Source organism: Panicum virgatum, chromosome 8N (genome assembly GCF_016808335.1).
Source record: "Panicum virgatum strain AP13 chromosome 8N, P.virgatum_v5, whole genome shotgun sequence".
Classification (NCBI taxonomy): Eukaryota; Viridiplantae; Streptophyta; class Magnoliopsida; order Poales; family Poaceae; genus Panicum; species Panicum virgatum.
Window position 1 is genome coordinate 45,257,992 of NC_053152.1, and position 61,174 is coordinate 45,319,165.

Genomic DNA, 61,174 nt, shown 5'->3' on the forward strand with positions numbered 1-61,174 from the left:
AGAAGGTATGCGCAGTACCGAGACAAACTGTTTGCTACTTCATAGTTAGTTCTGAGATCACCATCAAGAGACTTCTCATCTATCATAAGCTCTTCTTTGTTGCTCAAGTTCATTCCACTGTCCTGGGCGAGCTTCATCTCACAGAGGCTGGTCGCAATGTGCCACACAAGAATGGCTTGAGAACATGTTGGTAGCTGAAGGCATTCGTGCCAATAATGCTGATGATTCACCTGCTGCTCAGTGGCACACAGCAGCATGAGGTCTGCCGGCAGATGACGGCCCTCGAAGGTTCTGGAATGGAGACTGCAGAGTGCCTCAAAAAATCTTGCCTTCACCATCTCCGGGAGCTTGATGGCGTCGCTGAGCTTCATGCCATCACCCTTACTTGCGACCACTTACTGAGTGTGTGCAGCAGCTTCCACTTCCAGGGGATATAGCTGAATGACTGCACGAAAATGTACTGGCCTGTACGAGTTCGAAGACATGGGTTCCGGTGACTGTTGAAGATATTTCTTCCCCATGAAAAGATGAAGTGTCTAAATATTGTACTGCCATTCACATACTTGCATATACACAACAAGGTTGTCCAGTCTGATAGGATGTACATTATGACTTCAAATATATCGACGCCCATGATAAAAGCTATGGCCATTGCAATAAAACTATAATCGAGATATGGTTCATGTACTGTATTTTTTTTCTCCAATCGATGATCAACATCTATGATAAGCCACAAAGCCATGCTGTACCTGATGACTGACTGTAGGAGACTGAAGGTTAGTGAGAGAAGCGACCCTTCACAAAAGACCATGGGGAAACTAGTGTGGAGGTAATCATTGAGGAAGGAAAGCTCTATTCCCAGCGTTCCAAACGCCTTCTCCGCATTCTTGACCAGGACCTTCTCAGCATTATCAGCGGGGACCCCCTCAGCGGCATTAGTGAGGATCTGTGAGTATATGAGCTTTCGGGTTGTCGAAACCGATTCCCCATGTAGTGTTGCTCCTTCCATCCTACATCTGAGAAGCTGAGATAATGCAACGGCCAGGCACAAATCCTTCATGTTGTTCCCCTGCTTGTTGATGCAGCGTAGTAGTGGGTGTTCATATTGCCAAATCTTGTCCAAGGTGATCAGTGACCTCAGGTTGTACAAGCTATGGCCACTCTTCTTATTATTTCTCTCTGCCTCTCCATACACCAAGTATGTGTATCCTTGCATTGTCTCAGGGTCGCACCTATCAGTTGTGACAGCATCCATGTACTCCTGAAGAAGTTCTGAACTCTGGCCATGCCACAAGGATTCGGAAACTCGATAGCGTGCCAAGATTCTGTTGAGGCTCTTAAGGACCAAGGAACTCCAAAAAATCCAGAATGGGGCGCCCCACAAGCCGTGTGTGACATTCATGTACGCCACGGCCAAAAGCTTCAACATGTTTCTCAACTCAGTATATGTACCGTACTTGGAGAGGCTGTTGAGGGTAGAACGGTAACTGACCAGTGCAAGGGCCAAAACTGGGAACGCCTGATTTTTTGCCCCCAGAATGTACACAAGTATTGAGTCAGATAGAGCATCTAGGAGATTCAAGGTAGATGACCTGTCAGATTTAGGAGAGAAGGGAGCGACGCCATAAGTGCACATAGTGATGTACAAGGCCAAGAGGAGTCCGATCATAAACCGGATGCGGAACAGGATGTAGGTATCCTGGTTCCAATTGATGATCAAGTATGTGATCAGAGAGCAAATGTCCGCCATTTCTGCAGCTCCCAGGCACTGCTTCTATTCTGGTATAATCTGGATCAAGCACATGGCAACGAAACCATATGTTAGTAAGGATATCACCGTTGATGCTGTGTAGTGGATCAAACACATTATTAGTGAACTTAATGAAATGATACACAACTCTCTTTTGCGTCTGAGAAAAAAAAAGAGATTTTATGGTCCGACCGTTGGAACATAGTTTGTTTGGTTTTGATTGTTTCTCTTTCGTTGTTTGCTTCCATTTAACTATAAGGTTTTGCTAGCTTAGTTCCTAGGTTCAGCAGCTGTTATAATTATTGATCAAAGAGAGGCATGCTGGGGTTTAGTTGCAACATAGGCTCCTATCAACTATCAACCAACCATCCTGTAGTTGATTAGTGAATTACACAAATAAAAGGGTTAATTTATAACTATGGAGGCAAAACTGACATTTGAAATAGTCATACACCATGCTTAGAAAATATTCACAGCATCACACTGTATATATAAACCTGTTAAATAAATTAGTTATGAAGAGCTGCCTCTAGGACAACGTACAAGAGAGCACTACTCTCACTGAACAATAGTAAGTTTGTTGATGCATAACTGAACTTCATGGTGAGCGATTTGTACCAGGAATTGCTAGCAAGCTAGGTGCTCGAGGGCGACGAGAGCTGCACTGGATGATCTGTGAGAGAGCGCGATCTTTCCTTCACTCCCTGAAGCCTCATGTTATGGAGAGACAATGTCAATGGAAGGAAATATTTCTAGCAGTTGCAGCCAGTACAATTAGTAGTGCCAACTCTCACTCCCGTGGCATAGGTGCATATATAGCTGGAAATTTTGACTGAAGCGAGTAGGTGTAAGCATGTGAAAGCACGAAAATTAAACTAGTTATGTTAGTTCACAAAACATGTGAAGAAACGTCTTAGTGGAGACAGGTCACTGACTAAGAACACGCAAGCACATAGTTCCTTTTTTTACCCCCAAAAAAGAGAGCTTTATTGACTAAAGCCCAGTCCATAGAATTACCAAAAGACACTTCCAATAATATATGGTCAATAAAGCTGCGTAACAATAGAGTCATCACTTATTCGGTCAAAAAGATGAAGTCATTACTTAAAAATATGAGTCACAAGTTAAAGCCCTAATGATATTGACAAGCAAAATCAGATAAAGTCCTTATGGTTTTTCTGACGAGGCTACTTCAAGATGATGCAAGCCTGGGCTTGTGTCAGATGCATGCCTGGTTGGCATGGTAAACAAACAACAACAACAACATATCCTTTTTTCCCAAGCAAGTTGGGGTAGGCCACCTGGTTGGCATGGTAACGGATATATATTTTATATCTTACTATTAATTTTGTATCGCAGCAAAATAAACTCAAATTGATGAACCCAAAATGTCATTCCGGAACTCGTTCATCAAATGGTTTAGAATTTAAATTAATTCCACTTTGAAAGTTTAGAAAGAAAAAGGTTAAAAGGAATAGTTTGCTCCACATGTAACCACACCACAAGGTACCGTAAGAGAATCCATTTTCTACATTCAAGAATGCAACTTGCAATTTCTTTCTTTCTTTCTTTCTTTTGGCAAACACGGATCCGTGTAGCATTGTTTTCATGCACTACTATTGGGTGGGTTGGTGGACCAGGTTAAGGATATTTCCTTTTCTTAATCAACAATTTAGTTGAGAGAGCTAAATTTTCTGATAACACACAGCAACAACAAAAATGGATGCATCAATTACTCAATTATTAACCACTCAATGTATGAATGCAAAAGAGAAATTGAGATGGGATAATGAAATGGAATGAGGGAGAAAGCAGTACACAAAAGGGGATTGCAATTGGTGCCCATGCCCCCTGCTGCTCGCGTCGGGGCGGCCGGGTAGGAGGCCGCGGGTGCAGGCCGGTGCGCATGCCGCCGGCGGAGCCGGCCGCGGAGATGCGCCGCCCGTAGGCCGGAGGCGCTCGCTCACCCAGAGGCAAGGGCATGCCAGCGCCAGCAGGGGCCGCGGGAGTCGAAGGGGGCGGGCGGCGTGGGGCGGAAGTGTGCTCCGGCGGTGGCCGGCGGCGGCGCGGCCACACGCGAAGGCAGAAGGGTCGGCGTCGAGGAACAGTTGGGCTACGGTTGCAGCCTGGGCCATAATTTCTAAGTACCAAACAACTTTTAGGCCCAATTATAGGATAGTTCTGGGCCTACCTAGACTAACCTTTGAGCCCGCCACAATGGAAACGAGTGGTCGGAGCCCGACAAGTTGCCGGCCCACTCCAGACGAACCTAGGCAGCAGCCTGCATTTTGGGCTACTTTTTTTTTCCCGTTTGGGCTTGGGACGGCCGGGTGATTTTTAAGGAAAAGTCGGATGTTGTTTTGCAACTTGAAGCATTTATCAATGTTGACTGTTTTGTCTTGATAATTGACTAATTATCTCAGGTCGAACAGATATGCAATTTATACTAACAAACTTATGAAAAAATTAGCTAGTGTATGGAACAATTTCAAAGTAGAATATGGAGCATTTCCAATTACAAATGGACATGCAAATTGTTTTATTGGAAACGATTATGGTTTACTATTTGAACCGTCCAAAATACGCCGTTAAACATCTCGTGAAAATTATAAGGATAATCTAAAACACACCGTGTGACATTGCATGGATCCTATGGGAACAATGCAAAATGTGTCAGGAATATTTCATGAACACCAAGCAGACAATCTAGAATATGTCACGGTGCATCTCATGAATACTATGAGAACAATCCGAATTATACAATAGAACATCTCATACATATATATCATAGGACAATCTAGTGCACCATGGAACATTCCATGAATGCTATGGAACAATTCTAAATACATCGGAACATCCACTACTAGAAAAAATGCCATAGGCACCGGTTTCTTGAACTGGTACCCCGAAAGCGGTACCAAAGGCTCTTCCAAAATCACGCAAAATATTCTTTGGCTGGGATTTGAACCCACGATCTCTAGCCTCACACGCTGCTCCTTTACCATCTCAACTACACAACAATTCTGATTAAGAAGGAAATATTTTCCTTTCAAAGTAACTCATGTATGAGTCTAAGGTACCGGTTGGTAATACAAACGGGTACCTAAGGCTTCTAAGGTACCGGTTGGTGGTACCATCCGGTACTAATGTAAAAATTACCACCCGGTACCTATGGAGAGTCTTAGGTACCGGTTGATAATACCAACTGGTACCTAAGGCTCATTCATAGGTCTCATCCACTCCAAAAGTACCGGTACCTTCATACTGGTACTTTTGGGATGGACTTAAGGCTTGTTTTCTAGTAGTGATCTTAGGCATACTATAGGTTTTATTATTAGGTCACAATAATAGAGAAAAATAGAATATGTTCCATCCGTATATTAGTATTGTTTTAGGAGTCTATAATTATGTCCTATTAGTTCACATATGATGCTTTTCTAGGTGTTGTTCCATTGAGTTAGTAAATACAAATAGAATAAATGATACAAAGTTAGAATAGAAAGAGCCAATAAAACAATGTAGATATTTTCAAAAATACATAAAAAATAAAAACAGAACACAGCTAGTAGAGAGACAAAAATAAAGAATGAAAAAAAAACTAGACTTTAGAACAAATTATGGAGAAGAAGGGAGTGCACTGCCCTCAAAGAACCTGCGCTTGATGTGCACGGCTCTCCAAGGCTGCTGAAATGGCATTAGGCGACGATCGCGAAGCAATCATCGCGAATCAAGCGGAGGGAGCCAATCAGAGGAAGATGAATAAGGCCCCAAGACATCTAGGTGAGTTTATCCTTTGTTCTTGCATTCCATTACATCTGCAAGCTCGATTTCTATCTTCGTCATATTCATGTTCTTTCTCCCCTATGGAGTCCAACGGGAGGACAGTGGCTGGTGGCGTTTGCCAGAGCCCCATGTGGTGAAGGCGCACTACTACAGCGCCCCCTATCACCGCCGGTTTGAAATGAGCATCACCACCGGTTTTGGGGAGCGTTGGATTTAAGTCGATGGTGATAGAAGGGGTCATCACCGCCGGTTCATAAACCGTTGGTGATGAGTGCACCCACCGTTGGTCACCGCCGGTTTGTGGATAGAACCGGCGCTGAAGACAATTTTCCCATAAAAAATTATTCATATAATAATATTGCACCATTTGCACAACATATATAATATATCATTATAGCAGCAAAATTTTTATCATATGAGCTCATATATTGAGATTAAACGAAAGAGTTCATACATCAAGATTAAAACAAAGAGTTCATACATCAAGCCTAGTTTTAAGCCTCTCTCTGTAGCAAACTTAACAAGCTGTCCATTACTCTCTGGTTGGGCATTTGATATGATCCTAAAAATTAACAATGTGACTTATTACATGGAAATTGGACAGAACACACATGACTTCAAAAATCAGAAGAGCTTGCAAAATGTCAACAAGACATGAGACAATCACATTTGTTAAAATATGGAAATACATGCACAACAACCTTAGCCGAAGAATAAAATGCAAGTCTGAGAGAACTGCAACTATTGTACCCCAAAGGGATCATGTTGGAGGATATCCAGAGCCACATCATCCCTGTTAATTGTAACTGAAACACCATTAGCATGAGACCGTTTATACCAAAAGTAGAAGAATTCACATCATGTGCTATCTGTCAGGTTGTGAAACCAAAACAAAACAATGCCAGATTGTTAAATTAGCTGAGAAATGTGCAGATAAACTTATGGAAAGAAAGGCAGATGGGGCAAGAAAATAGAAAACAAGTTTTTAGGTTATAATAATATTCAAAATTACTGACCATAGAAAAAAAAACTTGTGCAAATGGATTTACAGAGGCGGGCAATAAAAGTTGTCTGCCTGTGTAAATGGATTTACAGAGAGACTGCTGTCTGCCTGTGCAAATGCCTGATTTACACAGTCCCTTAATTGCTTACAAGCGGTCGCAAAGCCCGCCTCTGTAAATCAGTTTTAACGGTATGTATTAATGGTCAGTACAATAGTGTGACTGCAGTGTTTATTTACAAATGTAGGCTGATGAGAACCACTGATGTCCCTATCTGTACACAGTCAGTGCAATCGACGACTTGACGAAGTTTTAATTGTGCCCCGTCTTGCACGTTGCCAATGTTGAATTTTGAAAGATAGGTTGAAAGCAATATATACTGGCAACGTGCAAGACGGGGCAATCGACCAGCACAGTAATGATTTCCAAGAATTATTTTCAGTCCATGATCATGACATGAGAGTCAGGCATACGCAAATCTAAAGGCTGGTCAATCAGTAAAGTGTGTACAGGGATGTGCATGAGCTGGAAGCCTGCAAGGTGGTGAGTGCGTAGTTTTTTTTTTTGCCATGATATATGCGTGGAGACTTCAGCAGCGATGGCCGATGGATGATCGATTAAGAATTTGTTATTCCAAAGTAGGAGTCGATAAGCACCTGTTAGATTTTTATTTGCTTCTCTTCGTAAAGATTTTTTTCAGCACGTCTTGTCCGTGTATCAACCCATATTATCTAGAATACCAACCAACAAATTTCAACAGGCTATTAGGTGCTAAAAGTTCTGTAAAAAATAGGATACTCCTCAGTCAAGGATAATCTTAGAGCATCTCCAAGAGATTGTGTAAAAATCCTAGCTAAATGACTAAATAAAAAAGTAAATAGCCAGCCAAAGGGTGAGCTATCCAACAGTCTTTCCATCCATCCCCTGATCCAGTCCAAAAAAGAAAAATACACTGCTATGTGGACCCCATGTGTCATACTCCTCTTTTATCTTCTCCCTCCCCACCTACTTCCCGCCGCCCACCCCTGACCGCACCGGCCGCCCCCGTGCCGCCTGCTCCGCCGCCTCCGCCCTAGCCCGACGTCGCCGCCGTCACCACTGGGCCTCTGCCGCCAAGCTCGAGGGCACCGGATCCGCTCGTGGACACCGGATCCGCTCGTCCCGGACCCCACCTTCCCAGAGCCCGTTGTCGTCCTTGCCTCCACGGGCGGTCGTGCGGGAGGGGCAAGCGGCACAGGAAGGCCAGATGACGAGCAAGGCCGGCTAGGCATTTTTGGCTAGCGAGGCCTCTATTTTGCCGATCCGGATGGCGAGGTGGGCGGGATGGCTAGTCTATTGGATGCTGTTTTTCTTGGTTTGTCCAAAATTTTAGTTAGCCAGATCCATTTAAAGAGTCTGTTGGAGTTGCTCTTAGCTTCAAACCAGGGCATTGGAGGTTTGCAACCACTCGATGAGACAATGAATGATGACGACATGCCAATCCTACGTGGCCAGTCCTACTAGTGAAATGTGCGGAGGAAGTTCTCTTGCTGATTTTTAAGCAGATTTTTTAAGCAGAAGAGATCAGAAAATACTAAAATACCGAAGGGGGAGACTAGCTATCTCCTGAGAGTACTCCATTCGTCCATTTTTTTTGAGAAGGAAAATATATTGATCTTAGCGCATTACACTGGCCCTTTCACAAACAGGACCCAAAAGAAAAGGAAAATTACAAAGAAGTCCAAAGTTCCTATTTCTCTTCCTCGAAGCCTTCAGAGATCCGTTCGTCACCGCCGCCGAAGCCGCTTCCCAATCGTCGTCGGGCACCAGAGCCAATCTCCACAAGGTGGAGGCCGCAGAGGAGGGCTTACTTCTAGGCGAATCAGCCGAGTACACTGCCTCCCAGGTGCATCGGCCAACTCCCGTACCCACGACGCATCATTAGATTCCACCGCCGGCAACCCGAGCAAAGCTCAGATTTTCAGCAAAGATCATCTTCCTCGAGATTAACAGGGTCAACAACATCATCACCTGAAGAAGACGACGATGCGCCGGCCCTCGACTGCTGGACAGGTCTCCCCAGCCTCTCCGTTGACGTCGGAGTAGATCGCCATCGGAGAACGGAAGAGACTGGGAGAAATTATTCAGCTGCGCCGCCGTCGCTTCCGCATCACCGGCGCCGCCAGGAAAAGCAAGACGCAGAGGAGCCACACTCCTCCGGTAAAACCTAACTCCATCGCCGAACATCGACGGCGAGCAAACCCTAGACCTAGGTGGACTCGACTAAGACCCTACGAAGACAGGCGATCTATTGAAGAGGCGGACCCCCGCTCCTCGTCACCACCGGCAGCGAGGCCGGAGGCGAGGGAACGGGGGCGCAAACGGTGGCGGCGGCGGCGCCCCTCGGCTCCTTTCTTTCGCGAAGCAGCTCCATTCGTCCAATTTGATGACCTTGCTGTATATCATAATTATTTTTGCAGCACAGGAATTATTCAGTATGCATCTATATATAATAGCCGCGCAGCACATGTAATTCGAGGACTGCCATATATAATTTCTATTATGTACTATCATAGTTTCTCGGTTCCATACTTTCATACATCCTCTTATCTTGGCTCAAGTTCTGTGAATGACACCTTATTTCACTACTACAGAAACGCTAATTTGTCCCGGTTGGGAAACCCTTACTGTCCCGGTTTCCAACCGGGAACGCCAGGCCGGGACAAAAGGGGGGGTCCTTTTGTCCCGGGTCTGGCAACAAGAGGGTGCTGATGGAGAGCATCCACAAGTCAAAAGCTGAGAAGGTGAGGGAGAAGGCCCTCTCTGATCAGTTCGAGGCCAGACGTGCCAAGAGCAAGGCGAGCAGAGAGAGAAAGCTTGCTAGGAGGGAGGAGAGGTTGGCCCAGGTATGATTATGTCTTGTTAACTCAAACCTGCATTTATTTCTGAATGGATGTGGAAACCTGCTGATTATATGGATGCTAGAATGCCTTTTAATGCCCATGTGATACTAGGATTCTGAACCAGGCCTTGTGAACTAGCAAATTTGAACTGCCATTAAATAGTTATTTGTTGATCCACTGAAACATGAAAGTATATTCTTAAAAAATATTGCAGAGCCATGCATTAGTTTTCTTATTTTGTCCTAAAAAGTATGTTCTTGATCCACTCGAACATGTTAAAAATGTTAATCTTGCTACTTGTAGAGCCAAACATTAGCTTCATTAGCTGTTACAGTAATTGTTGGAATTGTTATTTAAGCTGGTTAGGCAGGTTCATGTTTCTTTCCCTTGAAGGCCGAGACATTTTGATCTTTTTTTTTTGTCATTTCTTTTGTTTAGATTTAGATTCCATGCTGAAATGTATGATTCATCTTTTTTTAGGGCCCGAGGGAACCTGCAGCACCATCAGTTGCTGCTCCAGCTCCGACTGCAGTGTAAGTAGCCTTTAGTACTCCTATCACATTCCTTAGTTCCCTTGGAGTATGTAATTGTCATGTTTTCCTGTATTCCTTGTACAAGTGGCCTTTGAACTCATTGCACATTCTCATAGTTCCCTTGACTTTGTTTGTAATCATCATGTTTTGTTGATGTGTCTTCCTGCACTTTTGGATGACAGGGCACCAAAGAAGGCGAAGAAGTGAAGGGTTGATCTGAAGCTTTAGCTTTCTGGTTCCTTGACTAGCCTATAATTTTGGAGCACCTCTGAACTGTTTTTTCTGTCATATATCCAAGTTGTGTCTTGATATCTTGAATATCATATCTTCATAACTCAGTTTGGTTGGATGGATAATGTAGTAGTAGACTTATTTATGCACTGTTTTCTTTGCAAGGCTTGGCTCCTGGTCATTGTTGTGGTGGTTTTGTTTATCTCTGTTTATGTTCCGCTTCACATCGAGCACTTGACTAGTTTTAGGTTTGATTGCCAACTTTGTGAACATAATTACTGCTGCCTTCAGGGCTCAGGCGACCAGAATGCCCTACTGTCGTTGCACTAAGCTCGAACAGCAGTCGGGTGACCAATTCCTAGTCCTTTTGTGTTGGCAGGGGTGAAACATGGCTAGGCGCGGTTGTGTATAGTGTTTGTTAAGCTTTGCTGCAGAATGCCAGAATGCAATAGCTAGGGTTCTATGCAATAATCAAAATGTGATTTCAAATCGATGAATGTCAAGGGTCAAAAGTGGATCAGGACGAAGACCTGTGAATGTGATGTAATTTTCTTTTGGTCCAGGGTCTTTGCTGTAAATTCGGTAGGCACAGTAGTTTTAAAATATAATCCAACCCATTACGCAAAAAAAAAATACTGGTGCGCTGGCGGTAAGCCCAATGTTGAATTTATCATCGCTAGTACGCAACAAAAGTCACGGTCGATATGGCCCACGCGCACGGCGCTGGGAAGCGGCGGGGAGCTGGTGGCAGGGAAGAGGCGCCGCCGCCGCCGGTTTGTTTTTTTTTCTTTTTTTCTTTTCTATAATCTGAACAAAATTTTTCTACTTCAACTTTTTTTTATGTAATTTTTATCCAATTGATTTTTGCACAATTTTTTTCTCGTTAATTTTTCCTCTATCTCTTCAAAAATTTTCTTAAATTTTTTTTAGTCACACATACTGGTTACAATCAACAACATAAACAAACACACAGACGGCAATTGGATACGGAAAACATAAACACGGAGTGACCAAGCAAATGTAGATCATCGGATACGGCGACATGGATGCAAGTGGCCAACAGCATCAGAGCCTGCAACTCTTTGTTCTCATCTCCACCTGAACTGAAGCAGTGTGCTCCTTTCATTTCGGCTATCGATGCTTCTCGGGGGATCGCCATTCCTGACACAGCAAGTACAAGTTTTGTCATACAGAGTGGTGTTAATTTGCATGCTGAATTTAGGGGAAAAGGGAGGAGACAACTTACCTTGTCTTGAGAGCTATGCGTGGTTAAAGTTATCACCTTCAACTTCTTCAATTTCACCGCAAGTCTCTATTGTAGTCCTCACCACCTTCTCGCCAACTTTCTGAATCTGAACATTGCTGCTCTGAATTTCGGCTGGGCTCTCAGTCTCCTCATCAACCTCTTGGACGACATCAACTTTAGTTTCGTTGATGACGAGGTTGATCTGATTGCGATGCTTGGCAACCTGCCTTTTCACAGCATCAACTGTCCTTATGACACTAGAGCTATTAGCACACCAGTTCTGGTTGTAAAGGAGGGCTACCTCCGTGAGACTTTGGAGGTTGCCGATACCATCAGGAACACTCTCTTGCATTGCTGAACCTGAGCAGAACTCCAGTTGAAGATGTGTGAGCTTTGGCATAGCTCCTGTCCCAAAAGTGAGCCACGGCGCAGGGCAATTGACTGAGAGTGTCAAAAGCTCACTAAACCCCTCAGTTTCAATCACTATAGCTTCGCTAGGAACAAAGTCCAAGCCTAGTATCAGGAGCTGCAATTTTGGTAAGGTTCTGAGTATGTCCAGATCATCTGTCCCTATTTTGCATATGGTGATTTGCAGGAAATACAGAGATACGAGTCCGTTGATCCATGCGGGAACATAGGCAAATCTTCCCACTGTAACCTTGAACTTCTCAAGCTCCTGAGGTGGATCAGACAGGAAGCCTAAGAACTCCATGGAGCAGCCGAGTCCACAGTGAATGGTCAGAGACTTGAGCTTCCTCCACTTTTGGATGGATGATAACAATTCTTTACAGTGAGGTCCGTCACTACACTGGTGAAAATACCATGTTATTGTAATCACTCTTAAACTTTCTAGAGCACCGAGATCTTCAACAAAGTTGACATGTTGCACCCTTAAATCAACAGTGGCCAGATTCTCTAGCTTGCGCAACTGCCAGATATCATTTGGCATCCTTGTTGTTTCAATCGAATTAACCATTTCTTCACCACCAACGAGAAGAGCCATCAAAGTATGTTGTAGCCTCAGAATGCTGCGAGGCAGCTGTTTCACCTTTGTGGATCTCACATCTAGTGTCTGTAGGCACCTTAACTCCCCAAGTGTCTCCGGGAGCTCACTGACGTTAGTGCCTCTGAGGCTCAAGTACCTCAGAAGCAGAAGTTTGTCCAGGCCATCAAGGCATACTATCCCATCATATCCTTCGAGGTCCAGAACACGCACCACTCTCAGATCAGTCAAGTGAGGCGTAGTGCTGGCCTGGCTAATGACGATTGAGCGAGCACGTGATAAGTTCGTAGAGCCATTCCGTGCCAGGTCTTGGTCTTGCATGCTGCTGCTTTGCAGACATAGCCGACGGATAGTGCTGACGTTGGATGGGACATCTTTATGCTCTGCATCGACCATAGTCATAAAGCTCTCATCCATGGATTTACAGACAAGGAAATCATGGATCACGGGGTGAAGCCTGCAATTCATTACGCCATCCTTGTTCAGAAGCAATGGCTGTACCATGTTCACACTAATGAGCTCATCCAGGTAGATTCTTGCTGTTTCCTCCACACTTGCCCCATGCCCCATTAAGATGAATTCTTCCGCAATCCATCGCCTCACCAACCGGTCTATGTCAACCTTTTTGTTCACAGGAAATGTGCTTAGATACAGCAGACATGTCCTGAGATGTAGTGGTAGATTGTTGTAGCTAAGAGTAATTGTCTGCATCATCTGTTCTGCATCTGGATGTGATAACCATCTCCATCCAATAGGTGTGTCCCATTTATCGTTTGAATACTGGTCTGCTAACATGGATGCTAGAGTAACTAAAGCAAGAGGCAGGCCACCACATCTTTTTATAATTTTGGGAAAAACGTCCTCCAAATGTTGAGGATAATCATCATGCTCACAACCGAAGGCTCCATTCAGTACTAACTTTTTAGAGTCCACTTCACTAAGAAGCCCGATGTTGTAAATGCAATCGCTTGAACTGGAAGAACATTCGGCTGCCAATGCAGCTTTCCTTGTTATGGTGACTATCCTACTACCAAGAGAGTTCTCTGGGAAACAACACTTTATGCGTTGCCAATGTTCCTTCGTCCATAAATCATCAACCACAATAAGGTATCTGGTTTGCAAAATGGGGGGAAAGTGCACAGATGAAATAACTTATAACCAAATCTGTGTGATTCTGATGTATGGACGATGGAATTGCAAAACTTCTGCAAGCTAAGTAAATTAGGCATACCTTTTCTTCTCCAGTATGTGTCTGAGCCGCACGATGAGGCCTGTCGTAGTAATGTCCCCATCTAACTGTTGGTGCACGTTGTCGAGCATCGAGAGCAAGTGCATGCGAGTCTTCTTGAGGTCTGGCTTCTGTCCGACAGAGACGAACGCGTGACACTGGAAGCAGTTCTCCTCTCTGAGCCGCATGTACACCGCATTGGCGAGCGTCGTCTTCCCGGATCCGGCCATGCCGACGATGGAGACGGTCTTGAGCTCAGCCTTGCCCCCAGATTCGATAACCATCTTGGTCACTTCTTCCATCGGCCTGGCCAGGCCGACAAGTCTGTCAATATCTTGGTAGAGCGCGGGAAGGCGGGGATTAACAACCGATAGCTTGGCGGGGAGGGGGGCGGCGACCTGCTTGTAGCGCTCTCGCCGCTCTGCTATCTCCGTGAAACGCTTCTTTAGTTCCTGAAGCTCGCTGGAGATGACGCGGCGGGAGGGGAGTGTTGTCATCTTGCGCGCAGGGCTGCGAAACCACCCTTGGGAATGGGACCTGAAGGAGGGGTTGCCCCAGATGCCGGCGGCAGCATCGACACGGATGGTGAACAGGTCGACCCAGTCCTCTACGGCGTAGGCGAGCTCGCGGACGAGGTCGATCCAGTGCCAGAACAGGGCATCCTGCTCGTCGAGGGACTCGCGATGGTAGATCACGGCGCGCATGCTTCTTAGCTCGGCCTCGAGGAAGCGGACGTTGTGGCGGACGCCGGAGAGCAGCACGTACTCCTGCTCCAGCAGCGCGCCGAGCTTCCTCATTACCGCATCCACCACCACGGACACGGACAACGCGCCCATCTTGCTCGCCGGCGCCGCCCTGCTCCGGATTTCGATCTGTGGATGTCCACGTGCCCCCAACCCGGGGATGAGGCTGGGTCAACGGTAGGACTCGGGAGAGTGGTTGGATGTAATTGGTCCGTGAAAACCAGGGTGTAAATAGTAGGTATCGAATTTGTTGTGCATGGATGCATTTTAGGTCGGGAATAATAAAAATAATAAAGATATAATAAGAGATTAAAATTTATTCCAGATCGGAAACTATTTGTAATAAAATAAACTCGTAATAGATACAACAAGAGATCGAAATTAATTTTACACCTCTAGACTTATGAATTGATTTCGTGTCTTCTACTGTAGCTATCATAAATCTATTTTATTATAATTAATTTTCGACCCGGAATACATTTCGGTCTCTTGTTATATATTTTATTCTTTCTATCATTACCGGCCCGAAATGAATCCATGTACAACCAAACAAGCCCTAAAAAGATTAAGATCCGTATGTATCCGACTCTGGATATCTAGCGTCCAACATCATATTCGAATCCGAATACTAAATGTCACATTTATATATTGTTGATATCTATTTATTTCTTATCCAACATATTTATCACTATATGTACCCGATCAGAAGGAAAATAGCTAATACCTCCTCCCAAAAAGAATGTAATTCTAACAGCGTGCTAAGTTCCCAGCCACGTATAGCCATACCACGGCGCCAAATCTAAGTGCCACCCCTGCCACGCTACTGTGACGTGGCTAGATGTGGCCGGGAACCAAGCAAACCCTAAGTTTGGATCGAGTCTTCCTTAATTTTTATTAAGCTTAAAGAAAATATTATTAATGTTTATGACTCCAAATAGGTATATTGAGAAAAATTGATTAATAATAAATCTAACTATAATTATTTTGTATCATAAATAACATTAATTATACATATTTGGTCAAAGTTGAGATAGATTGACTTCATGGTAAGCTAGAATTAATATTACATTCTTCTTGGAATGGAAGGGGTAACTATATTTGTATTTATAACCGTAGATATCCTACCCATTTATACCCCTAGTGAAAATGCCCCAGGGATTAAAGGTGCCCACTTGTGCCACTGCTAGTCTACCACCACGTACCAGTATAGTACAGCCACAGCCACCAGCAGACCCATTGGATTAGGCTCTGATGACTGGCACAGTCACTATGGGCAAAAGTCCGAAGCAACTAAACTTGCAATCATTGCTGGCCTCTACTGCTCCACCTCTAAAACAAGAGATTATGCAAATCCCATAACAACCTACCTAGAAAACTTTCAAAAATTCTGAAACTTTTTTTTGAACGATGACATCGAAACCTTTTTAACATACAGGAGAGACTATATGGTATACATCTACACAGTTTAAACTGCAAATCTGGATTTAACTCCTTCAACTTTTGTGTGCATGTAAGGATTCATTCCTGCAGTAGATTTTTTTTGTATAAAGTCAAAGCACCTCTGCCAGTTCTTCTAATTGGCTTGCCCATCTCTCAGATCTAAACGCTGCCGAACCCACTAGCTCAGCTTCGACCTCACGCCCCTAACTCGATACCGACCACTGGAGTGCTGTGCGAGCTCGCTGCCGACCACCGCCACTGCTTGTCACCCAGAACCAGGCCATAGGAAGGACTCTATTGTCCTTCTTCCTTCTTTGCAAGTTGCAACAAAGGTATGCTCATCATGACTTGGATCATTGCTTTTCCTTCCGACTTTTATTCATTTCCAGTGTGCAAAGGAACCACGCATATTCTTGGCACTTTTCATTCTTCCTCTCTGGCAAGAATTGTTGCTCTGCAATTTCTGCTGTGAAATCTTTTCTATTGCATATCCTGCAATTTCAGCTGTGACGACTTCCAAGAAAAAGAGAAGACAGCTAGGGGCTGAAGCAAGATCAGACAACGACGAATCAGCATGGAGCTCGCCGTGGGCGCCTCTGAGAGCGCCATGAGATCGCTGCTTGGCAAACTCGGCAGCCTCCTCGCCCAGGAGTACACGCTCATCAGTGGCGTCCGCAGTGAGATCCAGTACATGAACAACGAGCTCTCCAGCATGTACGCCTTCCTCCGCAAGCTCAGCAGGGCAGCTGCAGCTGGAGCTGCTCACGATGAGCAGACCAAGGACTGGATCGAGCAGGTCCGCGATGTCGCCTACGACATCGAGGACTGCGTGGACGACTTCGCCCACCGCCTCGGCCGCCAGCCCCGAGGGGAGGGCCTCTTTGTCAACGTCAGCCGCGCGTGGTACACCATGACCACACTCTGGGCACGCCGGGACATCGCCTCCAAGATCATTGACCTCAAGAACCGAGCACAGGAAGTCGGGGAGCGCCGCACGAGGTACGGCGTCCAGGACCCTAAAGAAAGCTCCGAGCCCGTCTCTGGCATCAAGCCAAGTGGACCGGCACGCCCGTATGCCACAGATCACCTGCAACCTCCTGCGTCACAGCTCGTGGGTACAACGGAGCCAGTGGGGCAGGAGGATGCCATTGTGAAGCATGGGCAGTGGCTGACAGCAGAGTCGGAGGGCGGCGTGAGGGTTCTCGCCATTGTTGGATTTGGTGGGCTTGGCAAGACGACGATGGCGCTGGCACTGTAGCGCAGATATGGGGAGAAGTTTGATTCCCGGGCGTGGGTGCAGGCGTCGCAGAAGCTGAATTTGCCATCACTGCTGAGAGGCATCCTGAAGCAGGTCATGCCGCAACAAGATCCCGAGGGTAATGGTGGCCGTGGCACCTCAGATGGCCATGCTGATGGAATCGAAGGATTGAATGAGAAACAACTGAAGGATAAGCTCGAAGAACAGCTGAAGCAGAAGAAGTGAGTGCTACGACTATTATATTATTTCGCACTGACTATGTAGCCTACATCAAATGCTTTAAATTTCCATAATCATTTATATTGTTAGTTATCCAACAACCATTACCTCAATTTTGCATGGTTACCTTAGCTTCCTGAAACGAACCGGGTTGTCGAACGGACAACCCGACTCCCTGTATCGTCGTGATAGTCTCTGGATCAGTAGCTATCACATACAGAACTCATTTCAATTACATATCACAGTCATACTTCACGATAAAATACAACAAATGTTTAATTATTACATAATCCAGCGGATTGTGGTACGAAATCATCTGGTACAAGCCCATTGGGCTAAAAGGGAACAACCAGAAAACGGAAGCAGTAGCTAGACTTCTGGGCATCCTTCATCTTGACGTCTTCTTTCATCCACAGGCAACTTGAGCGAAGCACGAGTCGTCCTTAGTCCTTCCTTCAAAGTCATTGTCGATCTTCGAGTCGGATCCTGCATCTACCAAACTATCCCCAAGGACGGGATAGGTTCACGTCACCATCCGTATGCAAGCTTTAAGTGGATGCATTATGGTATAAGAAAAAGTCAACGGATAAGGCTAGGGTTTCCTATGCGTAGCATCAACAAAGTATAGCATCTGCCAAGTCACCTGACGTGGGCCATTCCGGCATCCCGGACTCCCAGTCAACTCACACCTCCGAGACTCACCCAAGTCCCTGATAACCAAGTCGGTGCGAGAACTCCCTCTCCTCGCACCTCAGCTGCTATCCAAGCAGGAAAGTAGGCTAGAGGAAAGTATCAAGTCACACTAACTAATGGAAGTAACAGAAGAGTAGGAATGTACATGACCGAGTACGCGGCTATACGTATAGTTTTCACCCTGCAGGGGTTGTACACCTGTACCCACTCGAATCGCTGCCAGCCGAAGGCCAGCCAACTGACATCGAGACACTGGTCTACTGAGAACAAGAACTAGCAGCCATGGCACCATCCTGCTTTCCCGGGTTTGGGCGCGTTCTCTCGCAAGAGGTCGCCCCGGGACTGTGAAGCCATCTAGAATAGGATTCCCATGAATCCCGCGAATCAGGGAACGTCAGGTCCACACCTGCTCCCCCTGCACCGATACTACATCCGCCTACAGGCCTGGCACCACGCTTACTAGCCTCGGACCGGATCCACCCGCATAGTGGATAAGTGGTGTGCACGCTCACAAAGTCCCACTAATCATAGTTACACCAACCGGTTCCTTATATGCCGGGGTGAGCATCTCCGTCCTCATGCGTATCTGTCACAGCGGTCCACGACTGGCACCCATTACAGGTAAGGCCCACAAAACACCTCCAGAGTCTAACCGTGTCCAATGACACAAACATGCACCCGCAACAGGTGCTCGCAGGGTGTGCCCAACACACACCCCCAGCAAAGTCAACTTGCTCGCCCCCTGCTAAAAGCCCTAATCACCAACTCCTGATATGGTGGATCTCCACTCACGCCAAAACTATCATATCACGAGGAAATCCCACACATACACATGCAAGCATATCAACCATTCGAACATGGTTTATTAGGATTTCAAGGAATAAGGGCACACAATTGGCTACGCAGGTTCATCTCATAACAGTAATAAAGCGATAGCAATTCTAGCAAGCAATGCCTAATAGGTAATCAAATCATAGATGGGCGTGAACCTGAGTCTTCTCGTTGTCCGGGACGTCCTCCTGGGTCCTCTAGGCCTATTCGTAATTACGAATTACTAAGGGGGCCAAAGTGCAAAAGTGCACAAAAGTATCCAAATAAGATCCAAATCACACCAAAACTTACTCTAACGGGTAGATCATGATTTTAGAAAAATTATGAAACTGGTTTCATAATTTTCGGAGCTCCGGTTAATTTATTATCAATTTTTGAAGCCTAAATCTATTTATGAAATTAACAAATAATTTTCGGAAAAAGAAAACATAGGGCCGACACGTGGCAAGATGGGAGAATGCCACGTGTCCTGCTGACATCACCATGACATCAGCACAGGGTGGGTTCCTACTGACGTCAGCGGGGTCAAAGCTGACGTCAGCGTTGACTGGTCAACGTCCAGGTCAGCGGGGTCCACGTGTCAGTGGCCCCACCTGTCATCCTCACACTGAGGCTGCCGCGTGGGACCCGCATGTCAGCTGGGTAAAAAGGAAAAAGGGAGTGGTGGCTTGGTTTACTAGGCTGAAAGAGGAAAAGGCCGGCTCGGGTTGGCCCATGAAGCTCGGCTCGGCTTCTCGGACCGGCTTGGTCCACGGCTCGTCGGGCCGGCTCAGTTCGTTGGATCGGGCCACGGCCCATCGGCTGACTCTCACTCTCTCTCTTACAGGCTGGGCCCGCGGGGCGGTTCAGCGCCTTCCACTGACAGGCGGGGCCCGCCCGTCAGTGAGGCGGCGGATCCAGTGTGGCAGGACCGGATCCGGTGCGGCTGCAGGGCTATGTGGCTGTGTGTTCGAGGCCGGCTGAGGGAGCAGAGCGCCTAGAGTGCTCGACCAAAGGTCCCAAGGGCCTGGGCATGATGCGCGCGCGACGCCGCGGCGGCGGCGCGGCAGTGGCGATAGGGCAAAGGCTCGAGCTCGGTATGGTCTTGGCGTGGCGAGGCCGGCAAGGATGTGCGTGCAGTGTGAACGCGCAGCGCTTGCAACATGGCAAGGCTGGCAGCGAGATTGGCTCGGCGCCAAGGCGAGGGGGTGGCACGGTAAGGTCAGGGACGACGAACGGCGGCTGGACCAGACGCACGCACGGGGTCCGGCGTTCAGGGCCGTGGCGGCTGCGACGAGGCGGAGGTGAGGGCGAAACGGGCGAAGGCAAGGCCAGGGTGGACAGGGGCGCATGCACGCGCAGACACCTGGTGATCCAGGGCCACAGCGTGGTCGTAGCGTACGCGGAGCACCGGCTCTCCAGGCTCGCGTAGCAGCACGACGGCGAGGGTTGTCAAGCAACAGAGAACAGAGGTAACGGGGAGCGGCGGATTACGACGGTAAAAGGAAAACAGGGGAGTGGCGGTCGGCAGGCTCACCAGCAGGCTCGAGGCCGTGGTGCTGGTGCGGTTGTGGGTTCTCGACGACGGCGAGGGCTCCTGCAGAAAGGCGGGACGGGGAGTCCTAGGGGCCTGCTACGGGTTGGCTCATCGGCGCACGTGGCGGCTGGATAGCAGAGCAGAGGTGGAGAAGGGTGGCGCGACGGTGGCTCACCGGCGGGCTCGTGGAGGAAGGGTTCGGTGCCGTGGCGAGCCGATGCAAGCGGGGTTGACGCTGTGCAGTGCCGCGCGGGTGCGTCGTTGTCGTCGTTCGAGGCGCAGGCGCGGTGAAGCTCCGGCGGCGGTGTCGCGGCGGCGTCCTTGGCGGCGACGGGTACTCCTCAACAGGCTCGACTCCGGAGCGGCATTGATGTCATCGTGATCTTCATCTTCGACTCCGGCGGCGGATTCTCCTCCTCCCTTCTCCTCCCTTCCTCTGCGCCTGGCTCCTCTTCTTGCTCTCCCCTCCTCCTCTGTTTTTCCCTTTCTCTCCCAATTCTAGCGGCGGCGTCGATTGGGGAGAAGAGAGGGGCGGCTAAGGTTTGGAGGGGTTGATTGGGCTTCTTATAGACGTGGTGCAAGGCTAGCCCGGGGCACGGACATCGAGGATCGACGGCCCGGCCCGGGGCACGAGGCAAGGACACGTGGCGGCAATCGCACGGCTCAGCGCGTGCGGGGGCTAGGGTTTGCGCGCTCGCGTGGCCAAGGCGAGGCGGTGCGGGGTGCGGCAACCTCTGCGGCCTGGGGCGAGGTGGTTGGGGCGCCCTGTCGCGATGCGGGTTCGCGCTGTGACGCGGGGCAGAGCGAGGCGTAGACAGGATGGAGGGGAGTGGTTGGAGAAGGAAGATAAGGCTGCCAGGTGGGGGACCACCTGTCAGTGACTCCCGTGAAGAAAGGGGTAGGGGTGCGGGCGGTGCACAGTGCAGGCCTGCGTTAGGTTTGGGCCGGTCTGGGCCAGCGGGAGCGCGCGGTGTTGGGCTGGACGGGTTGGCTTGAGCGTGGGTTTGGTGGGTTTGCAACAGGCCGACGGGAAGGATGGGTTTGGTCTGGTTAGGTGGGGAAGGTTTAGTTGGTTTTGGCCCAAAACAGCTAGAGGGGTTTAGTTAGCATTTGAGTTCAAATTAATTGGCTTAAATTAATTTGAACTCCACTCAATGCAAACAAAAATAAGTCGAATCAAATTTAAACAAGGGAGATTCAAATAAAACCCAACTCCAAATATAGCACACTAGCGTTTATATCCTTATATTTGTTTTGCTTTTGATTTACTAGGAATTCGAGATGGAAGAAGAGATCCACCTTACATTATTTCTACCTAGTTACACATGCACACAAAAAGTTTTTGAAATTTCACATTTTTGCACTATATAACATTCTGTAAAAATACGGGATGTTACACTTCCCATGTATATAAACATTATACAAGACATGTTTCTGTAATTAAGGACATTCTTATATTGTGCTTGTTAGACAAAATCTGGACTAAATTTACATAGGTGTAGGTCAAATATAATCACCTAACATTATATGATGGCAAAGTCATTACAGAAAATGTTAGCTGATAATGCGTAGAATAAGCAATGTTGAAAATTAGGTGGTTTGGTTCGATGACTAAGGTTTGGATTATAGAAGTTGTGTACATTACCAAAAGGAAACAGTTTTAAATAATGTAGGACCAAATACTCAAAATAAGAGGAAGTTGGAATGTCTTACTACCTAAGTTTAGAGTAGATGTCGTTCTGTAGTTCATAAAAGGGCACATGTCGCTTCTGGCATCCTTTGTGACAAGAGGGTGCCACAAAAGCTAAAAGGCAAATTCTATAGGACAGCAATTCGTCCGGCGATGTTATACGGTGCTGAATGTTGGCCTACAAAAAGGCGACATGTGCAGCAACTGAGTGTAGCAGAGATGCGGATGTTGCGGTGGTTTTGCGGGCACACAAGGAGGGATAGAGTCCGGAACAAAGTTATTCGGGATAGGGTCGGGGTGGCACCAATTGAGGAGAAACTTACTCAGCATCGGTTGAGATGGTTTGGACATGTCCAACGAAGGCCTCCTGAGGCGCCGGTGCGTAATGGGGTTCTTGAGCGGGTCGATAATGTAAAGAGGGGTAGAGGTAGACCTAAACTGACGTGGGATGAGTTGGTTAAGAGAGACCTTAAGGATTGGAATATCTCTAAAGAGATAGCTTTGGATAGGAGCGCTTGGAGACTAGCTATCAATGTGCATGAACCTTGAACTTATTTCTTTCGGGTTTCATCTCTAGCCTACCCCAACTTGCTTGGGAAAAAAGGCTATGTTGTTGTTGTTGTTGATGTGTTATTCACTTATCACATTATTAGAACCCCACTGACATTGTTTAAACTTTTTCTGCTTGTAGTTACTTTCTCTTTGTAGATGATGTATGGTCTGTATCGTCATGGCAAAATATCTGGCAATCTTTGCCCGTAAAGCAAAAGGGAAGCATAGTGGTGACTACAAGGTTCAAGTCTGTAGCAAATGCCTGCTGCCGTCAACAAGAACATATCCACATGCTTAAACCACTCCCTCGTATGGAATCTACAACATTGTTCTTTGAAAGAATTCATGATCCAAAGCAAGAAAACTTCAAAGAAACCAAGGATGAAATTATAAGGAAATGTGGAGGTCTACCTTTGGCATTAGTTGCAGTGGCAGGGCTCTTAGCCAGAAGAGATCTGATGGAGTTGGAGAACTGTGAAAGAGTCTCTAAATTCAGAGTTGGATAAGAATCTTAGTCCTGAGGGCGTGACACAAATTCTTAATCTCTGCTACAATGATTTACCAGCTGATCAGAAGAATTGTTTGTTGTACTTGAGCATATTCCCGAAAGGTTGCAGCATCAACAGGAAGCGATTAATCAGGCGATGGATATCTGAAGGTTTCATTGCTGAGAAGGATGGGAAAACAGTAGAGGAAGTTGCTGAAGACAGTTTCAATGAGCTCATCAGTAGAAATATAGTCCGGCCAGTGGAAAACAGCACCAATGGCAAGGTGAAGACTTGTCAAGTTCATGATATGATCCTTGAATATATTGTGTCCAAGTCAAGCGAAGAGAATTTTATCACTGTGGTTGGAGGTCACTGGCTCACACCAACACCAAGCAACAAAGTCCGCCGGCTTTCCCTTCACAACAGCAACCCTGAGGATGTAAAAGAGAAAATAGAGAACATGAACTTGTCACATGTCCGGTCACTAACTGTGTTTGAGAATTTGCACCATCTGCCTTCATATTCATTGAAGTCTGTTATACTGCAGGTGTTGGATCTAGAAGGATGCAAGAACATAAATACCAAACAGCTGGACAAAATTTTTAAGATGTTTCAACTAAAGTATCTGAGTCTACGTAGTACTTACATCAAGAAACTCCCATCAGAAATTGGAAAACTCCAATATTTGGAGACACTGGATATTAGGGATACATATGTGACAGAATTGCCTTCATCTGTTGGGCGGCTCCAAAAAATGGTCCATCTACTTGGTGGCAACAAATCCACACATCTTTCCTTGAGATTCACAGAAGAAATTGCAAAGATGACTGCATTACAAACACTCTTAGGGATCGAGATTAGTAGGGGTTCAACTCCAGACCTTGGAAGCATGCACAATCTCACCAAATTGAAGAAGTTAAGCATCTACAGTCTTAGAGATCTTCATGCCAATAACAACAAATATGATGAGTTACTCCCTACCATTGAGCACCTAACTGGATACTCGCTCAAGTCTCTTGCAATTGATGATGGCTTCACAGGTTTTCTTAATTCAATAGATGATCTGTCCAGTGCACCAAAATACATACTCTCACTTGATCTTTCTGGCAAATTGCTTCGTGTGCCTAGATGGATCAAAGAGCTGGAGACTCTTGAGAAGTTAACTTTATCGTTGACTTCACTGCGGACAGATGGTTTGCAAGTTCTTTCCCAGCTCTCTAAGTTGTTTTCTCTCACATTCTCAATCAATGCAAAAGTACAGGATAGTAGTGTTCTGGAGATTCTACAGAAGAATGCTATGGATTCAGGAGGCAAGATCTTTGTTCCAGCTGATGGATTTGCCAGCCTTAAACTGCTATGATTTTCGGCACCAGTGATGCCTTTGCTGAGCTTCCTAGAAGGGGCAATGCCAGAGCTTCAAAGGCTGGAGCTTCAATTCAGGTTATCTGAAGGTGCATATGGTTTGGAATACCTTAAAAGTCTCCAACAAGTCCATCTTAGAGTCAGCCAGCAGGCTTCTGGAGCTACCAAGGTGAAAGTATCCGACATCAGAAGTTCAGTAAGCATGCATCAAAAGAAACCTACAATGGTAGTTGATGAGTACTATGAGTGATAAATGCCGACACAGGTCCTGTAACCTTAATCCTTGCAATCAGCTACGTTGTGTGATCATAGTTTGAATAATAGCCCATTCATTTGGCTTCAATGTAAAGTGTTGTTGAATGTTGATGTATGTCCTCATTGGCGAACTTATGTCAAATAGTGTATGATGAGCGAAACCCAACAGGAGTTTCATCCCAGAAACATTTATGTAAAAATCAATAAATAATTTCTGATGACTTTGGTTTTAATTTCATTTTTTTATCTTTGGTATGCACTTTTGTATTTTTCTTATTTTTCTGATTTCTCTGAGCCTCTAATTCTAGATTGAACTTTCTCCCAGCACAAGCTACCATTTGAAGAAAATCCATTTGAATAAAAGAAAAATATAACTGGCAAGTTATATGGCTCCAGTAACCATAGTGCAGAGAATGAGAGCATCTGCTGAAGCAGCATCCCACATCCCAAATCGATAGCTGCTGCAGGAAGCAACTAGCTGTTCAGAGTTCTCCCGGACCCCATGGGGAACTCGGAGAGAGCAGGAACTCACCTGGAGCCGCCTCACGAGGCGAAGTCGAACCGGAAGAGAGGAAGGAGCCGGAGATGTAGGTCGGCGAGCAGTCACAGCGGCGGCGGCGGTGTGGCGGACAGCGGAACACCCCCAGACGTCTCCCTCACCCTGCTCCGTCCACTTGGAAGAGACGCAACCGGATCAGCCCGCGAGTGGCCGGCTTCCCCGGCGCCGGCTGGCTTCACGCGCGCGTCCCTGCGCCCGCCGCCGCCGCGCGCCGGGCCGCCTCCGCTTCAACCCGCCGCCAAACACCGCGACCCAGACGAGGGACCTAGCTGCAAAAACTTGGATCGCGAAGATTTACACGTACACCCCTGAATCGGATCGCGATGTATGTGTACATATTCGGATCGCGATTACCTAGGGGGTTATATGTAAATAAAGGGGCTACTTTGCGAAATTCTGGAACCAATGGAGGGGCCAATTTGTAAAACACGTTAACCGTGAGCCACGCCGATTGCGGCGCCGGCGCCGGCGAGATGGCGATGGCTTCCGCCCCGCTGCGCGCACTCTCGCTGTTACCTGAAGATGCCAGGGCAAATCATTAGTGGACATCCTTGTTACTGCAATCTTCAGGGTGTTTCTTTTTCTGAATCCATCAATCTCTAGCTGAATGTTACCCATGCCGACAGATTTTGCTAATCTAGATGCAGAAGCCCGCTCATCAGGTACGGTTCAGGATTCAGAAATGGTCTACTAGCCAGCCGCCAGCCAGCTTCTAGAACCCAATCGTGTCCTGAATTCGGATGAGACCGCTTCAAGCCTGAAACCGGATCATGCTAGCAATGCTGGACGAAAGTGGACGAAGGATCGTAGAATGCAGTGTCGAACATGGTTGCTTGCAGGTTCTGAGCTACTCAAACTTGAGACCATCATAAACCAACTGAACAAAAAATGGCAATCGTTCTCGTCAAGTGCAGCAGCAGACCTAACTCAAACATTGGGACAAGAGGATTAGCCAGCCTGCTAGAAGAAGCTTCCGAATTCTTCATCCTGTGGTTGTACTTTGTAGCAGTTCAGTGTCCACGAGGTCAGCAAGTCTCGTCGGAAATCTAAAGTTACAAACGGGGCGGGGGAGGCGCGGGGCCAGCCCAGCCACGTCGCTTCAAAATCGCTGGCTCTGCGATGCTCATCGCTCGGCTCACGGTGTTCGGTTAGCTCGTCTGGTTAGATTTTTACGGCTGCGGCATGTGACGCGTTGCTGAGTTTTTCGCCTGCCACGTGCCATGCTAGCTGCTTTTTAGTGTTGCCTCCGTGTTACGTCTCCACTACTTCAGAAACGCTAATTTGTCTCAGTTGAGAAACTTTTGTTGTCCCGGTTTCCCAACCGGGAACGCTAGGCCGGGACAAAAGGGGTCCTTTCGTCCCGGGTCTGACAACCGGTTCAAAAGGCTACCTTTTGTCCCGGTTGGTAACACCAACCGGGACAAAATGATCTTTTTTTTTTTCTGTTTTCCTTTTCTCAATTCTTTTTCTATTTCAATTATACTTTTGCATTTCAATTAAACTTATGTATTGGAATTCAGTGTGTATGATCTCCACTAATATATATATAGTTACTTATATAATATTTGTCCTATATAGTTTTCATATATAAATTAATTCACTTATATATATATATACACATATCTATACATGTGAATTCCTTTACATATGAAAATATCTAGGACCAATATTATATATATATATATATACACACACATATTATTGGAGTGCTTATATATATAATACATACATACTCATAAATAGAAATTTAATACATACACACACATATATATTTACATAGGTATATTGGTTCTTAATTACATATATACGCGTATATTATCATATTTGCTGCGATTGTCAATATTAGATAGTCCATCATAGTAGAATTCGCCTTTTGGATCGAGGACTTGCTCAACAATAAATCCGGACAATTGTTCTTGAATCGCCATAATCTTTTCCTCCGGTATGAGTTTATCGCGCATCTCCTCGACCTATGGAAAAAGGGATAATTAATTTCGACTAATTAAAATACGAGTTCAAATATTAACAAGTTTTTTACTTAATTCCTCCTCCCAATCTGTCCATACCCTTGGAGGACCTACCAGATCAGGGATGTTCTCGCATACATAGTATGCGCATAAATTAGTGCCTTGTTTCTGCCTCATACACTTTAAGAGAGAATAAATTATCAGGTATTTACATGAATATATAATAAAACTAATGAATCGTGCAACAAATCATCCAAGTGCGTACCACAAAATCTGTTTTGATCTTCAATTTCTTGTCAAATTTGGCTGAATGATTTTTAGCGAATTGTTTCCAAATCTTGTGCATGATTAGAACAATTATAGTCAAGTAACAAAGTGATTCAAATTATCGGTCATCGACGGAGTAGTGGTAGAATTACTTTTTTATCATGTTAAGAAGATTTTCGTATTGTTCTGGATTTGTCCTCAACGAGTCCATAACCACGAGTAGGCTCTTCTCAGGAATTATGACAATTAGGACCCAGTGTTCACTGCAAGATTATACGGAGGCAGTTCTTGGTAGTTAAGGTTTAAACAATTCGATTACAGAATAGAAAGAGTTAGACGGAAGGAATCACTCACGCAAAGTTGTAAGGAAACAATATCATTTGCTTGTTGTGATGAACGCTTATGTACTTGAACAAGTTTTGGAATAGCTCATCGGAAGTGTCGCGTAGAATCCTCCAATTACAAGTAATTGGGTCGATGAAGCCGAGGTGAGAGTATCCCTTTCTCCTACAAGTTTGTATCTCCATTCTACATGATACCGAATAAATCAAGGGATCAGTATGTTGAGATCATGCAAACCAATACGTAAGGAGAGTAAAATACTTACAGAACCCACAAGCCGAACATAGAGATGTCGAGGTCCTCCTGATGGAATAGTTGGTAAATTTCTTCCCAGTTTATCCATATAATGGCCTCCCCCGTAAGAAATCGTCATCTTTAATCTTTGCGCCCTGCATGAAGATGCAATCAGCCATCGCACGCATGTAGTGCTGGTGCAGCTTATACATTTGCGCTGGAAGCATGGACACTACTTCGGGGGGTACAAGAGATTTGCCCAGCTCATACGTCCATTTGACGACCACATCGGCCTTTGGAATATCTTCTCCCCCTACAATCTGAGCCGCCGTCAGGTTTGATTCTTTAAAAAATGTAATAAAGTCTTGTTGTTGCGTCGTCTGTCCCACTACGAGAGGCTCTATTGATTGTTTCTTTTGGGCTCCGAGCTGTGGAACATCGGACGACGACGACTTTGATTGTCTCTTCTTTTTCTCAGTAGTTTTGATAATTGTGCGTTCGTAGTCTGAAGGGGGATCTCTCGGAATGAATTTTCTCTTATTTGCTTCGTATATTCCCTTAAAAAATTTCAAATCTATCGGATTTATCACTTTCTCGGGCTCCGGCTTCGGCTTCGGCTTGAAGTGCTCTTTAACTCTTTCTTGAGTTATCTGATCGCATTCTTCAAGGCTCATGTCCCAGGGTTTAATAAGAGCCTCCTTGGTTTTCTTCTCCTTTTCCTTCTTCTTTGGAGGCTCCTTAGCCTATGCAGCTACCTTCTTTGCCGGCGGCTGTTTCTGCTTCTTTGCCGGCGGCGGATGGGGTGAGCATGGAGGCGACGGTGACGCTTGAGTGTTCATCGGCGCATGAGATGATGGCGATGGAGAATGTGCCGGTGAATCTTGCCGAGACAGTGCTGCCCTTGGGGAGTTTTGCGGAGATGCCGGCCTTGGAGAGGCATGCTGAGATGCCGGTCTTGGTGTTTGATCATCCTACTTTAGGACAATGTAGCGCTTATCCCATAGGATGTAGCCATGAATGGCTTCTGCTAGTGTTCTCTCCCCATCGCCTCCAGGAATATCAAGCTCGAGAGTCTCCCAACCCTGGCACACCTGCTCCACGCCAACTCTTGTGTATCCTGGCGGAATTTGCTGCCCGTGGTACACGTCGCCTGGTTGGGTTGGCATGGCGGTACCGTACGCAACAGTGAACATTAAGTTCTTAATGGCAGTCTGCAGGTCACAAGGTGTCCGCTGGGTGATCTCATCCACTGGAAATCGCTGCGGGGCCGTCGCTTCAACTGTGGCCTAGATCCTCGTTGGCTCAACGACGGCGACATCTGTGGAAGCGCAGCTGCTTTTCCGCTTAGACAGATGATCGGCTGCGACATTAGGCTCTGGAGGCACCGTTTGCGCTTGCTGTTGCTGGCTCATTGCTATGGCCACTTGGCGTTGAACCTCTTCCTCCAGTCTTTGATCGTGTGACATGAGCTGTTCCTCTAGCCTTCGCAAGTGCTCCCGCTCATCATTCTTTCTTTTTTGCCGGCTTCTATATGATTCAATATAATCCCTGAACCCATACTTCCACGGAACCACACCTTTGCCTCTTGTGCGAACCGGATGCTCTGGTTTCCCAAGGGCGTAATTCAGCTCGTCCCTCTCTCTATCCGGCTGGAATGTTCCCTCGGCCGCTGCTTGCATGGCCTCCTGTAGTCTCTGGGCTGCTCGCTAGATGTTTGGCCCATAGATGCAGTCACCAGTCAATGGGTCCAAGCTTCCCCGGTGACCATAAAACCAGGTCCTTGACCTTTCAGGCCAGTTCATGGTCGCAGGTTGGATGCCTCTGTCAAGCAGATCCTGCTCCATCTACTCCCATTTGGGTATTGCAAGCTTGTAGCCTCCTTGGCCTAGAGTGTGATGGTACACTTTTTTCGAGGCGTTGTCTTTGGCCTTCTGCACCTTCTGAAGCCCAAGCTCTGAAGACTTGTATTCCACAAATGCATCCCAGTGACCCCTGAGCTTTTCGAGCTCGCCGGTAAATACGAGTGTGGTCCCGGTTTTGATATATTTCTTCGTCAAAATTTTCTTGAATGATTGCAGCTATTCGGCCATCTTACTCAGGGTCCAGCGCTTGCATATCTCTTCGGATTCAGTTGGAACTGTGAAATTTTTCTTAAGCTCCCGCCAGCACCATTCTTTTTCTCTTTCGGGTACCGCATCCCGTTCCTCGCTTGGATTGAAAGCTTTCCAGAGCCTGAAGCTGATCGGGATGTGGTTCCTGACAATACATCTAGATTACTTTATGAATTTTTTGGCGGCAGCTTCTGGAGCGATCGGTTCGCCATCTGGACCAACTTCCGCTATAATGAACCGCCCTTCTAGTTTTTTTTTGTTGGGCCTCGCTTCGTCTTTTTCTGCTGCGATGATGATCTAGACGGCTATAAAAAAACATTCATAGTATTCATATAGATTCAGATGAAAATATGATTGTCACTACAAATAAGTATAGTTGTGATATGTACATTAGCACTTTGTTCAGCAGCGGTGTCATCCTGAATAGACGGTGGCTCAATTCCATCACCGGACATATTCAAATATATGTCGGTATTGCTGCCATCATCAGCTTGTTCAGGGACATCTCCTTGACCTTCGGCAATCATATTCAACAGGAATTGTTCGTCTTCCGCATCTGTGTGTCGCGGGTCCATCGTAATTAAAATATGAATACAAATAAAACCCTTAAAAAATTCTCTAAGTAATTCACATCAATATTGACTAAGTAATTCTCCAAATATATCACTAAGTAATTCAATGAAATATTCACTTATTAATTCACACAGTATTTCACTAAGTCATTCTCCAACTAATTTACTAAGTCATTCTCCAAGTAATTCACTAAGTCATTCTCTAAGTATTTCACAAAGTCAAAATGCAATTTTCTACAATATTTTGTAATCGCTAAGTGATATACATGAAATATTCAAGAAATATTATAAACTTTTGACATATTTGCGCAGTATGAAATTGTATTTAAAGGTAATAGGAATGTTCATGTTATACTTGCCTTCCCCAAACTGCTCCTGCTGCTCGAAGTGCCCCGCGGAAGGTGGCTCCTGGTACTTCGAAGGATCAACGTCTACTCACGATCGCAACGCCAAAACAAGGTCCAGCACATACACATATATGCAAACAAAGACAAATGCTAAGAAGCAGTACAACAATACATAAAAACAGCAAACAAAACTGAGCTTGAACTATTCTACGCGTTACAATGATCGCGTGGACATACATGCAAACAAAGACAGGGACTGGACGATGGGTTCGAAAACTGGAAAGCTCAGGGGCCTAAACGCTAAAAATAGAGCTGATCTAGAATTATTTTTGAACTGCAGTGGATCGCGGGTTAATTTCCGAAAAGTCCAGGGGCTCTTTAACGTATCTAAGGATGAGGGCCGTCGGATCTGGATCTGGCGGTTCGGGTTTGATCCGATCTCGATCTAATCTGGTGCGTTGGTTGCGGATCGGGCGGCCGGGACCTAACTGGCGTGGGACGTGGCGGCGCTGCATCACCGGAACTCAAGTTCCGCGGCGGTGCTCGGCTCAGGCTCGCTGGAGCTCAACGTTCTCGGTGCTCCGGGGGTCGATTCAACCTGTGCTCACCGGGGTGGTGCTCACCGGGGGCTTGGGTCGGCCGGAGATGCAGCGCAGTGGCGTGCAGCAGGGTCGACGGCGATGGCAAACGACGGCGAATGGGCGAAGCTAGTGGAGGAGGCGCTGCAGGGGGTCCTCCGGGCTCCTGGATCCCGTGATTCAACTCGTGAGGGACCTGCGAAGGTGCAGCTGGCCGGGGGTCAGGGCGGCATGGAGTCCACCGGCGGCGAGGAATCGTGGCGGCGGACGGAAATACCTGCGGTGGCGTTCGGCACAAATTCCGGCCAATGCAGGGGCTGTGGTCGAGGTTGGGCGGCTCCGCGAGGTTCCTGGGCTCACGGCGGAGGAGAAGCAGCGGATCGGAGGTGGCGGACGCGGCGGCGGAGAAGCAGCGGATCGGAGGTGGCGGACGCGGCGGCGGAGAAGTGTTGGGAGAAGAGGAACAAGGCGCACACATATATAGGATGGGGCATTTTGTCCCGGGTGAAGCCAACTTTGTCCCGGGTCGTGGCTCCACCCGGGACAAAAGATGTTTTTGGGCGGGCCCGGAAAATTCCCAGCCCGCGGCCCACCTTTAGTCCCGGGTGGATCTACCACCCAGGACAAAAGGGGCCCGTTTTCCCTCATTCCCGCCAAATCTTATTTTTGTTTTTGTTTCTTTTTACTTCTCTTTTAAAATAGGCTTTTATTTTTTAATTCAGTTAATAAATTTTGATTCCAAAAATTATGGAACAAAATTTCTTATCTCTATATAAACTTGATACACACAACAAAAATAATTAATTTTCATTCAAGTGATTGGGTCAACTAAATATCTAATTTTTTTGAAATCATTTTTGTTATTTTGACCATGCAAAAATATATTAGGTGAACAAATTTTTTCAAACTGTTACTTTTCGACAGAAAGTGGATTCTATCACGATATTAACGTTTAAAAAGTGAATTTTACATAAAATTAAGCAATTTCATGATATTAATGAGTAGTGTGTGAGTTTGAGAGATAGTGTGTGTGTTAGTGAGAGAGTATAGTGTGTTAATGTGAACGTAATTTCATGAAATAAATAAAATTAGTTGAGTAATCCATTACTGAATGAAAATTATAATTGAGACTGGTAATTAAGTGAAAAATATAAAAAATGATATATATAACACATAAAGTATAATTGTAGAGTTCATATATAATAAAAGTATTCGAATTGCGATTATGTTTTTATACAATAATATAAAATGATTCAAGTACATGAAGGATTAGCGGTAACAGACTTTCTCTTCACAAATGCCCCTTGATTATGATCACGGCGCAAGTATGGAGCATCATCATTGGCTAGCAGGATGCATGGATCAGCATTTACTTCGAAAGATGGAATGGCAACAAAATTATTATATTCTTCTAACAAGTCTGTCTTGTCCTCCACTCCAACGATGTTTCTCTTTCCCGATAGAACTATGTGTCGCTTAGGCTCATCCTTTTGCTTGTTTATCCCCTTCTTTGGCTTGCTGGACATGTCCTTAATGTAGAAAACCTAAGCGACATCCTGGGCTAGGACAAATGGCTCGTCTCTATACCCAAGATTGTTGAGATCAACTATTGTCATCCCATACTCATCTTTTGTTACCCCTCCTCCAGATAGTTTAACCCATTGGCAACGAAATAGAGGCACCTTGAAATTGGGACCGTAATCCAGCTCCCATATCTCTTCAATGTAGCTGTAATATGTGTCCTTTTTTCTATTATTGTCCGTGGCATCCATACGAACACCGCTGTTTTGGTTGTTACTCTTTTTATCTTGGGCTATTGTATAAAATGTGTTTCCATTTATCTCGTACCCTTGGTATGTTAAGATATTCCAAGATGGTCCCATAGCCAATAAGAACAGTTGTTCACTTATATCCATGTTATGCATTAGATGCTTCCGCAACCAGCTGCAGAAAGTGTTCATGTGCTCACGTGTAATCCATGCCTCAGACTTTTCCGGGAAATTGGAGAGCAGAATTTTCTTGTGTTCCTCGATATATGGGTCAACCAAGGATTATTGTTGAAGAACCGTATAATTTCTTGAATGAGAAATCATCTGTGCAGACATAAGATTTATTTCCTAATGTACCATTTCCAGTTAGTCTCCCCTCATATCGCGATTCAGGGACTCCAATCGGTTTAAGGTCATCAATAAAGTCAACACAAAAGTTAATGACCTCCTCAGTTCCGTAGGCACTGGCGATGCTTCCTTCTGGACGAGCTTGATTACGAACACATTTCTTGAGTACCCCCATGAACCTTTGTTGGCGCTCCTTAAGTACCCTTTTTATCCCTTGTTTATCCTTGATAATGGCATGAATTTAATATCAAAATCACTAACCGTCCTAACCCCGGCCTAATTATTGGTCATTTTCATGTTTGCACATATATTTTGGAGGAACTTCGTTTTTGCAGGTTTTTGGCCTATTTTAGAGCATGAAATGACGAGGCCCGTGATCGAGCACTAACACGGAGAAAGACGAGGGCCAAATCCCAAAGGGAGGACCAAAGCCCATGTTGATTCGAAGCCCATTCACGCACATCCATCCTCCAAGAGAGCCCAAAGGACCAAGCCCACGAAGATGAGATCAAGGTACTTCGGGATTAAGCAAGGCAAATGAAGATTTAAGGAAGGATTCCCTATCATATCCTTTCCTCGAAGATATCTCCAAGATAACGACGTCCAAAGGTGTGCAATCGTGAAGGACAGAAACTCTAGAAGATGCGAGGAGGCTACACGCGAAAGATGAGACCGAGGCGAGCCCGAAAGGGGGTAGGCCGGCCGGCCTAGCCCGTTTCTGAGGCGGTTCGGCCTCCCCTTCGACCGGTGGCTTCCTCGGCTTATAAATAGCTCGCACCTTATTCAACTCGAGGCATCCATCCACCCAGAACTCGACAAAAACCTAGGGCCAAGACCGGAGGGAGACGACGGCCGCCGCAAGTCTTCGAAGTTGTCTAGGAGATGGCTTAGGCCACCCCTAGCTGCCATGGCCTCCCTGTGTGGTTGTGCCATGGTGGAGTTTATGAGCTAGTTGGAGTCGTCAATGGTATGTACTCGGTGGTGACGATCCAAACGAATCTATTATGTGAGTAATGATAATCATGTCTTCCGAATCTATTAGCGATCATGTTCTCTCTTTCGATTTCGTTCTTTTCTTTGGGTTTGCTTCATCCTAGATCTATTATCGAGATAGATCGCTTAGCATGATCTTGTAGTCATGGTGGCTAGAGGTTCATGCCGGAACTACCAAAGGGGGTTCGACTTGCTTCAGGGTATTTCGTTCAAAAGGGGGGCTTCGTGACAGGCCGTCTCCACAGAGTAGGCGGAGTATCGAGGGATCGGATTGGAGATTTTGAGTTTAAAGATGCTTTTGACTGAGATGCATGATTTATTTGCTCGTTAGCTTGAACTACAACTAGATGATGATAGGCCTAGTCATGTCTTTGGTTTTGCTATGATTAAGCCTATGTTCATGGATGAGATCAACCTTTGTACATCACTCATATCTATTAAAGGTTACTCTATATGTGCAATTCATGCTTCATGTTATGATAGATCCGTTAGATTAGATGGAAAACCTTGGGTAGTTCTTTGTCGATCCACAGATTGATAAACCTTGGGGGAATACTCTAAGGGAAAAGCTACACGAACCGTGCGCTTGCGGTATACAAATCGGGGCGCTAAGGAGCGTCAACAACCTTTCGAATGGGAACATGTTGTGTAGAAATACTGGTCCGAGGATATCAATCTCTTTCACAAGGTGCACTAGAAGATGTGTCATAATGTTGAAGAAAGATGGTGGAAATATCAGCTCAAAGCCAACAAGACATTGCACCACATCGTTTTGCTTTTTTATCAAATTATCCGAGTCAATTATCTTCTGAGAAACTGCGTTGAGGAAGGCACATAGCTTCACGATGGTTAACCGGATGTTATCAGGCAGAATCCCCCACAGCACAACCAGAAGAAGTTCGGTCATAAGCACATGGCAGTCATGGGACTTGAGATTTGTAAATTTCTTCTCTGCCAAATTTAAGATTTCTTTTATATTGGATGAGTATCCAGATGGAACCTTTATACTGCTCAAACAGTCAAACATGGTTTCTTTCTCTTCCTTGCTAAGAGTATAGCTGACAGGACTTAAGTATTGTCGTCCATTATCTCGCTGTTGTGGATGTAAGGCATCTCGTTCTTCCATACATTGCAATTCTTGACGTGCTTCTACTGTATCTTTTGTCTTTCCGTACACTCCCAAGAATGCTATCAGGTTGACGCAAAAATTCTTCGTGAGGTGCATCACATCAATTGCATGATGAACATCTAAGACTTCCCAATATGGTAGCTCCCAAAATATAGATTTCTTCTTCCACATGGGCGCCATTCTATTTTCGTTCGGAATAGGTTGGCTACCAGATCCCTTTCCAAAAATAACTTCTAGATCTTTTACCATGTTGAAGACGTCTTTACCACTACGGTGCATCGGTTTTGTTCGGTGGTCCGGTTGGCCTTTGAAATGCTTGCCCTTCTTTCGTACCGCATGCCTGATGGGAAGAAACCGACGATGATCCATGTATACAACCTTCTTATAGTGAGTCAACCATATATTATCGGTATCATCTAAGCAGTGTGTGCATGTTTTGTATCCCTTGTTCGAATGTCCTGACAAGTTACAAAGAGCAGGCCAATCATTGATCGTTACGAACAGCAATGCTCGTAGGTTGAAGTTTTCCTGTTTGTATTTATCCCACATCCGTACACCTTCATCGCCCCAGAGTAATAAGAGTTCTTCGACCAATGGTCTTAGGTTCACATCAATGTCATTTCTGGGCTGCTTTGGACCCGGGATAAGCACTGGCATCATGATAAACTTTCGTTTCATGCAGAGCCATGGTGGAAGATTGTACATACAAATAGTCACAGGCCAAGTGCTATGACCATTGCTCATCTCACCAAAAGGATTTATGCCATCCGTACTCAAACCGAACCTTATGTTTCTCGTATCCAAATCTAATTCAGGGTACGTTCTATCTATTTTTCTCCACTGCGACCCATCAGCGGGGTGTCTCAACATCGAGTCTTTCTTGCGTTCCTCTTTGTGCCATTGCATCAACTTAGCATTATCTTTATTTCTAAACAGAAGTTTCAAACGTGGTATTATAGGCGAATACCATATGACCTTCGCAGGAACTCTCTTCCGAGGAGGCTCCGCCTCGACATCTTCAGGATCATCTTTTCTAATCTTGTAACGCAATGCACTGCATACGGGACATGCATCCAAATTCTCATACTCGCCTCGGTAGAGGATGCAGTCGTTGGGGGCATGCATGTATCTTTTGCACTTCTAATCCTAAAGGGTAAACAAGTTGTTTGGCTTCATACGTTGTGGTAGGCAATTCGTTGTCCTTAGGAAGTATTTTTTTAACAAGTTTGAGTAATTCACCAAATCCCTTGTCGGATACACCATTTGTCGCCTTCCATTGCAGTAACTCCAAGGTGGTGCCAAGTTTCTTCAATCCATTTTGACAATCTGGGTACAACAACTTACGGTGGTCCTCTAACAACTTCTGGAACTTCAACCTCTCCATTTCACTCTCATAGTCTGCCTGCACATTGTGCAATGCCTGCCCCAGATCATCGCTGGGATCATTTTCTGCTACATCTACTTCGGGCTCTTCCATGAGAATATCGTCATCGAATGCACCGATTCCAGCATTCCCGGGAAAGTGGTCGTCAAAATCTTCTTCTTCATTGTCTTCCATGGTAACCCCCTGTTCTCCGTGCTTCGTCCAACAAACATACTTCTCCATGAAACCATTTGCGAAAATGTGGCTGTGTAGGATTCTTGAAGATGAGTAATCCTTGTTATTGTTGCAATGAACACACGGGCAGAACATAAAACCATTCTGCTTGTTTGCTTCAGCCACAGACAAAAAATAATACAGGCCATCAATGAATTCTTTCGAACGTCGGTCAGCATTGTACATCCATTGCTAGTCCATCTGCATTTAAATAAATCGATTTGAATTCTTTACACGTATCGAATAAATAAAATATATCAAACCTAAATTAAACTAAATGTAACATAACATGAATAACTAAAAGATCTACAATATCCATCATACATCTTGATTAATTAAAAGGAGTACTTAATCCATTACAGAACTTAACAAAGGAGTACTATACATGAAACTTAAAAATTCGGACAACAACACATAGGTTTTCAACCGTCCTTGCGTTGGAACGCAGAATGCTCTAACGGATTTCTTGCTGGCGTAGAAGAAGATGGCGGAGCTGAAACATCTGAGTTTGGTGGTGACGAACCGTAACGCCGCAATAAATCCTCAAGATCAAACGGAGGATCCTCGCCCCTTGCCATGCATTTTCTAAATTCTTTTTCCAAATAACGGAGCGCTGCCCGATGAAAAGCACTAGGTTTTTTGGACCGACGACCTACTCGAGTTGTGCCCTTCTCTCCAGAAGGACAACGATCACCCCCACCGGCGCCAGTCCCTCCAGCTGCTGAAGCCATATTTTACTGAAAAATACCTTTATTTTCCACAAAATTATAAATTCTTACCATTACAATGCAAATATTATTTACTATTACAATTACAATGATCAGATTAATAACTCTTGCAAATAACAATGAAATCATATAAAAAAGATGAAATGTATTATTAATTGAAAGAAATCTCTAATTAATTGAAAGAAATCTCTATAACTTCTAATTACTTTGACACCCTTCAGTTCCAGGAGTACACTCTTTTCAATATCCAGAAACCCTCTAGAAGAAAAAAAAAACCTTTATTTCTGAAAATGTATATGTCAGTAACCTCAACCCTGCGGTGATGACACTGCCTTTCGGGGGGACACGGTGCGGTACAAGGATGTCATCAATCGGTCAGTCGCAGCACCAACATTTACGATTAATAGGCACAACACTTGGCACAGGCAGCGTGCTCGTTGATATGCTCTCAGTACAACAACGGCCATGCTGACTGCGTCAAATGCTGTCTTCTTATCAATCGGAAGTGCTGGTGATGCGACCAACCGATTCGCGACGTCCTTATAGCGCATCGTGTATCCCCGAAAGGTAGTGCCATCACCGTTGGATAGAGATTAACGACGTATACTTGTTTCGAAATAAAGATTTTTTTAGCTTCTAGATGGTTTCAATGTGAGCCTGAATAAATACATCACTAGAGTGTCAAAATAATCCATTCATAATACAAAAAATTGTAATATACTCATTTCATTAATTCATTCATGAATACAAAAATCAACTATCCACAATATGGTCATATATACAAGTACATCACATGAAGTGTCTACACTCATTCTAAAAATTTCTACTATCCACATACTCATCTAAATCTAAAAGAAAATCACACCTACATATGCAATCTAAATGTCCAAGAAATGAGTTAGCTACACATTTTCTCTATTTCTAAAGCATGAAATGAGCTATACAAGCCAATGAAGAAGAGAAAAACAAGCCCCAAACCTTTAGCGCCGATGGATGGACGGGGAATCAAAGATCTTCACAAATGTGGTGAAGAAATGAGCAAGAACTCCTCTCTCCCGAGCCAAGAACAGCAAGAACAAGTGAGCTGAATGGCTCGGGCGGGGGAAGAGGGAAGGGGATAAGGGGGGCAAGGAGTTTTGTCCCGGTTGGAGGCACCAACCGGGACAAAAGAGGGGCCTTTTATCCCGGTTGGTGGCTCCAACCGGGATAAAAGGCCACCCTTTTGTCCCGGTTGGTGCCTCCAACTGGGACAAAAGGGCCATGTCCCCCGCTGGCCCGGCTAGCCGTTGGACCCGGGACAAAAACCACCTATTGTCCCGGGCCCAAAGGCTGCCGGGACAAATGGTCTGGAACAAAGGCCTGTTCTGTAGTAGTGTTTGTTGACACGACTTCTGGTTTGCATAGCTGTGGAAACTTCTTGCTGTGTCTCGGATTCATTGCTGATATCCTGGATGCAAAATGCAGGCTTGGACGGGATTTGGAGAGAGGAAGAAGCATCAGTACTAAGAATGACATTCACCGCTGACATCGTTGGTCGATCTATAGGGTTCTGTTGAACACATAGCAGTCCGATGTGAACACATGTCCGAACCTGATCTTCAGAGAAGCTGCTAAGGAATGGATCAACTGTCTCTAGAATTCTTCCATTGGCCCAGTGCTCCCATATCTGCATTAGATGGGTGAGTTCTTATTGCCGGAAATAAGATGCTGACGAAGATTTTAAATGGCATTGCTACTTACAATAGCTAAAAGGTCAATGGACTGATCAGAATTGTAGAAGCCACAATTTCGTCTTCCTGTTATAATCTCTATAATTAAAATAGCAAAGCTAAACACATCGGACTTGACGGAATATTGCCCACGCATGGCATATTCTGGTGCCATGTATCCACTGCAAGAAGGTTCAATGTAATGTTAGTGCCTGATGCACTCTATTTATTCTAGATTCCATGGTTGACTACTTCAATTCACTTACAATGTTCCGACGACGCGGTTGGTAACATCCTTTGTTTGATCTTGTTCAAATAGCCTAGCCAAACCAAAATCTGAAATTTTTGGATTCAAATCCAAGTCCAACAGAACATTGCTTGCCTTGAGGTCCCGGTGGATTATCTTCGATTGTGAATCTTCGTGAACGTACTGTAAACCTCGGGCAATTCCACTTATTATTCTAAACCTCGTCCCCCAGTCAAGATCCTTACTCTTCTCAGCGTCTACATTTGAAACAAATAATATTAGCTCATTGGTGTGACTGGAAATTGATTATATGGAGATACTCTAATGCAAATACGAAAATTTTTACCAAAGAGAAGTGTGTCAAGGCTTCTGTTGGGCATGTATTCATAGACAACAAGCCTCTCATGTTCCTCCAAGCAAACTCCGACAAGCCGTACAAGATTTTTGTGATGAAGCTTAGCAACCAAAAGAAGCTCATTCTTTAGCTCCCCTATTCCTTGTCTTGAACCTTGTGAGAGCCTTTTTACTGCTATTTGTTCACCATCAGGAAGTTTTCCCTAGGGAAGTAGACATTGCTACGTCAACTGAAGGTAACATACTGATTTGAACGAATAAAACTCTAATTTGTATGAGAAAATTGCACCATATATAAGCTCCTCATTGTATTTTTAGTTTCATATACATACATAGAATTGCATATATACTTAAGTTGGATCCTTGAACATGGATGAGTAGCCGGCACATCACATAAAATTCGCGAGATAAATTAAGGTCTATTGTTTCTGAGTTGCTATGTACAAGTCGGTCATATAATGTGTACAATGCGCTGCTAGAAATCATAGATGTTCTCAATATATTGTCCTATATCACCAACCCCTCAAGCCCCAGCAATTTTTTTGAAACTGCATAAGCAAAACACTTACAAAAAGTTTAATGATTTCCAAATGGGTCTCTAGTATTTATTAGTGACCCAGGTGAAATAAACTTTGGAGCCAGCTAACTAACTATTGACCTGCATATCAGCATATGCGCTAACTACTTCACCCAAAACTTAAGGTATGGTGATATGAAATTGTGATCAACATACTTAGTGATGTGGATTGGGGTATAATTGCCCTATGGCATTTCCTTATCTAAATTGTGCTGACCAAGCTAGAGTCCAAGACTTACAAAAAGATTTGTTTTTGAGCTGCACACTCTAACATTTGAACAAAAAATTTTAAGTTATTAGTGCACAAACATGAGCGTTAGCGCTAAAATTTCTCTTATTTGACAGAAATTTGATTACTAGTGGCGAAAGTATAGCTCATTACCAAAAAAATACTTGTGGTGATGTGATGCAATGTGCCACTATTGTGATATTGGTGACCATGTACTCTCTTGCCACTGAAAAGTGCCATAGTAGTGACATAAATAATTTGTACATAATTAATTGGTAATCAGTGGCCAAAACATAATGTCATCACTGATAGTTTTGTCACTATTGTGATGCCTTGTGGCGATATAAATATTTTGACACTGATAGACTCCACAATAGTGAGGGTGTTTATCTGTCACAATAAACCAGTCAAACAGTGGCAAACTAATATTTCACCACTAATTTTGAGTCACTAATATGAAGCTTTGTGCCGGTCTAAAAATTTTCATTGCTTAATTGGGTAATTGTGACAAAAAAATGTTTGGGGCACAAAAACCATGGTATGAAGTGACAAAAGGTATTTCATCACTAAGATTTGTCACAAATGGTGGGGACAATATTGTCACTGATGCATAGGGATGCAAGTCTCAACTTTTTTGGGTCATTGGGTCAACCTAAATTTTATAGAACGAATTATGATGGCATATCATATAGTTAGTTTAGGAGAGAAAAATGAACTAAATGGTAAGTCAACGTAAGTAATCAACCGACCCTAAAAACACCAATAGGTACCACTTACATCCTTACTTATGCATAACACAATAGTGAGGAAAGATATTTTTGTTACTATTGCCCTATTACTTATCCTTATATATATATATATATATATATATATATATATATATATATATATATATATATATATATATATCTTCTTTTACGACAGACACTGCTCCAGATAACTATGAGTTGTTTGGTTTCAGGGGCTAAACTTTAGATCATGTCACATCAAAAAGAATCTTAGTATTTAGTAGTATTAAATAAAATCTAATTATAAAACTAATTGCAGAACCCTGGGGCTAAACTGCAAGACAAATTTAATGATGTATATTAATCCATAATTAGAGTATGGTTACTATAGTATCACTGTAGCAAATTATGGATTAATTAGTCTCATTAGATTCATCTCTCAAATTAGCACCCATCTGTCAAAAAGGTTTTACATACATATTTTATTTGATACTCCTAAATGGTAAGATTCATTATTTTGATGTGACAAGGGCTAAAAAAAACTGGTGGAAACAAAGAGGGTCTATATCCTCCAAGCTTTGGACTTGGAATTGAACCTAAGTATAGCATGAGGAGCACCTTGTAGACTGCACCAAATCCTCCTTCCCCAATTTTATTTCTTTCAGAAAAGTTCTCTGTTGCAACTTTCAGTGTTGAGAGATCAAGTAGGGGCAAATTAACACTTTGCATGCTGTCAGTGTTAGACAAATCTGTGAAAAGAGAATAATAAGTACAATAACAATGAACAAGCATATCTGACTTTCTAGAAAAGGCTAGAATATTCTTATTAAAGTAAGTGTCATCATTTCTCTTCACCTCATGATTTAGAATCAAGATGACTTACCTGGTAGTAGTAACACTCGTGGTTTTCTCTTGTTCCAGACACAAATGACGACTAAACTGGCAATCAATGCTGAAGAAACTATTCCCAGTGCAATAGATAAGAGGGTACTTGATTTGATTCCCGATCCTCCTGGAGAATGACCTATCAGATAAGTAAATAGGTACTCCCTACAGTTTTAAATGTATCACTTTTTAAAACCAGTTTTTTAGTCTTTGAGGTGTAACTTTAGCCATGGTGTTTTTATCAAAAATTTTCTATAATGTTTAATAAATGTATGGGATTATAAAAGTGCCGTTATCTGCATATGCATATAATTTTAACTTTTGAAACTAAATGTTTAGTAGCTATCACTATCGGAAACCGGCTATTTGCCGTGTGATTTCTATCGGACACACGGCAAAGAAGCTCTTTACCATATGCACACACGGTAAAGATAAACACACGGCAAAGACATGCTTTGCCGTGTGCTTTATATTAGCACACGGCAAAACAATAAATTTTTTTTCCTTTTCTCATCTCGAAATTTTTGATGTGTAGAAATTAAAAAAAATTAGAAATTTGCTGTGTGCCAGATCAAGGCACACGGCAAAGGAAGGCTTTGCCGTGTGCTAAATCAAGGCACACGGCAAATGCCAAGCTTTGCCATGTGCCATAGATCTGGCATATGACAAAGTGAGATTTAAATTTTGTAAACGATCTCAGATGGGAAAACGGCCAAAATAAAAATTGTAGATCTCGAAAAGTTATGAAACTTTATAGTTGATAACTTTTTTATTTGAATTCATTTAGGGTCTCAAACAAGCAATTTATACTCGATTTAGTATAATATGTGGAGAAAGAAAATGGAGTATAAACACAAGTGAGTGTGTGGTGCAGTGGCAGAGGACGTTACTCGTGAGAAGGAGGTCACGAGTTCAAATCCCATCGATTTGTAGCGCGCAAAAAGTGCCACGACTTGCAACTTCAACGAAGCAAGCATGTGGCTGTGTAGTGAGGCTTTCCCCGAATTAAAATAATTTTTTTCTATTTTTAAAATCAGTTTTCTTGTTTTTCTGAAAACTTATTTGCCGTTTGTTTTTTTGGCACACAACAAAAATTTTGCCGTGTACCCGAGAAATGACACACGGCAAAGAGTCTCTTTGCCAATGGTTGTATGCCATGTGGGTTTTGCCGTGTGTTACACACGGCAAAATTTTTTCCGTGTGTATTTCGGCCTAACCAGCCGATTGCGGAAGTGTATGGCTGGTCAAAGTTTTAAAAGTTTGACCAAATTTTTAGTCAAAACACATCTTATGCTGTTACTACACGGGAATAGTACAAATCAGTCACTAATTCTGTCATATTTGCTGCAATAACTGGAATAATGAAAATATCTATTTTTACTTGAAAACTTCTCTCACATTAATCTTTCACCTTCAAATTTTTTTAAAATAATTAGAAATCTTGAAACTGACCTCCGGGGCCGGGGCTGAGAGGTGCAGAAGTGGACTTCCAGAGAAGAGAGGATAGAGTTCAAACCGGTAGTTGCAGCGCAGCCCCACAATCCTCCCTCCCTGCTTGCCGCCAAAAAACTTCGTCTGGACTTTCACTATCTGATCGAGGCAGGCCCGCCAAAGGACCTCTAGCTGACTTGGTTAGGGGAACCCAGCGGCACTCCTCAGGTCCTGGGTTCGACTCCTCATGGGAGCGAATTTCAGGTTGAGGTTAAAAAAATCCCCTCGCCTGCCTCATGTCCAAAGCAATGTCGAGCCCGGCCTAACTCACAAGGCGACGGGCCCCCGTGTACGGGTGGGGCAGGGGTTCGGGGATTTTCTTGGCCTGCTGTGAGAAGGTCATTCTACCTCTCAAAAAAATGCCGTGGGGCGGTCTTACCCCCGTAGGTCAAGTTTTTTGATCGAGGCAGGCCCGGCACTCATCCGGCGACAAGTCTGGCGTGCACTGAGCCATGGCATAGATGCTGGGGATGTTGGTATCGAAGTCCTCCACTCCTGTGCCGAACCGTACCGACGAGTTCAGCACCGCATAATCCACGACGGCGCTAAGGAGAACACCCACGGCGGCATCGAACGCCGCCGCCGGCGAGGTCACGTTCTCCCCGTTGCCCTTGATCAGCTGCTTTGTGTTGTCGATGGAGGTCAGGAAGTTCTGGTTGGAGAAGCGGAGGTTGCAGGGGTCGTAGTAGACGGTCACGTCCATCACGTACGCGCACACCTGCTGCGCGTCCCGGAAGGCGTTGGCGATGCAGGCGGCGCAAGCCGAGGTGTTGGTGTCACCGCGGCAGAGCGCGAGGGCGTAGATGGTGTCCGGGATCTGTCAGCCCAAAACTAGGAGAGTTGGCCCAACCGGGCACACATCCGGAGGAAGTCCTGCTACACCCCAAAAGCTAGCCCAAGAGGTGAGAGACTCCCTCACTTTTATGTTGGTTTAACTCTCCCCCCACAACCAATGTGGGATTAATCCCAACAATCTCCCCCTCACACATTGGTGCCTCTTAGCACTGACTGGGCCCACGCCACAGTCCACCATTGACCGGCTCCACACACGAGCACATATGGGCCTCACACCCGCAGGTCTACCACTGACCGGCCCGACATACGAGCACGCACGGGCCTCACACCCACAGTCCACTGGGCTTCGGGCTGACACCACACAAGTGTGCACGGGCACAGGAGATTGTGGACCCAGCTCTGATACCAATTGTCAGCCAAAAACCAGGAGAGTTGGCCTAACCGGGCGCACAATGTGTGAGGGGGAGATTGTTGCGAATAGTCCCACATTGAGAGTTTGTTATCGCCATAAATTAACAGGTGAGTGAGTTGGGCTTAATGAAGAGATTGAAGAAGGCTTACGAATCGGCTCCTGCGTGAGCATTTGGGCCACATGGGCCGTGTATCTTTAGATTTAGTTCAAGATTAGAGATAGAGTCCGATCGGGACAAGATAGAATTTGATTGTTTCCCAATTCTCCGGACTATAAATATATACCCTATGTTATTCATGAAAAAAGAACATCATCACGTCTCGCAAACAACAACTCTCGGCGCACCGCCACCCCTAATCTTAGGGCTTCTTGCGATCAGGGCAGCGTTGTTCTTGCTTTTACCTTGGTATTACTCGTACTGAAGCATTTTTGATGGCGAGTAATGCTAGTTATCTTGATGTTCGTAGCATGGCTTTTAGTAGATCTGTTGTGCTTTGTTGCTTATCATCTACGAATATCAAGTTGTCTCTGTGCAGTCATGTTTCAATTTCAAGTTAATTCTTGTTGCGTAGAGTTAGTTGCACGGAGACAACACCCTGCTTCTTTTTCATCTAATAGATCTAATCTGTTATGGTTTGCTCTTGTACATAAGAGTTTGCGTGATATCTGCTAGGTTAGGCCTTGCAAACGGATTGGAGGATCCGGTGACGTATTAGATGCTTTGCCTTAGTCTTAATAGGGAATTGATCCGGGAATCGGCTCTTGCTAGTTCTTAGGCCTCTGTTTCTGGTTAAGGTTTTGTTATTTGTTACGTTCATTAGGCCCAATCACGTGTAGGATGTTCCGATCTAGCAGTGAAGCTTTTACCGTCGTGGATTAGATTAGCTAGATTTAATTGAAGCAGTTTTTACAGTTATTTGCTTTATTTATCAATATCCGGATAGATGCAGATCCAATCTGACATCGGGACTCGATCGGCTCTTTAAAGCCGAAGTAAGAGTCGTCCCGGGGAGCCGACCACGGCTCGGACTTACGTTTCCACGTGTTTGTGTATGCAGGCAAATTATTGCAAGCACGTTCGCACTTTCCTGATCGGTATAGGTCAGGTGGCACGCCCGACTTTCTCTGGAATCTTCGGGCGCATGACGGAATTGCGGGCCGTCGACGAGGGAGCAGTGCCTGCCAGCGCCACGGCGACCTCCCGGCTCTTCATGTTGCCTGTCGCTGCTCGCCGGTGGGTTTCGACCGACAACAAATTCTAGCACGCCCAGTGGGACATTCATCAACAACAACGTCCGCCGCAGAGATGACAGGAGCCCAGGACCAAGCATCGGTTCTGCCAGTCACCAAACCTGTCACGAATGAAGAACTGACTCTGGAACATAAGCAAAAATATGATGAGGTCAAAGCTCAGTTCGAAGCCGATCTCATCGGCTCTTTTGAGAGGACCCGCAACCATGGTATCAGGTGGAAGGGGTTCTCACCAGAGGGTGCTCTCGACAACGTTGATCTGTCTGTGCCGTCAGAGGAGCGCACCAGGGCCCTATGCCAGGAGATGAACTATATGGTGGCTCACACGCTCCATCGACACTCAGAAAGCCTGGTGAACGAGTTTGAGCGCGTGGCACATCGCGTTGTCCAGGAGGTGATCAAGAACCAGTACTCCCCGTCGGGACCAATCCTGGGGAGTCACAGGGGGGAAGCTGCACTGCAATCTAGGCCGCTAGTGTCCTACTCGCTCGCGACAGCAGGACAACAGAGTTCGCCGATCTATGTCGTCCACAAGATCGGCGGTGATCCTGGAGAAGAACAGTTCCTCACCAAGCCACCCAAGGAGATCCCGCACGGCTACACGTGCGCCTACATGCCTGACAGCGTCAACCCAACATGCTCGGTGCAGTTGGTAAACCCAGGATCTTCTGGAGCAGACATGGAGAAACAAGCATGGCTGGCAAAGTACGCTACTGGGCCGAGTGCTAAGCCATCGGCCCTAGGAGTTCTTAGTGTGGAGCAGGTCAGTGCAATACTGAGAGATCAGTTCGGCATCCTGACCAAGAGAAAAGTGATTGGCTATTCCAAGCTGTATCCAAGTGACTACGACTTGATCTCGTTGCCTCCCAAGTATCGGCTCCCTGAGTTCACCAAGTTCAGCGTGTCAGAAGGAGCCAGCTCCATTGAGCATGTGAGCCGATACTTAACGCAGCTTGGGATGATCTCAGTATCGGATCCGCTGAGGGTCCGGTTTTTCGGCCAATCTCTTACAGGCCCAGCTTTTGGATGGTACGCGTCATTGGCTCCAGATTCGATTCGAACTTGGAGGCAGCTGAAAGATAAGTTCCATACCCAGTACCACTCAGAGGCTGCTGAAGCTGGGATTGCCGAAGCGAGGAGAGATAGTGTCGGAATACATACAGCGCTTCAGACAGGTCAAGAATCAATGCTACTCATCACGTATTACGGAGAAGGAGGCAGTCGATCTGGCAGTTCTAGGACTCGCTAAGCCAATCAAGGATATGGCTTTCCAGTTGGAGCTCACATCTCTGGCGCACCTGGTGCAGAAGCTTACGGCATATGAGCTTTATCATCCTGAGCTGTACCAGGACAAGTTCAAGCGCCATGTGAACATGGCCCAAGCGGATGAATCTGATGACTCTGACGAGGAACAAGAAGTGGCCGTGGCAGAGTGGACTCCGGGGGGCAAACCCCGTCACGTGCAAATGGGTCAAACAACAGGAACTTGTGAAGGGCTTCGACTTCGACGTGGCCAAAGCAGAGCAGATATTTGATCTGCTGCTCAAAGAAAAACAGCTGAAGCTCCCTGAGAATCACAAGCTGCCAACCGCACAAGAGTTGCAGGGGAGGCTATACTGTAAATGGCATCACTCGTTCACTCATGCCATAGGTGCATGCAAGGAGCTGCATCGTCAGATTCAATCGGCTATCGAGCAAGGCCGATTAATCCTAGCCCAACACACGATGAAGGTCGACATGAAGCCCTTCCCACAAGCCAACGTGGTAGAGTTGTTGGACTTCACTCCTACGGGCCAGAATTTTTCATTCCAGATCAACATGGCGGGGCCCGTACGCCGTCGTGACGAGCAAAGGAGAGAGGCCGTTTCTGGCAAATGGCCCCAAGATCAAAATAAGCCAGGGCGACAGGATATTACTGAAGAGCAAGTGTGTCACATCCGTAATCAGCTTCTAGCTTCTGATCGGCTTCTGGAAAAATATGAATATTAGCACAAGATGTGTCGCCGGTATCAATCGGAAGAAGAGCAGTATGAGCACCGCACAGGGAGGACGCTGGGAAGGCGCCAAGCTATACGCGACCACTGGCATTGCCCGTTCTTCAGGTACTGTTGGAATTCCGGCATTAGCTGATTGCCCACTATAGATGATTGTCTGGAGTGCAGGCCTCGGACACGCCAGTCAGGCGAGACATCGGTGTTCCGGCACTTAGGGCCCAAAGTGTCTCACGACGATCACGTTGAGCGGCCGGCCAGAGGTGATCTCGAGTCAGAAGAAGATGACAGGTACCATCGCCCACGGTGGTGCCCTGACGGGCTTAATCGCTCGCAGAAGCGCAGAGTACAGCGCCTGCGCAATCTAGAAGAGGCAGAAGCAAGATACCTTAACGTGCTGAGGAAGGCACGTCCGGATATCGCAAAACAGGTCAGGCACCCACGAAGGGTGGAAAGGCGCCCTCCGAGAAAAGAGTGGCGCCCCAAGCAGGCAAAAGCCTATGAGAAGCCATCGGCTGATGTGAACATGGCGTTCGTGCTCCCATCAGAGTTCCGGGCACCCCAACTGGAGGATTTGCCTATTGCACAGTTGGATCTTGGCCCCCAGCCAATCATCTTCAAGAAGCCAAAGGAAATAAGCTACAAACATTTGAAGAGGCTGTTTCTCAAGGGCTTCATCAACGGTAAACCTGTTAACAGGATGTTGGTTCACACCGGTGCTGCAGTCAACCTGATGCCATATTCAGTGCTGCGCCGGTTGGGGCGTTCTTCTGCCGATCTCAACAAGACCAACATGACGCTCAATGACTTCAATGGGCAGCCATCAAAGGCAATGGGGGTTCTTAATGTGGAGTTGACAGTGGGCCGCAAGACGATCCCGACTTCGTTCTTCATCGTCAACAACAAGAGTACATACACGGTGTTGCTTGGGACAGATTGGATTCACACCAACTGTTGTATCCCTTCCACAATGCATCAGTATCTGGTCCAATGGGATGGCGATGAGATAGAAGTGGTCCCTGCAGACGATTCCAGCGAGGTCTCGCTCGCAGATATGAACGCCTGGGACGCAGAAGGACAAGAGCCGAACTCAGGGATGTCACTGGAAGACTGTGATCGGATCGAGGCAACAAAAAACGGACTGAGGCTGGTCTTATCCACCGGCCTCATAGAGTAAACACGTCCTGGCATGCTACGGGGTGTAATAGAGTTAGAGAGGCCGGTCCCAGCGACCGGCCCCAAAAAATAGAAAAATCCTATTTGGGGTCGGAATTGTTACATCATGTACATATGATGGCCTGCTCTGGCAGTTGGCCACTCGTTGACTATTTGATTTCGAATGATAATGGAAGTATAGAAACGGCCAGCCCATGCGGTTGGCCAAATAATTTTTCTTGTCATCTCCCTGTGTTTGCCGCTGATCATGTGGATAACGAAGACTCACCTACGTTCGCAGCTAGTTTCTCAGACGACGGCAAGCTGGGATACGGGTTCACATCAGCTGATGACTTGGAAGAGGTTGACATGGGTCCTGGGGATAAGCCACTGCCGACATTTATCAGCAAAAAGTTGGATCCGGTCTTGCGTGCGGAGATGATTGCACTGCTGAAAGAGTACCAGGATTGTTTCGCATGGGACTACACTGAGATGCCCGGTCTAGACAGAAGCATCGTCGAGCATCGGCTCCCCCTCAAGAAAGGGTTTCAGTCGTTTCAGCAACGAGCACGTCAGATGAAGGCTGAAGTCCTAGAGGAAGTCAAGAAAGAAGTGGAGAAGATGTTGGATGCTGGGTTCATCAGGCCGTGCCGGTATGCAGAATGGATCTCTAGCGTGGTACCGGTACAAAAGAAGGATGGCCGTTGGCGTGTCTGTGTCGATTTTAGAGATCTCAACAGAGCGATGCCAAAGGACGAATACCCGATGCCTGTTGCAGAGACATTGATCAACGCAGCTGCCGGCCACAAAATGATGAGTTTTATGGACGGTAATGCCGGCTACAACCAGATCTTCATGGCCCCAGAAGATGTGAACAAGACCGCATTCAGAGTACCAGGCGCGGTCGGCTTGTTCGAGTACTTGGTTACGACCTTTGGATTGAAAAATGCCGGTGCAACGTACCAACGTGCCATGAATTACATTTTTCATGATCTCATCGGCAAACTAGTAGAGATCTACATTGATGATGTCATGGTCAAGTCCACGTCGGCTGGGGGGCATCTAGAAGATCTGTGTCAAGTTTTGGAGCGGACTCGAAGGTTTGGGCTCAAAATGAACCCAAAGAAATGTGCTTTTGGCGTATCGGCCGGTCAATTTTTGGGGTTCCTGGTGCATAAACGGGGAATCGAGATCGGCCTGAAGAGTCAAGAAGCTGTGAAGACGATGAAGCCACCTACCACGAAGAAAGAGTTGCAGAAGCTCATCGGTAAAATTAACTTTGTCAGACGATTTATTTCTAATCTGTCTGGGCGCATTGAACCGTTCATGGGTTTAGTGAAGATCAAATCCGATGATGAGTTTTGCTGGGGGGCAGAACAGTAGCAAGCTTTCGATGAAATCAAAGAATATTTATCAAAGCCTCCAGTGTTGGTTGCTCCTCAGCAAGATAGGCCGTTCTATGTGTACCTATCCGTGGGTGACACTTCCATTGCTTCGGTGTTAATCCAGAAGCACGATGGCCAGGAGAGGGAGGTAGAAGAGAGGGTGGTTTTCTACCTCAGCAGGCGCATGTTAGACGCTGAGACCAGGTATCCTGAAATCGAGAAGCTTTGCCTTTTCTTATTCTTTACATGTACAAAGCTTCGTCATATTTTGCTCTCGGCGGAAACAATTGTCATATGCAAATCGGATGTCATAAAGCACATGCTGTCGGCTCCTGTTCTAAAAGGCCGGCTTGGAAAATGGATGTTTGCATTGTCAGAGTTCGATATTCGATATCAGTCTGCAAAAGCAGTAAAAGGACAGGCACTGGCGGATCTTGTTGCAGACAGGATCAGCACTGACATTGCTGCACTATTTATTCGTACTTGGGCTATGTTTTTTGACGGATCGGCTTGTGATGATGGGTGCAGTGTGGGAATTCTGTTGGTATCGCCTCGAGGGGCGACTTACTCCTTTTCCATCAGGATGACTACCCCATGCACCAATAATTTGGTGAAATATGAAGCCGTTCGCAAAGGGATGGAACTGCTCCTCGAAGCTGGTGCAGAAGCGGTGGAAATGTTTGGAGATTTGAAGCTGGTGATTTCTCAGCTCACGGAGGAATATAGATGTGAGAGCGAGGCTCTTTTTCCGATTTGGATGCAGTGCCGTGAGTGGATGTCACAATTCAGGTACATCAATTTCCACTGGATACACAGGACTCTGAACAATGAAGCCAATGATTTGGCATAGATGGCTTCTGGGTACAAGGAAACGGCCGACGGGGTCGATGTAAAGGTTCAGTTTCTAGAACCTGGAGACTAGAGAGCCGATATCTTCAATTACTTGAAGGATTCGGCTCGGGGGGCACCCAGGAGGATAAGACTCAAGGCTATGAAGTATGTTCTGATAGGGGATGATATGTTTTACAGAACCTTGGAAGGACTACTTCTTAAATGTCTGGGACCTTTAGAGTCAAATCGGCTCTTGCATGAGGTTCACGAGGGAACCAGCTGTACTCATCAATCGGCTCATAAGATGAAATGGCTGATTAGGAGATCGGGTTATTACTGGCCCACTATGCTTGAGGATTGTTTTAAATATTACAAGGGGTGTCAGGCATGTCAAAGGTTTGGCAAAATTCAGATAGTGCCAGCATCAGTAATGAATCCTATCATCAAACTGTGGCCATTCAGAGGTTGGGCCATGGACATGATTGGTCAGATCAACCCGTCATCTAGCAAGGGTCACCATTGGATCTTAGCTGCTACAGATTATTTCACAAAGTGGGTAGAGGCAGTGCCCATGAGGTCAGTAGCGATTTGAGAGATTGTTTCAAGTTCGGTTCAAGGTGGAAGTGATACTCTACTATTATGCGGGTTGCTTCTAGTTTGAATTTCGTCGGCTCTTGGATATTTATAGAAACCTGATGCGTGGCCATCGGCTTTTGGGAAGTAAATCTGACACACAGAATTGAAGGAAATTGATTTCATTGAAAGGAAAAGGTTTTTACAAGGAAAAAAAGCCGATTTGACAAAGGAATTAATCCTTCGGCTTTACAATCCTACTCCTACAGTACTACTTCTACTGCTCGTAGGTACCTAGTAACTACGGCGTTTGGGGCTCCGGGCCGACGCATCTCCGCTGTCGTTGTTGTCGTCGTCGTCGTCGTCACTGCTGAAGGCGCTGCTGCCGCCTTCAGACCCGAAATCACTGCTCCAACCGCCGCCGCCGCTGCTCTCTTCCTCGCTGTCCTCCTCGGAGGACCCGAGGAACCGAAAGGGCTTTCCGCCCATCGGCTCATCGGCGCCGGAGGAGGAGTCGACTCCGTCCGAAGAGGGGTCTTCCTTGTCGCTGCTCTCCGACTCCTCCTGGAACAGGAGCCGGAGGTCTTCTCCCTCGGTTTCGGGCTCGTCCTCCTCGGAAACGACCCCGAAGTCGAACTCCTCTGCATCCAAGTGCAGAGGAGCCAGCGCTTCATACGCTGCTATCGGATCCCACTCAGGAGTCGGCTCTCCGGGATGGAGTCGATGGAAGAAGCGGGGAGGGGGGAAGAAGAAGGAGAAGAGGAGGAGGAAGAGTCTCCGAATGAGTTGGAGCCGGAGGAGGAAGAGATTGCCATGGCTATTGGCTGATGATGGAGGTGGGGTTTCTGCGCTATTGGCTTTGGAGGAAGAAGAGTTTGCCGTGAAGAAGAGCCGATTCGGGGTGAGATTAAATAGTGAAAGGATGGAAGACAGATCGGCAGTTTTACGTTCTACGAGGAGCCAGTTACAGAGACGTTGCGTTTTCCTTGGAAGTTGCAGCAGTTTTAATGAGAATTAACGGGAAGATGAAGTGACGGAGTAGTTTTGGAATTATCATTGCCAAAACCAGGGGGCATGTGTTATCGCCATAAATTAACAGGGGTTAATTTATGGGCCGTGAGTGAGTTGGGCTTAATGAAAAGATTGAAGAAGGCTTACGAATCGGCTCCTGCGTGAGCATTTGGGCCACATGGGTCATGTATCTTTAGATTTAGTTCAAGATTAGAGATAGAGTCCGATCGGGACAAGATAGAATTAGATTGTTTCCCAAGTCTCCGGACTATAAATATGTACCCTATGTTATTCATGAAAAAAGAACGTCATCACGTCTCGCAAACAATAACTCTCGGCGCACCACCACCCCTAATCTTAGGGTTTCATCCAAGTAAGCGCCATGCTGCCCTGATCGCTTCTTGCGATCAGGGCAGCGTTGTTCTTGCTTTTATCTTGGTATTACTCGTACTGAAATGTTTTTGATGGCGAGTAACGCTAGTTATCTTGATGTTCGTAGCATGACTTTTAGTAGATCTGTTGTGCTTTGTTGCTTATCATCTAGGAATATCAAGTTGTCTCTGTGCAGTTACGTTTCAATTTCAAGCTAATTCTTGTTGCGTAGAGTTAGTTGCACGGAGACAACACTCTGCTTCTTTTCCATCTAATAGATCTAATCTGTTATGGTTTGCTCTTGTACATAAGAGTTAGCGTGATATCTGCTAGGTTAGGCCTTGCAAACGGATTGGAGGATCCGGTGACGTGTTAGATGCTTTGCCTTAGTCTTAATAGGGAATTGATCCGGGAATCGGCTCTTGCTAGTTCTTAGGCCTCTGTTTCTGGTTAAGGTTTAGTTATTTGTTATGTTCATTAGGCCCAATCACGTGTAGGATATTCCGATCTAGCAATGAAGCTTTTACCGTCGTGGATTAGATTAGCTAGATTTAATTGAAGCAGTTTTTACAGTTATTTTCTTTATTTATCAATATCCGGATAGATGCAGATCCAATCTGACACCGGGACTCGATCGGCTCTTTAAAGCCGATGCAAGAGTCATCCCGGGGAGCCGACCACGGCTTGGACTTACGTTTCCACATGTTTGTGTATGCAGGCAAATCGTTGCAAGCACGTTCGCACCTTCCTGATCGGGTATAGGTCAGGTGGCACGCCCGACTTTCTCCGGAATCTCCGGGCGCGTGACGGAATTGCGGGCCGTCGACGAGGGAGCAGTGCCTGCCAGCGCCCCGGCGACCTCCCGGCTCTTCGTGTTGCCTGTCACTGCTCGCCGGTGGGTTTCGACCGACAACAGAGTTGTGGGTGGGCAAGTACGGTTTATATGGTGAGGGTGCAACCCCCTATCAGGCTAGCTTTTTGGGGGGAGTGTCGGCCCAACAGACATAAGACCTGCTGCTGTGCGTTCGGGTGCGTGTGTGGCGACCCAACAGCCTGGGGCATGTGCGGGCACGCGTGAGTCGCGGCCCGGTGGGCGCGTGTGTCGCTAGCCCGGTGCCAACAATTGGTATCAGAGCTGGGTCCGCAATCTCCTGTGCCCGTGCACACTTGGGTGGTGTAGGCCCGAAGGCCAGTGAACCGTGGGTGTGAGGCCCATTTGTGCTCGTGTGTCGAGCCAGTCAGTGGTGGACCGCAGGTGTGAGGCCCATATGTGCTCGTGTGTGGAGTCAGTCACTGGTGGACTGTGGTGTGGGCCCGGTCAGTGCTAAGGGGCACCAATATGTGACGGAGGAGATTGCTGGGATTAGTCCCACATTGGTTGTGGGGGGAGAGTTGAACTAACATAAAAGTGGGGGGAGTCTCTCACCTCTTGGGCTAGTGTGTTCGATCGAGCACGGGCCAGTAGGAGCGCTGCTGTGGGCTCGATCGGTGTCAGTTAGGAGAGGGCGCTGCGTGCTGCCGATCCGTTGGTGTGGCCGCGTCGTCCAGGAGAGCGTGGAGTTCGTGGGCGACGTGGAGCGAGTCCCGCGGATCATGGCGTGAGTGCCGAGTGTGGAGGATAGCTCCGGGCGCCTCGGCCTATTTGTACCCCCCCCGTGCTTCTTCCTGTTGGGGCGCCGGTTCCATTTTAGTGTGAAAAAGGCCAAGATACAAGAGCATTTGGCTTTGCGGCGTTCGTCGCCGAAAAACACTGTTCATCTTCCACCTCCGTCTGTTGGCGAGTGAGAGAGCTAGGGAGAGCGAGGTTGTGAGCGAGCCTGCGGAACACGTGTTCCTGAGCGTTTCCAACAATTGGTATCAGAGCTCAAGTTGGCCCGGTGTCTCTCAATGTGTGAGGGGGAGATTGTTGGGAATAGTCCCACATTGAGAATTGTGAGTGGGCAAGTACGGTTTATATGGTGAGGGTGCAGCCCCTATCAGGCTAGCTTTTTGGGAGGAGTGTCGGCCCAACAGACATAAGACCCGCTGCTGTGCGTTCGGGTGCGTGTGTGGCGACCCAACAGCCTGGGGCATGTGCGGGCACACGTGAGTCGCGGCCCGGTGGGCGCGTGTGTCGCTAGCCCGGTGCCAAGGACTTTCTCCGGGTGTGCGCCCGGTTGGGCCAACTCTCCTGGTTTTGGGCCGACAATTAGTATCAGAGCTGGGTCCGCAATCCTCTGTGCCCGTGCACACTTGGGTGGTGTTGGCCCGAAGCCCAGTGGACCGTGAGTGTGAGGCCCGTGTCACCCAGAGGAAGTCCTGCTACGCCCCAAAAATTAGCCCAAGAGGTGAGAGACTCCCTCACTTTTATGTTGGTTCAACTCTCCCCCCACAACCAATGTAGGATTAATCCCAACAAGATCGCGCCGGCGGTGTCCGTGGCGAAGAGCTGGCTGGGAGATGTGGTGGCCTTCTTGGGGAGCGTAGTGGAGAGAAGCTTTAGGTTGGACTGGTAGGTGCTGTTAGCTGTGTAATTCCAGTCGCTGACACAGTCTTGCCAAAGCATGTCGCTAGAGACCAGCGGCGCAAGAGCAAGCAAGACATGTGTGAGGATGGTGAGTGAGAGGTAGGAGGAGAGGTTGTGAGAGACCATGGATGCGCCCCTCGCTCGTGTCGTGTGCAGGTGCAAGTGTGCAACAGCAGAATGGGATCAAGAACGTCGTGGCCTTTTATGATGGCTGCTTGACGGACCTTGCTAATAATTTTTTCTTTGTGAGCTGACCTCTTTAACCCTTTGATCGGGTAAAGAAAATGGCACTGGAAGATCTTTCCTGCTTCTTTCGCTCAAAAAGATCTTTCCTGCTTGCAGAAATGGATGGCCTGGAGCCTAGACTGGGAGTCTGGGTCTGTAAAGACTACGAGTTGACTATCACTTTCCCCCGACAAATAAATGTGACTTCTAGCTAGCTAGGGAATACTAGTACATGTAATAATTAAGTTATCTGCAAAGGTATATGGATATATATTTGGGGAAATTCCCTATTCTCCTCCTCTAAAGTTTACAGGCATCTAAAAGGCTACAGACCCATTCACCATGCTTACAAATGGACATGGAAATCGTCATGTCAAATGAAACATAAAGTCTTTTTTTGGCTCATCATCTCAGATCGTTTGAGCACAAGGGAAATGCTCCGCAGAAGAAATATGACTCTCCCAAGTTACTCTTGTGTCTTGTGCAATCTGAATGCCTGAAGAAACCATTGCGCACTACTGGAGAAGTGCACATTGGTAACAGCACGTTAGTGCCGGTCAACAAGGAGCCGGCACTAAAGTGCCTGAACAGTACCCGGCGGGCACGTTAGTGCCGGCTAGACTCCTCAGCCGGTACTAACATGCCACCCCCCAACGGTCATGCTGACGCACACAACGGTCAGAAGTCAAGTTAGTGCCGGCTGGTGAATCTAGCCGGCACTAACTTGGCACTGGCAAATTAGTGCCGGCTGGAGGCTCCAGCTGGCACTAAACTTCGCCACTTAGTGCCGGCTAAAGCCACCAACCGGAACTAAGTTGCGCCGTATATACTAGCCCCTCTCCTTCTTCCCCGGCCCGACCCATCCATTTGGCCGAGCTCCTCCTCTCTCCCATGGCGTGTTAGAGGCGAGGTGCTGCCCATTTTTCCTAAAATTTGTGAGGATTTCACCCATCCAAGTGCATCAAAGGTTAGCAACTTCTTCCACTCTTCTTTACAGTGTTTATTCTTTCGTTTCATGCTTTCTAGATAAATAAATTAGTGATTTTAAGGTTGAGGAAAAATGAGCACGATTTTTTGATTTGTTCATTAATTTGAGCAAAGTAGAATTGATTTTTTGCTTTTTAGAGAAGGTTTACTAGATAGTTTGACTATGACACATTTAGAGTATTTTTTTGGAATTATTTCATGGGGTGTATATGTTATTATGCCAAATTTTAAGGATTTTAAGGATGATAGAAAATGAACATGATTTATCTATTTGTTCATTGATTTGATCAAGGTAGAATTGATTTGTTGCTTTTTAGAGAAGGTTTACTATATAGTTTGACTATGACACATTTAGAGTAATTTTTTCTAATTACTTCATAGTAACATGTCAGGGAGAATGAGCATGATTTTCTTAATTTATACATAAGTTCTACAAGAAATAAGTTTCGCCGATAGTTTGCATATTCTAGTATTTTTGGATAATTTGTGTTGGATGTTGAGACATTTGTTTGTGTACGTTCTTTTAGCGACAATTATGCCAATTTGAGATATGTAGAATTGATTTTTGTTTTTTTATACTATAATTAATTACAGATGGTCCGACAATGGATGCACGGCTGCCGGAGCACCTCGGCGTGGATTCAGGGTTTAGATTCTTTTCTCAAGGCGGCAATGGCAAATAGGTCACCAAAAGGTTTAATGTGTTGTCTTTGCAGTGTTTGTGAAAATAAAAAGGAATTCCGGAATAGAGATACTCTATGGAATCACCTGCCCAAGAATGGTTTCATGAGTAACTATACCCTTTGGACCAAGCACGGCGAAGTTGGAGTTATGATGGAAGATAATGAAGAAGATGACGATGGTGATAACAAGCTTCTAGATTGGGCATGGGTTCATGAAGTAGGTGGCTTTCAAGATGAATCAATGGACGAGGGTGAAGCAAATATTGCACAAGAGGAGCCACCTGACGAGCTAGGTCAGGCGTTGCTTGATGCATAGAAAGACAGTGACACTGTGAAGGAGGCATTAAAGTTCGAGAAGATGTTGGAGGATCACAAAAGGCCGTTGTTCCCCGGTTGCAAACTGGAGCAGAAGAAGTTGGGTACCACGCTGGAGATGCTGAAATGGAAGGCAACTAATGGTGTCATCGATAAGGGATTTGGTGAGCTATTAAAGATTGTAAAAAACATGCTTCCTGAGGGTAATGAACTACCGTCAACAACATACGAAGCTAAAAAGATGGTTTGCCCTCTTGGATTAGACGTGCAGAAGATTCACGCATGTCCTAACGACTGCATCCTGTATCGCGGCAAGGAATATGAAAACTTGGAAGCTTGTCCTGTTTGCAGCGCATTGCGGTATAAGATCAGGCGAGATGATCCAGGTGATGTTGATGGGCAGCCAGTCAAGAAGAGAGTTTCCGCAAAGCTGGTGTGGTACTTTCCTATAATACCATGTCTGAAGTGCCTTTTCAACAACAAGGATAACGCTAAGTTGATGCGGTGGCACAAAGAAGACCGTAAGGAGGATCACATGATGAGACACCCAGCAGATGGGTCCCAGTGGAGAAACCTTAACCAAGAGTATCCTCAATTTGACAACGACCCAAGGAATATAAGATTTGGTAAGTGCGGATCGAATGAATCCGTACGGTGAGTTTGGCAGCGCTCATAGTACATGGCCTGTGACCCTATGTATGTTCAACCATCTTCCTTGGTTGTGCCTAAAGCGTAAATTCATCATGATGCCGGTGCTTATAGAAGGGCCAAAAGAACCTGGCAACGACATTGATGTGTTCATGCAACCCTTGATTGATGATCTCTTATTGCTCTAGAAAGAAGAAGGTGTACGTGTGTGGGATGAGTATAAATAGGAGTCCTTCGACCTTCGAGCCTTGCTTTTTGTATGCATTAATGATTGGCCTGCACTTGCAAAACTGTCAGGATAGTCGAACATGGGATACATGGCCTGCACCCACTGTTATGATGAAACCGATAGCATTTATTTGAAACATTGTAAGAAGTGCGTATACATGGGCCATCGCCGATTCCTTCCTACTGATCACCGCCTAAGAACTGAAGGGAAGCATTTCAAAGGAGAGCCCGAAACTCATCCTAAGCCTCTTTTCCGTAATGGAAAGCGTGTGTTCTCGATGATCAAGGATGTGGAGATTACCCCCCCCCCCTCAGCATCGTAGCAGTGTTGCTTCCACGGAGCACCCTAGTTTGGGTGCCGACAACCCGAGGGACCCCATTGACGACATCACCATTAGGACCCAATGTGAGCATCTGGTAATTTAAGGGAAAAAGCTTAAAGTTTGTGCTGAGGGTTATGCGGAAGTCCAAGAAGAAGGCGGGATAATACATTGCCAGCCGATTCCTGAAGGATACGCCAGAGTCTTTGTTGACCGAATTATTGAAGAACGCTAGGAAGACCTAGGCCTCCCGATCCCTATAGGTCCTGAAGAAACAGAACTTCAACATGCTATACACACATGGATCTCTTGGCCAAAGCACGACATAAGATTAGTGCAAGCAGTCACAGATTCCACTCAGTGCTCAAGGCAAAGATCACCAATGCCAGCAGACAGGAATCCTAGTGTTGGTCCACCTTCTCCACCGCCTGCATGGATCCGCCATCACCAGCCGCACAGAGTGAGCCCAGTCCGGAATCATCACTAGCCGCACAAAGCGAGCCCGGTCCGGCATTATCACCAGCCGCACAACAGACTCAGAGTAAGCGACAGAGGGCATACACGGTACCTTCGGTCTAGCCATCTCATAAGCGGCAGAGAAAGAAGAAAGCGAAGGCTCCAAAAGAGGTAGTGCCAGAAGATTCATTTAACACCTTCTTGCTGAACAAAAGCTAAAGAGGGAGGCTCCGAAGAAGAAGTCAGAAATAGATCCGGTTGGGAAGGCACACTTCATTAAAGAGACCACCAAACCGAAGGAGAAAGAAAAGGAGGCGGATTATGATCGGCAGATTAGAAAGTGCTACAACAACCCCAAGAATCGGCTGATTAATGCAAAGACCGTTCCCCAGCTCGAAGAGCAGTCCAAACAATCTATCCCTCCGTTGATAGTGTCGCGTGAAGAATGTCCTGATGAATCAAGAGATCCGGAGACCATGGCTGGGATGATATTGCAAACTGATCTATCAATGGCTCAATTGCTTGGGCAGGCCCTACAGAATGCCCGCGGCAAGAAAAAGTTTGT

At 46.0% G+C, this 61,174-nt stretch overlaps 3 protein-coding genes and 1 pseudogene across 7 annotated transcripts in view; 1 reads left to right on the forward strand and 3 right to left on the reverse strand.

Moving 5' to 3' along the window:
- The window catches only part of LOC120686106, a 5,212-nt gene extending 1,351 nt beyond the window's left edge, over nt 1-3,861 (reverse strand). The window contains exons 1-3 of one of the 5 annotated variants that reach the window (XM_039968265.1): nt 3,569-3,861; nt 2,369-2,454; nt 1-1,789 (exon numbers count right to left, since the gene is read on the reverse strand). The exon at nt 1-1,789 is cut by the window's left edge and continues 1,351 nt beyond it. In XM_039968265.1, the coding sequence (XP_039824199.1) occupies nt 368-1,750 (1,383 nt within the window). In that variant the 5' untranslated portion in view covers nt 1,751-1,789; nt 2,369-2,454; nt 3,569-3,861 and the 3' untranslated portion in view covers nt 1-367. Of the gene's footprint in view, nt 1,790-2,368; nt 2,982-3,051 lie in introns of all 5 variants that reach the window. The other 4 variants (XM_039968264.1, XM_039968263.1, XM_039968267.1 and 1 more) reach the window with 4 other exon arrangements.
- Nucleotides 3,862-8,946: 5,085 nt separating this feature from the next.
- LOC120685125 (cysteine-rich receptor-like protein kinase 6) lies at nt 8,947-56,980 on the reverse strand. The gene is made up of 9 exons (XM_039966958.1): nt 56,643-56,980; nt 44,866-45,282; nt 42,973-43,144; nt 42,708-42,838; nt 40,548-40,758; nt 40,221-40,458; nt 39,986-40,136; nt 39,624-39,911; nt 8,947-9,156 (listed from the first exon to the last, which is right to left on the reverse strand). The coding sequence occupies exons 1-9, from the start codon at nt 56,871-56,873 to the stop codon at nt 9,151-9,153; spliced, it is 1,845 nt and encodes a 614-aa protein (XP_039822892.1). The 5' UTR covers nt 56,874-56,980; the 3' UTR covers nt 8,947-9,150.
- On the reverse strand, nt 11,061-14,535 carry LOC120684604 (disease resistance protein Pik-2-like). Its single transcript, XM_039966468.1, has 3 exons — nt 13,661-14,535; nt 11,427-13,540; nt 11,061-11,341 (listed from the first exon to the last, which is right to left on the reverse strand). Exons 1-2 carry the CDS (start codon nt 14,491-14,493, stop codon nt 11,440-11,442), a joined length of 2,934 nt encoding a protein of 977 aa, XP_039822402.1. The 5' UTR covers nt 14,494-14,535; the 3' UTR covers nt 11,061-11,341; nt 11,427-11,439.
- Nucleotides 16,377-24,911, forward strand: LOC120684605 (annotated as a pseudogene).
- Nucleotides 56,981-61,174: the final 4,194 nt, after the last annotated feature.

Bases quoted from the DNA above. Each gene is read 5' to 3' on its own strand.
- LOC120684604 (XM_039966468.1), bottom strand. From the start codon at position 14,493: ATGGGCGCGTTGTCCGTGTCCGTGGTGGTGGATGCGGTAATGAGGAAG. The intron at 13,541-13,660 runs GTATGCCTAATT...TTTGCAAACCAG, and splicing joins CACATACTGGAGAAGAAAAG to ATACCTTATTGTGGTTGATG.
- LOC120685125 (XM_039966958.1), bottom strand. From the start codon at position 56,873: ATGGTCTCTCACAACCTCTCCTCCTACCTCTCACTCACCATCCTCACA. The intron at 43,145-44,865 runs CAAAAAACTTGA...TACATTTAAAAC, and splicing joins AGTGCCGGGCCTGCCTCGAT to TGTAGGGAGTACCTATTTAC. The intron at 39,912-39,985 runs GTAAGTAGCAAT...CATCTAATGCAG, and splicing joins CCATTGACCTTTTAGCTATT to ATATGGGAGCACTGGGCCAA.